General features: G+C 35.8%; 2 protein-coding genes across 2 annotated transcripts; one reads left to right on the top strand and one right to left on the bottom strand.

The window, feature by feature from the left end:
- The first annotated feature begins 17,220 nt into the window (after window positions 1-17,220).
- On the top strand, window positions 17,221-25,399 carry LOC110920066. The gene is made up of 8 exons (XM_022164305.1): window positions 17,221-17,407; window positions 17,882-17,965; window positions 18,049-18,487; window positions 18,600-19,020; window positions 19,123-19,543; window positions 19,880-20,770; window positions 20,951-21,594; window positions 24,587-25,399. Exons 1-8 carry the CDS (start codon window positions 17,221-17,223, stop codon window positions 25,397-25,399), a joined length of 3,900 nt encoding a protein of 1,299 aa, XP_022019997.1.
- Window positions 25,400-28,517: 3,118 nt separating this feature from the next.
- Window positions 28,518-30,740, bottom strand: LOC110917936 (transcription factor MTB1). The gene is made up of 2 exons (XM_022162367.2): window positions 30,586-30,740; window positions 28,518-30,359 (listed from the first exon to the last, which is right to left on the bottom strand). The coding sequence occupies exon 2, from the start codon at window positions 30,338-30,340 to the stop codon at window positions 28,781-28,783; it is 1,560 nt and encodes a 519-aa protein (XP_022018059.1). The 5' UTR covers window positions 30,341-30,359; window positions 30,586-30,740; the 3' UTR covers window positions 28,518-28,780.
- Between the last annotated feature and the right edge of the window lie 41,349 nt (window positions 30,741-72,089).

Below are 72,089 nucleotides of genomic sequence, written 5' to 3' on the forward strand. Positions count from 1 at the left end.
TTTCTGAGAGCCATCCCAATTGGGATCTTATCTATCTCCGCACGCCAGAAAAAAAACCGTTACATTTTAGCGGGACCCACCTGCACCATTGCATCACAAACCTGCTACTGAAATCGATGCCAAAATTCAGCAACTTCCGCACATTCGACACTGAAAAAACCCCTTTTGGATCGGTTTTCCAGGCCCAATTATCTGACCCGATCTGAAAAGTTGCACCTTGAATCAGAACATCCAGCTGCTGCAACTCGGCGACCTCAGCTGAGGTCGCCGGAACGTGAGACCACCGCCAAGAAACCTGACTTATGAATCCATTACTTAAAAAAAAGTTCTCCCTTTGAGCTTAGTTTTCATAAACCTCTATCATATGCGAATTTCAAGAGTTTTGGATGTCAGGTTTTTCCTATATTTACGTGATTATGCACCAAATAAACCTTCACCCCTAAGTGACTTGTGGATTTTTATTGGTTGTAGTCCACATCATAAAGGATATCATTGCCCTAAACCCATCAACCCATCGGCTCCACATAACAAGAAATGCTCAATTTGATGAAGTTGTGTTTCCATTTAGTGGTGTTATTCCAAAAATTGATTAAACAACTTTGGTATTTTCTAATTTTGATGAGCAAGTGTTTCTGCCAATGTCACATGCTTCACCTTCAATGTCAATTATGCACGACCCACTTATCTAATTTCTTAAACTCCCTATCGTGCCCAACAAATCTCTTGTTTACTTCAACGGCATCAAAATTCCTCTATCCATGCATGCCCATTATGCACGACCCACTCATCTAATTTCTTAAACTCCCTATCGTGCCCAACAAATCTCTTGTTCACTTCAACGGCCTAAACCAACACATCCCTTAGGGGTGGGGGTGCCCCGTGATGTAGCATGGTGGGTGGGTGACCACGCGTGTTGAAAGTTGTTTACTGCCGCACACACGCACTCCCCAAATTGGAGAGCCTCGTTGCTCCACTCCAGCCAGACTATGTTGTCTTAACCGGGCCCACGCTGGCTTCAGAGTTTGGCTTGGGCGTTCCTCTGGGAAACAATACCGTCGGCTGCCACTTGACAGTCGTTGTGCCACCACAAGAGCATAATTCTTTGGCGTAACACACGGTGGGACAAAAATCTGGGTGGGCTCAAGATAGAGCCTGACACCTCTAGAAACCTCTAGAAGGAGGCTATGCTCTATCTATCATTCTTTTATCCACCAAAGTAACACAAGTGAAAAACCCAAATCAGCCTATCACTAACTGTGGTGGATTAAAAATTCATATAACTAGTTGGGCTGATAACTGGCGGACAAAAAGAGGAATAGATTTGGATAACGATTACCCTTCTTTATGTAACAAATAAAAATTCTGAATAAGTTAAGGATGTGGTTATTAACTAATTTGAGATAAATATGTGTAATTTTTATTTTTAATCATAATTATCAAATCTCCATAGAAGGTAAAAAAAATGGTATATTATGATGACATAAGATTGCATTTGCATAGTACCGAACGTATATTACTAAAACATCCAATGCCTACACCCGATCGTATTGTTTTATTTAGGGTAGATTATCAATAAAGGTATTTTAAATAATTAATTTATATAAAAAAAATCCCAATAACATAAGAAAAGCTGATGTGTCAGCAGGAGAGGCTGTCCAATAAGGCTTTTCTTATGTCATCAACGATCAGGTGGCAGCCATAGAGGGAGCAAAGTGACATCATAATTCAAAGATCTGTCATCAAACCACTGCCCCACTTTCAAATTTCAAAGGTCTGGCCCACATTCAATTATGAAACTACTGATGTTCATTCAAAATTCAAACCACTGATGTTTCGTCAAAATGGGAGGGTAATTTGAAATTTAAAACTTATAGGGATATGTAATTTGCATTTAATGTCGTCAGAGCTTCAATTCTTCTCTCTGTCAAATATAAATTCAAACCCAAATCCAAACCCGATCATAATTTCAAAAACCCATTTGAATCTCTCTGTCTACTCTCTCTCAACTCTCTATCTCTAAAATTGTAGATACAGAGAAAATGATGAAGACGACAGAGGCGTTGCATTTAACATCGATTTGAATATTATGCAGACCAACGGTAGTTTAAAAATGGATATTTTTTGATTTTTCTTTTTATCATAAACTAAAGGTTTGTATGCAAAATGTTCTTCAGGTAGATCTTGCCGGATTTGTTATTTGGTGTGGAAGTCTTGAATTCGTTGGCCGAACTTCCGCATGTAATCAAGGTTATAAAATGGATCTCAACTTTATTGATGAAGAGGTAATGTCTGTTTGTGTTTAAAAATAGATGTATATGTGTTTAAAATAAATCAGGTAATTGTTATTTTTTTGGTAATTGTTAATACAATTTGTAATCAGTTCTTCTTCTTCTTCTTCTTCGTTATTTCTTGAGCTTTGTTACATGTTTTCCAGATTGAAGTTTCTTCAAATCGTCATCTTCTCCAATGCTTCCATCGATTCTTCTCTCGCTAAATCTGGTAACAATCCGTGGCCTAATTTCTTTCATGATTCTATGAAATTTGTTTGATATGTTTGTAGCTTTTGATTTTGTCTTTGATTTGTTATTGTTTATTCAGATGCTTGCATTGGTGTACCATGTGATTACGAGTAGATTGATTTTGATATGTTTGTAAAAGGAGAAATCCCAATGACATAAGAAAAGCTGGTTATGTATGTTTATTCATCATGTTTAACATCGATTTGAATATTATGCAGACCAATGGTAGTTTAAAAATAGATATTTTTTTATTTTTTCTTTTTATCACAAACTGAAGGTTTGTATGCTAAATGTTCTTCAGGTAGATCTTGCTGGATTTGTTATTTGGTGTGGAAGTCTCGAGTTCGTTGGCCGAACTTCGAAATGTAATCAAGGTTATAAAATGGATCTCAACTTTATTGATGAAGAGGTAATGTCTGTTTGTGTTTAAAAATAGATGTATATGTGTTTAAAATAAATCATGATTCTAGGAAATTTGTTTGATATGTTTGTAGCTTTTGACTTTGTCTTTGATTTGTTATTGTTTATTCAGATGCTTGCATTGGTGTACCATGTGATTACGAGTAGATTGATTTGCAGTTGGTATATTGGGATTAAATACTCAACTTGTGGAATGACAGCAAGTCCAGGTTATGCTTCTGTAACGCTCCGCGTTTTTGATCCTTCTATTTATAGCTTTATGGGTTGTACTTTCCAAATTCAGTCAGTTGTACTCTCATCTCGTATTTCGAGACTTGAATCATAATGAAAATGCATCGTTTTGATCATATGCTTGTTCTAATACTATGTTATGTTATTTCACGTTAATCACGTTAAACTATGTCAAACACGTAAAAACAATTGAAAGGTATTCAAATCCCAACTCTTAAATCAAGCGTTGTCAAGAGATTACCCTAATCCGTGCAAAATTCGGGTTAAAACAAATAATTATAAAATTTATTAATTTTAAATAGTAAATTAATATTCTAATTAATTAAATAAATAAATTATTTATTTATCATATTTTGTGAAATAGATAAATAAAAAGAAAATTTTACTAGTTTGGACTAACTATGTTAGTTAAATCCTTGTAACATTAATATTAACCAAGTTAAGCCTAACTTGGTTAGCTTTTATAAAGGAACCAAACTAACTGAGTTAAAGAACTCAGTTAGTTCAGTTAGTGTCTAAGAAAAATGCAAAAAAAAGGGGATAAACCCCTTGGAACCGCTGTGAACCGGACTCGAGCTCGCGACCTCTCACACAACAAACGAACACACAACCATCCGCCCGGGCATGCCACATCCAAACTAATAAGGAAATCGCATTTAAACGCTGATTAAGAACTGTCTTTTTTTAAACAGACCGCCAGATACAGAACCGTTGACCAAGATCTTTTGTTTTTCCTTTTCTGCGTAAACAAGGCAAACCGATATGCCTTTCCTTTTTCCGATCAATCAGTGATTCAATCACCATCCTTTCCATTCATTTGGTTCAATCATTGATATTTTCCATAATCCTTGCGAGACTCGAACAACTATAAATACCGAGCCCTTCGTCACCATTTACTTCACACCTCTCATTCCCTCCTGACCGCAAATACATCAACTTCGTTTCTGTTCATTCAACCGCTGCTAGTATATTCGCCGGAAAGAAACTGAAAGACGCGGAGTTTCGCCGGGGAAGACAATCCAGTCGCCGGTGTTCTAGCCAACCACCGGAACCTTTGGACCACGCGGGGAACTCACCACTTGCCGGAGTTACGAAGACGACTCAGAGATCACACCGGGGACTCGGATCGACTCGTTACCACCCGTAACCCGCCGGAAAAGACCTTCCTTCGATCCACTGTTGTCACCGAGTACATCACCGGAGTCGGACCTTCGCCGGAGATCGGAATTTATTTCGCGTCTTGTCACTTCGTATTCGGTATACTTTTCTGTCTTCCAGTTGTTGGTTTTATCTTTTATGCAAAGAAACTATAACTAGTACATAAGAAATCCTGAAACTGAAACAATGGTATGTTGTTGTGCGACTGTTTTATAACAAAGAATAAGAAGGCTGTTGATCAATTAAAAGCATAAATCTTTCAGCAATTGATGAAGTGTACCAGTGGTTATACACGCCACTTTTTATTTTTTTAAAAAAACCATTTTCTATTATAACTATTAATAGTTTTTATTTTTAATTCATTCTTCTTCCACTAAATCTCTATTCATGACCTACATAATGACCAGTTATGTTTTTACTTTATTCATTCTTTATATAAAAAGAACCTCTAAAATCATAACCTAACTAATTAACAATTTTCTTTAATCAATTTTCTTTAATCCTTTTATGACATCAAATGTTAAATGAGATAAATTTTAGCATTTAAATAATTAACTTATAAATCATAAATATTAGGATACTTATTTAAACTTATAGTAATCGTCTCTCGTGTGATATTTCATATCTAGGTTAATCACTTTTGTTTGTCATCTTGGTTTCCCAATCTTTACTCGTACAAGAAATCGCAACGCAATCACTGTGAGTATACTCGATCCCATTTTCGTTTTAAACACTTTGGGTGCAACATGTATTTCATATTCAAATTACACCACACTTGAAACTTGTTACATTCACACTCTATCCACATTTAAACACGAAACATTTTACTGCTTGTTAATCTCATATGCTATGCAAGTTGATCGTATAACACAAGTTGATCGTATAACACAAGTTGATCGTATAACACAAGTTGATCGTATAACACAAGTTGATCGTATAACACAAGTTGATCGTATAACATAAGTTGATCGTATAACACAAGTTGATCGTATAACACAAGTTGATCGTATAAAACAAGTTGATCGTATTGAACAAGTTGAACGTGTTAACTTCCCGCTAGTCTATTGGGAAAGGCAAGTGGATCATGTTATTCGTGTTGGATATGAGTATTTAAACATTTTATTCTACTATGCTATGTATCAAACTTGTATACTCGCCAACATTTTTGTTGATTTTATTTTAATACATGTTGCAGGTTGCTAGTCAAGATGATCAAGAAACAAGCTAGGATGGCTTTAGATACCCATTTTAGCAATTAAACAATGTTTGAATCTATGTTTACTATTTGAAACAATGTATTATTCTTTAGTTTTAACAAAATGATTTAATTCATATTGTCACAATTAGTGTTATGTTGTTTTGAGCAATTTGTTCTTCTCATCCCGATGTTTCCGCCATCGGTTGGGGTGTGACAGATTGGTATCAGAGCCATAACTATAGGGAATTAGGTAGGATTGCCTTACTTTTGCCTAGCCTATAGTAGGAGTACTCTGATACCAGATTGGTATCAGAGCCATAACTATAGGGAATTAGGAATGCCTTGCCTAGTCTATAGTTTAGGAGCTTTCTCACTATGTGTTGCTTAAAACAACTTCATTTCTACCTCACTTGCTTCTCTCTATTCTTTTGGACTTCTAATATACATGCCTTTCCTAAGGCTAACACAATACACGTTTGGAAGACACTCTTACAACACAATCGAAATGACTTATCAAGATAGGGGTGATTCCCACACTTGGTGATGATTTTCACTCAGCTATACTTTGATTTTTGCACGAAATCTACCCTCAAGTTAGGAGTGATATCCAAACCTTGAAGGGGATTTCCATTTCATATTCTAGTGGACCCTTATCTTTTGATAAGTACCAACCATGTTAGGGTACGATGTTATCAAGTTAGAGGTGAAACTCGCATCTTGTTTAACTAGTCCCACTCCTCGATTTTCGCTCTCGCCAAAGTTTCGATTTTACCAATCGATTAAGGACGTGTAGTAACTGGAAGGACAAATATCGTTAGTCGCTTCTCGATGAGAGTATTTGTCTACTAGGCCAAAGCATGTTTCCTTAATTCGAGAAGGTCTTCGATTCACTTTGGAAGTGTCATATGTTACGTTCCGTGACAATCCATGTTTTATGTTAAATCTCTTTTATGTTATCTCAATTTCTATGTGATTTTACATTGAGCGTTATCATCATTTCAATCTAGGAAGCCACAATTTACACTATTGTCGCAATCTAAAACAATTAATGATACTCCTTCGTGAACAAATTAAATTTATTATGCTTTTATCATACATGTTATTCTATGTGAAAATTTCATGTCATCTTATTCATGTTATTCTATGTGAAAAACAATGTGAAACAATGTGCTACGTGTTGCATGCATTACACAATTTTTCTCCAATAATCATTATGATTAAAGTCTCATCCTCATTCCATTTCGAATTCGTAGATGTCTTCATCTCGCCAATTTTCTCACTCGTCCAGGAAGTCAAGAGTCAGCTCTCAAAAGAAGATGATGGCATTTATGGCCAAGCAGTTCGCTCGTCTTATCCCCAAGGTTGTGACTGAGATCCAAGCCTCCAACACCCCAAACTCCTCCATAGACTCGAAAGCTGCCTAACCTAAGCCCATTGCCTTTAACTACAAACATTTCTCCTCTTGTCACCCTAAGCCCTTCACTGGCCAAGAGGGTGTGACCGCTATGTTTGAATGGTTTGACAGCATAGAGGTCACCTTTATCAATAGTGAATGTCCTGATGAGCTCAAGACATGTAGTGCTACTGGTGTTTTTCAAGCAAGAGCCCTAGAGTGGTGGACGAATGAAAGGAACATTCGTTCAAACGAGTTGGCATATGCATTGTCATGGGAAGAATTGAAGCAGCTCATGATGGAGGAATTCAGCCCTCCTCATGAACAACAGAAGCTTGAGGAAGAGTTTTGGTCCCTCAAGCAAGTGGGAGATGATAATCTCACGTATACCATTCGTTTCAAGCAGCTGAGCTTTGTTGTACCCCACCTGGTCCTCACCGTGGATAGGATGATCAAGAAGTATATCCGTGGGTTACCCCCTGTTATGAGAGACACCATCGAGGCAGCCCAACTCGACAACATCGAGGCTGTCTATCGACTCGCTGCCAGCTTGAACAACAATCGCATTCGCGACAAACAAGCTGCTGCAGCCGCCAACGCAAACCACCCTGCTAAGACAGCCAACCAAATCACCCAACAATCAAGTAGTAGCGAGGATAAGAAACGCAAGTTTCAACACTCTGGCTGCAACGCGATTGTACCTGCTACTAACCCAAACCCTGTTGCACCAGAGAACACAAGAAAACCATACATTGGAATTCATCCCAAGTGTACCACTTGCAACTATCATCACCCTTTGACGCAAACTGTCGTCGTTGCACTATATGCAACCGTTTTGGTCATCGTGCTACTTATTGTCAGCAAGCTCCCCAAAACCCTGAACCAGCAAACAATGTCAGAGCCTGTTACAAGTGTGGGGATACTACACACCTTCGCCCACACTGTCCCTTATGGAACCAAGAACGACAACCAGCCCCAAAAGCTCCAGCTCTCAATACCAACCAAACTCAAGATGCCAACCCCTAGGGGTAAAACCGTCACGATCAGCGTCGTTCCTCAACATTCATATTTCCTCGATCAATAATTGCATTGTGTCTTTTCTTTCAGTCTTCATCTTGATTTCGAGGACGAAATCTCCTAAAGTAGGGGAGACTGTAACGCTCCGCGTTTTTGATCCTTCTATTTATAGCTTTATGGGTTGTACTTTCCAAATTCAGTCAGTTGTACTCTCATCTCGTATTTCGAGACTTGAATCATAATGAAAATGCATCGTTTTGATCATATGCTTGTTCTAATACTATGTTATGTTATTTCACGTTAATCACGTTAAACTATGTCAAACACGTAAAAACAATTGAAAGGTATTCAAATCCCAACTCTTAAATCAAGCGTTGTCAAGAGATTACCCTAATCCGTGCAAAATTCGGGTTAAAACAAATAATTATAAAATTTATTAATTTTAAATAGTAAATTAATATTCTAATTAATTAAATAAATAAATTATTTATTTATCATATTTTGTGAAATAGATAAATAAAAAGAAAATTTTACTAGTTTGGACTAACTATGTTAGTTAAATCCTTGTAACATTAATATTAACCAAGTTAAGCCTAACTTGGTTAGCTTTTATAAAGGAACCAAACTAACTGAGTTAAAGAACTCAGTTAGTTCAGTTAGTGTCTAAGAAAAATGCAAAAAAAGGGGATAAACCCCTTGGAACCGCTGTGAACCGGACTCGAGCTCGCGACCTCTCACACAACAAACGAACACACAACCATCCGCCCGGGCATGCCACATCCAAACTAATAAGGAAATCGCATTTAAACGCTGATTAAGAACTGTCTTTTTTTAAACAGACCGCCAGATACAGAACCGTTGACCAAGATCTTTTGTTTTTCCTTTTCTGCGTAAACAAGGCAAACCGATATGCCTTTCCTTTTTCCGATCAATCAGTGATTCAATCACCATCCTTTCCATTCATTTGGTTCAATCATTGATATTTTCCATAATCCTTGCGAGACTCGAACAACTATAAATACCGAGCCCTTCGTCACCATTTACTTCACACCTCTCATTCCCTCCTGACCGCAAATACATCAACTTCGTTTCTGTTCATTCAACCGCTGCTGGTATATTCGCCGGAAAGAAACTGAAAGACGCGGAGTTTCGCCGGGGAAGACAATCCAGTCGCCGGTGTTCTAGCCAACCACCGGAACCTTTGGACCACGCGGGGAACTCACCACTTGCCGGAGTTACGAAGACGACTCAGAGATCACACCGGGGACTCGGATCGACTCGTTACCACCCGTAACCCGCCGGAAAAGACCTTCCTTCGATCCACTGTTGTCACCGAGTACATCACCGGAGTCGGACCTTCGCCGGAGATCGGAATTTATTTCGCGTCTTGTCACTTCGTATTCGGTATACTTTTCTGTCTTCCAGTTGTTGGTTTTATCTTTTATGCAAAGAAACTATAACTAGTACATAAGAAATCCTGAAACTGAAACAATGGTATGTTGTTGTGCGACTGTTTTATAACAAAGAATAAGAAGGCTGTTGATCAATTAAAAGCATAAATCTTTCAGCAATTGATGAAGTGTACCAGTGGTTATACACGCCACTTTTTATTTTTTTAAAAAAACCATTTTCTATTATAACTATTAATAGTTTTTATTTTTAATTCATTCTTCTTCCACTAAATCTCTATTCATGACCTACATAATGACCAGTTATGTTTTTACTTTATTCATTCTTTATATAAAAAGAACCTCTAAAATCATAACCTAACTAATTAACAATTTTCTTTAATCAATTTTCTTTAATCCTTTTATGACATCAAATGTTAAATGAGATAAATTTTAGCATTTAAATAATTAACTTATAAATCATAAATATTAGGATACTTATTTAAACTTATAGTAATCGTCTCTCGTGTGATATTTCATATCTAGGTTAATCACTTTTGTTTGTCATCTTGGTTTCCCAATCTTTACTCGTACAAGAAATCGCAACGCAATCACTGTGAGTATACTCGATCCCATTTTCGTTTTAAACACTTTGGGTGCAACATGTATTTCATATTCAAATTACACCACACTTGAAACTTGTTACATTCACACTCTATCCACATTTAAACACGAAACATTTTACTGCTTGTTAATCTCATATGCTATGCAAGTTGATCGTATAACACAAGTTGATCGTATAACACAAGTTGATCGTATAACACAAGTTGATCGTATAACACAAGTTGATCGTATAACACAAGTTGATCGTATAACACAAGTTGATCGTATAACACAAGTTGATCGTATAACACAAGTTGATCGTATAAAACAAGTTGATCGTATTGAACAAGTTGAACGTGTTAACTTCCCGCTAGTCTATTGGGAAAGGCAAGTGGATCATGTTATTCGTGTTGGATATGAGTATTTAAACATTTTATTCTACTATGCTATGTATCAAACTTGTATACTCGCCAACATTTTTGTTGATTTTATTTTAATACATGTTGCAGGTTGCTAGTCAAGATGATCAAGAAACAAGCTAGGATGGCTTTAGATACCCATTTTAGCAATTAAACAATGTTTGAATCTATGTTTACTATTTGAAACAATGTATTATTCTTTAGTTTTAACAAAATGATTTAATTCATATTGTCACAATTAGTGTTATGTTGTTTTGAGCAATTTGTTCGTCTCATCCCGATGTTTCCGCCATCGGTTGGGGTGTGACAGCTTCAAGCTGTCTCGATCTCTTTGGAGGCGGATAGGTGGCTTTGGGAGGTCTGAAAAACAGAATTGATAAATTTAGGGAAAATGGGGTTGAAAGATGATAACCCAACAGTTGAGGATCTCATTCTACAGCTTCGATAAATTCAAGGGTATTCTCAAATAATGCTTCCTAGATTTTTGAAGACCGACAAATGTCCAAAAAAGTATCACTGTGGACATTTGTCGGTCTTCAAAAATCTAGGAAGCATTATTTGAGAATACCATTGAATTTATCGGAGCTGTAGAATAAGATCCTCCACTGTTGGGTTATCATCTTCAAACCCGTTTTCCCTAAATTTATTGATTCTGTTTTTCAACAGGGATGTAATGCAATGATTCCTCTCAATTGAATAGACGGACACTTGCTTCCTCTCAAAGGGTTATGGAGTGGTTATAATAGCTGATCATGCTAAGGACTGTTATAACTAACCACTGCTCCTTCTAAAGACTGATGGACTTAAAGACTGATGAGATATATCCACTGTTGAAGACAAAGCCCTGTTAAAGACAGGCACTAATGTACCTAAGGCCTGATCAACAAAAGGAAAACCACTGCTCAGTAACAATAGTGGTTCAGCATCTGCAGCGGATCCAACAACAGTATTTATGTATCAGTTTTTCTTATGTAACAGTGTTTAGTGTATCTGTGTTTAGATTTTGTTACAGCTTCGATGATGGTTGTTAGATTTATGAAAATGTCTAACAATTTCGGATTGGGTATATTCATTCACAGTTTTATGATACTTCAGTGTCTATGATGAAAATTATGTTGCTTCCATGATTGACTGGTCCCCATGTTGATTCGATTAATGGTATGTTATGTATATACAATCACTTGAGACAAACCCTAGAGTTTATGTATATACAATCTCCCCATGTTGATTCGATTAATGGTATGTTATGTAATTGCTACAGTTTGAATATTATTGTTATTATATTATCATCTGTTGATCATGGTCTGTTAAAGCACTGTTGTTAAACATTCTCTGTTGAACTGCATCATTTGTTAGTCCATAGCAGAGGTTCTCTTTGGCAGACCTTTGCTTGAACCGTCTCGGTGTTTATCAGCAGATGTTCATCATGATGCGTGTGTAAACAGATGTTTGAAACCCTCTGTTGAACTGCATCATCTGTTAAGGCATAGCAGATGTTAGCAATCTATACTGTGGAATGATCAGCAGATGTTATGTTTGGCAGACCTTTGTTTCAACAGCAGATGTAAAAATGTTTAACGATTGTATCATCTGTTAAGTAACAACAGATGTTAGCTTTATGATGCTTTTGTATTCATATTCAGCAGCAGAGGTTGTGTTTATCAGCAGAGGTTATTTGCTATAACAGTCTTTGTGTTTATCAGCAGAGGTTGTTTGGAAAAACAGACTTTGCTTGAACATATTTTCTTTTTGAGAGAGTTTTTGGTTTGTCAAACTTTATCTAAATAGAGGTTGAGTGCATAAATTTGTTTGTAGTCAGAGGTTAATTCAAGTGAAGTTATGACAATGATCACCCATAAATTTGTTGAAGCCTTTTAAGTGTCGATGACTGCCCATAAATTTGTTGAAGCCTTTTAAGAAAAGCCTTTTAAGTGTCGATGGCTATCCATAAATTTGTTGAAGCCTTTAAAGTATCCATGACTGCCCATAAATTTACAGAGTATAATTCAAGTTGTAATGTATCATGAAGAACCAATTAAAATATATGGAGAATGTACAACAAAGGTTTAAGTTAATATAAATAACAAGATAAGCATACATGATTATAATTTAAATATTCGTAAGTCGTAAGTTTTCAAAATATAGAAGTTTGATACATCACCATCCCATAATTTATCTCAAATGAGATAATACCAACAACCACAACTACCTGTAGACTTTCTTTAAGATCAGCTTGGCTTTTTCTTCAGAGTAGACAAATTTGCATCTCATATTTCTGTAGATACCATTGGGCTTCGTGAACTTCTTGGTGAATTGACAAGCCGCGTATCTAAATCCCTTGCCATGCTTCTCCCGTCGAAAGCCAATTACAGTGTCAACTCCATTCTGATTTTCAACTGTCATCTTCAATGTTCTATGAATCCTTGATAAAGACGCTACTTTCACATTCAGACGCTTAAAAATAAATATAAAATACCAATAATTAATAAGAAATAAATAATGTATTTAAGTAAGGTAACAAAAAAAAACAGCTTAATTGTAACAAACATTTAACATCCAAAGAATGAGGAATAATATATTAACAGAATAAACTTACAAAATGTTTGCTGCAGTACCATACGAATTGTAAGGGGTATACATCAGGATCAGCTTCATAATCTGAGACAGCGGCATCAAAATCTGCATCGTCGATATCATCAGATGATTCATTCGATACAACATAATTGATGCGCGTGTGGTGTTGTATGTTTTTATATATATTTTTAGCTCTTTTTACACGTTAGTCAAGTTTTAAATTTATAAAACACGATATTTTACTAACAAAAAAACACACATATGGGCAAGTGCACCCATCGTGAGCGTAGTATAGTGTTGGTAAGATACCGAGGTCGTCCAGGGACACAAGAGCTTTTAGTACCGGTTTATCCTCAACGTCTAATCAAATCAAAAGTTTAGAAAAATGTTTTAAACTAGAAAATAAAAACTAAAAATGCTGAAAATAAAAATAAAAGTAAAAACAGATAGACAAGATGAATCACTTGGATCCGACTCATGTTTAGTGTAACATTTGATTATTTCCGCACTTTTGCACTTTTTAAGAGATTATCTTAGTTATTGTAGTAGGCCCCTCTTTTGAAGGTGACGTTACCCTCAACCCAGTAGTTTGAGTCAGCAAGGATACAATCCTAAAGGGTTGGATTATTGAAATATAATTAATTAAGTTATTAATGCATAATGTGGCATGCCCCTCTTTTGAAGGTGACGTTACCCTCGGCTAAGTAGTCTGAGTCAGCAGGGATACAGTCCTAAGTAGCCGGGTTAAAGTTTTAATAGTAGCTTACATATGAGGGGATCAAAGAGTTTGGACCCCCGCCATCCAATACCGGTGGGTATTGAAGGAGGTCCTACTAAATTTGACTCAGGTCCTTGCAGGATCTATACACTGAACAAGGCAAGACTCTTACCAAACCATTCCCTTAACCCCCGACCAGGTAGCCAACATATCTCCATATAGACCGTGGAGATATGAATGGTGAAAATCTTTTATTTTATATAGACAGTAAAATAATGCCAAGACACCACGAACAAATGATGAGGAAGATTCACCTTCAACATAAGAAACTAGTTATTAAAGTCATTAATACATAACCAAATAAAAAGTGCGAAAAGATTAAAAATAAAAAGTATTACACTAGACACTTGTCTTCACCAAGTGATGTAAGAGACTTAGGCAAACATGGCCTTTGATTGTCAAGAACTCTTACGATCAATCTTGGATCCCGAGACTACTCACACACTCTATGATTGATGATGGTGTTGTGGTGGTAGTGGAGTGTGGGTGAAGTGTAAGAGAGGTGGTGTGCCAAGGGATGGTTTGCAAATGAGCCAAGCACCCCTATTTATAGCCTGAACAGAAGCTCGGGCACGGCCCCGTGTCCATCCTCCTTCTCTTTCTTCATTAATTGCAGTTTGTCTGCATTAGTTGACCACGCCCCCGTGTCCGCTGGGCAATTTAGGGATTTCTTGCTTTCCGGGGCATATCTGCCCCGTGTGCAGATTCGTATCTATACTATCAAGATTTCCTCAGATTCTGCGAATCTTAGAGTTAACCATGGCCCCGTGTCCGCTGGGCACGCCCCCGTGGTGGGTGATAGAAACTTCTACAACTTTGTCTTTTCTGCAGACACTTGGGCACTCCCCCGTGCTCACTGACCACAGGGTGTGTTCAGCCTTCTGTTCTCTTGTTTTTGCTTGGGAAGATGTTGTCGGGGGGTCGGGCATGCCACGTTTGTTCCTTTTCTTGTATTTATGTTAGATTTAGCTGCCTTTTTGCTTCTTTTGTTCATTTGAGCTCATTTAATCCTGAAAATACAAAAGGAAGACAAAAATACACTTTTTCCAACATTAGTACTAAAAAGGGTTAGTTTTATGCCACAATTGATGTAATTTATATGTTGCATTTTGCACACATCAATAATCACTATCAGAATCTGTGTCATTGGATTCTTCAACATCCGACTGGTGATGCAGATCCTTGGTAATTGGAGCAACTTCTAAATTGGGTGAGGAAGTGTCGTCTATCGGACTGTCATTGGATTTGGGTGCAACAATCTCACATCAATTCAAATCAAAGGCAGTAAGCAGAAAGATGTAATCCGCTACGTATCTTAAAACAAGTACAATTCCTGTTTGCATACCCATTTAGTGTATAACCTTTTCTCATCCATTGGTTATAAAGTAACAATTCCGAAGAGGATCACGTTGAAGTAGTACATCAAAAGAGTCCCACTGATTCACATAGATCTTAAATGCCTCTTTAAGTTTACCAACCCAATACTGACGTTGACTAACTCCTTGGGTATTAGCTGAACAAAAAGATATAAAATTATGAAATCAACAAAGGTATAGTAAAATTAACAACTATATCATTGATTACTATAGTAACATTTAAGTATTGGATTAAAATACCAAAACTTACCAACACGTCCTTACAAACATCAGTAAAACTATGGGAGAATGAATCCATACATCCAAACTTTCTCTCAAACGATATTGATGTGAACATAGAAATCATTGGGAGTTTTGTTGGATAATGATGAACTTTTTCAAAATGTGTCAGCAGATATGTATATGGTGCAGTTTTTTTAAATATTAACAGCCATCCTTCTTTCAATGAAAGGTCAGAGACAACTGAGGACCATCCTTCTTTTAGAGCAAAAGTTCCATCGTGTTTTGAGAATCGGTAATCCCATCTCATACCGTTTGCACACTCTATAACGCCAACGTTACCAGGAACTTCTTTGAGTAAATGATTGTTTGCAAAGTTTTGTGGTATTATCTGTTGAGTTCAAGTATTTAAGTATTGGCAAGTGTTATATGTGAATTAATTGTTAACAATAAAACTGTAGAAAATGGTTTTAATGTAATAATCTTACCAAGATTTTGGAATTAAGAGAATCCAAATATTTATAAAAAGACATCTTCCAAGATATGATGTTCTGGTTAAAAATCAAAGAAAAAATGAGATAATGTATTTTATCAGATACTTCATTATTTATAAAGACTCTGATAACAAATATGAACCAACAATGTTTAACATATCTATGTCATTCAGATAACGCATTTAATATTTATTGATTTATCTAGAGTATATCAATAAATAAAGATTTCTCTAAAAACTGTAGAATCGAGTACCACTGTCAATAACTTTTTTTTTGCAAGTCCATAAATAAAACATTTGTCATTTAATCATATTCTTTAATATCAAGTAAGAAAAACAACAAAATATACCTTATCGATTGCTTTTAAGAATCCAAATGTAACACCATATCAAACAAAACTTCAAATCGGAAACATTATAAAAAATAAAAAAGCTTGTAAAATTAAATTGATATATATCATCTAAAACATGCAATACATTGAAAACAGTCTTCATAACAGTTGTTAATCATGTGCATATGAAACTAATGTATATACAAATTTTAATAAATATTATTATACCTTGATCGAAGTTGTTGATGATGTCAAAAGTAACAAGTATTCAAGTGGAGTGATTCAATACTGAAATGGACATCGGTGATTAAAACTTGAAGCACTTTTTATGAGATTAGACAAACAATTTTGTAAAGGGGATTTGGAGAGTCGTTAAAAAGGTAAAGTATGTTTTTATCTGCCTCTATGTAAAAAAGTAAACCGCCATTGGAATAATAAATTACATTTTACCGCCATTGAGATAAGGAACTTACATTTTACCCCCCAATAATACAGCTTTCCTTTTCAAATAATTCAAATCATTTTCAAATAATTCAAACCATTTTCAAAATACTTTGAAAGTCTTTTTCTTGAGTACTCAGCAATCTTCTTCATTCAGATATTTGAAATTATGGATATAGATAATAGAATTTCAAGTAAGTATGAACTGTTCTTTCAACCAAGTCAAAGTCAAGTCTGTGCTGAAGCAAAGGAAAAAAGGAAGCGTGTTCTGCAACAAAAGCGAAACAATAGTGGTTTTCATCGTACATCAACATCCGATTCTGTTAAAAGGATTCCATTATTAAACACTCCAAGTGGTATGCCTTATAGGTTTGCAAACAAAATTTTACAAGAAATATATATTTATATGTTATGTTTTGGGAATCCTTACACATGTTTCGTATTTTACAAGCTTCAACAACCAATGTCGAGAGAAGGAATGTGTATCATTTTCCTGCTTATGCTACTCCAAATATTAGCAGTAATTTGTTTCACTCATCTACAGAAGTAAAAGGTATACTTCCAGCAGATATTTTTTGGTAATTTCAAAAATTTTTCACAATATGTTCAAAGTTCTTTCCTTGAGTGGTCAACAATCTTCTTCATTCAAGTATTTTAAATTATGGATACAGATAACACAATTTCAAGTAAGTATGAAGTTGACCTTCAAGCAAGTCAACGTCAAAGCTGTGCTGAAGAAAGAGAAAAAAGGAAGTATGTTCTTCAACAAAAGAGAATCAAAACAGGTTGTCATCCTACATCAACATCTGATTCTGTTGAAAGGATTTCATTTTCAAATACTTCAAGTGGTATGTGTTATAGTTTTGTAAACAAACTTTAAAAGAAATATGTATGTATATGTTATGTTTTTGGAATCCTTACATATGTTCTACTTTACAAGCTTCAACCACCAATGTCGAAAGAAGGAATGTGAATCACCTTCCTACTTATGCTATTCCAGATATTAGTAGTAATGTGTCACTCATCTACAAATGAAAAAGGTAAACTTAGTGCAGATATTTTTTCTAATTTAATTATGAATTGTAGTTTTGTTCATTTATTTTATATACTTTTGTCTTATAAGATACATCAAGAAAAATCTCATCAAGGAATCTCCATCACACTCCTTTTGGAAGTACTAAGCAAACATCTAATTTTGTTGAGAGGACTCCATTATCAGATATTACAAATTGTATGTTTTAAATTTTTGGAAACAAAATATTTGTTTAATCTTAGGTTTTATGAATTGTTATATATGTCTTATTTTACAAGCTTCAATATAGGTGGAATATCTAAAATTGAATTACAAATGAGTGATGAGATGTTAGCAGATTCTGTAGTTAAGAAGATTCATGGAATTTCTAAAGGTATAAGATACGAATGTAAATTCCTGTTAAGTTTTCAATATGTAGATAACTTATGTTGACTTATAAATTTGCTGAGTATGTAGATTATATTGATCATGGAGATGCCATCTTTGTGTGTTCTAAATGTGATGCAATGTTATGGGAATATGAAATGCTTAGGGGAAATAAAAAACGTAAGAAAACATCCTATTCTCTTTGTTATTCAAATGGAGATGATGAGCTACCACGACTGCCTACACCTCCTCCATTACTACGTCATTTATATAAAGGTCATACCTCACAGTCTCGCAATATCATGGATAATATTCGAGCATATAACATGATGTTTTCCTTCACATCTCTTGGTGGGAAGGTTGACAAAAGTTATCAGAGAGGTAAAGGTCCTTATGTATTTAGACTACAAGGTCAGAATTATCATCGAATGGGTAGTCTACTTCCGGACGATGGGGAAGAACGCAAATTCTCCCAGCTTTACATATATGATTCACAAAACGAAGTGGTAAATCATCAAAAAGTAGTAAGGTAATTTCTTTATGATAATTATGGCATTTATGAATATATATTTTGCTTTTCAGTATATTTACATTCATTATCATTTGAAATGAATGTAAATTTTTACATTTTATATTTCTAGTAGTTCTCAGATAGAATGCAAAACTACAAGAAACAACCAGCTTGATAGTACAACCATAGAGGGTCTTAAAGATATGTTGGATTCTTGCAATCCTCTTGTCCAGTCCTTCAGAATGGTAAGAGATTGTTTTCAAGAAAATGAGTTTCAAGATGTAAGCTTGAAGTTTATTGGGACAAGAAATAAGGATGGAAGAGTTCACAATTTGCCAACAGCATCAGAAATTGTTGCGTTAATAACTGGTGGTTTTGATGGAGCATTTGATAAACGGGACATTGTTGTTAGAAAGAAGTCTGGTGGTCTTCAAAGAATTAGTGAGCTTCATCCCTCTTACCTTGCTTTGCAATATCCACTGATTTTCCCATATGCAGAAGATGGTTATAGAGTTGGTATTAAACATAGAGGGATTGCGATTGATAATGAGGTACTTAGAACCAATCTTACAATTAGATAATTATTTTGTTACAAAATTCAAGATAGACAGAATCAGTTTTAATTGTTACTTAATGCGAAAAAACTATTTCAGCAGTTTTTGGTTGATGGATACACGATGATAGAATCTGCCAGGTTAAATTATATAAGGACACAACAACCTAAACTTAGAACGCAAAGTCTTAAGAACTTGAATGCTACTGATGAAAGTGGAGAGAATAATGCCTCAAGTTATGGTAAACCTATACTTTTACCTTCATCATTTACTTATGGTTCTAGATATATGATGCAAAAGTACTTGGATGCTATGGCAATTGGCAAGTCTGTTGGATATCCCGATTTATTCATAACGGTGACTTGTAATCCAAACTGGGTTGAGATTTACAGGTGTTTGCACGATAAAGCTCTTAATGCTGAAGACAGACCGGATATTATCTCTAGATTATTCAAGTGTAAATTGGATCATCTTATAAAAGATTTCAAGAAAGATAAATTCTTTGGTGATATACAAGCAGGTACCCTTTAGTTATATTTTTTACTTTGAACATCTAATTATATTTATCTAACAGCTCACTGTTGAAAAATTAAAGTTATTTATACAGTGGAATTTTAGAAGCGTGGACTCCCACATCCTCACATATGTTTGTTCTTGGGTGCTGAAAGCAAATTTCCAACTGCATCTGATATTGATCGTGTTATTAGTGCTGAGATACCAGATAAAGAAAGAGATCCTGAAATATAAGAGCTTGTCAAGCAATTTATGATTCATGGACCATTTGGTACAGACAACCCACTTTGTCCATGTATGGTTCAGCAAAAATGTTCTAAAAAGTTTCCCAAAAAATATGTAGATGAGATATGTGTTAATTCTGAAGGATATTCTGTCTATCGTCGCCGTCAAATAAGTAATACAGTAGTAAAGAATGGTGTGACACTTGATAATAGATTTGTAGTTCCTTACAATGCTCTCATGCTTAGAAAGTATCAGTGCCACATTAACGTTAAATGGTGCAACCAGTCAGGTTCTATCAAATATTTGTTTAAATATATTAATAAGGGGCCTGATAGAGTCAATGCTTCTGTTTTTCAAGCCAATGGCACCAAGAATGATACGGAACAGAATGTAGCTGTAGATGAGATAAAAGCATACCTTGATTGTAGATATATCTCTGCTTGTGAAGGTGCTTGGAGAATATTCACGTATGATATACATTATAGATCTCCAGCTGTTGAAGTATTACCTTTTCATTGTGAAGATGGTCAGAGTATTGTGTATAACAATCATGATAATTTGTGTGATATTGTTACTGATCCAACTGTGAAAATGACAATGTTCACAGAGTGGATGAATTGTAATAAAGTCGATGAATTTGCCAGGACATTGAGGTATGTTCAGTTTCCGGGATATTATGTATGGAATGCTAAAAACCGCAAATGGAATCGAAGAAAGCATCTGTATGGATCAATTGGGAGGATACATTATGTCCCACCATCACTTGGTGATTGTTATTACCTAAGGATTTTACTGAATCATATTAAGGGACCAACCTGTTTTGAAGATATAAAAACAGTTGATGGGCAGGTTTTTCAAACATTTAAAGATGCATGTTTTGCACGGGGACTGTTGGATGATGATAAAGAATATGTTAATGCTGTTAAAGAAGCTAGCACATGGTCAACCAGAGATTTCTTGAGGACTTTTTTTGTAATGTTGTTGCTGTCAAATTCGATATCTCGTCCTGGTGTTTTTTGGTCGAAAACGAAGTCCCTGTTATGTGAAGACATTTTGTATCAGCAATGAAAGATAACTGATATTGCAGGTAATGTGATTATTTTATTAAAGTTATATACAACTACATTAAAATTATGCAATAGCTCTGTTATTGGGAAAAAACTAATACTTTTTTCAACATTTGTTTTAGATTTGGATCTTCAACAAGAAGAACTTGAAAATATCTGTCTATCTGAAATTGAAAAGTTGCTACTTACCAATGGAAGTACAGTGAGAAATTTTGATGATATGCCAAGTGTTCCGGACAATTATGTTTCATCGTCAAACAATCGATTGATAATGAAAGAATTATCGTATGACAGACTAGCTCTTCAAAGGGAACATGATGGTTATGTAAAGTGTTTAACTGCCGAACAGGAAAGGATATATAAAATTGTTATGGAAGCGATTGAAAAAGGTGATGGAGGTGTGTTTTTTGTATATGGTTATGGTGGAACTGGAAAGACGTTTCTTTGGAAGACATTCTCAGCTGCATTACGATCAAAAGGTGAAGTTGTATTGAATGTTGCATCCAGTGGAATTGCTTCACTTTTGCTGGATGGTGGTAGAACTGCTCATTCAAGGTTTGTAATTCCAATCAACATTAATGAGAATTCACTATGTTTGATAGAGCCTAATACTAAGTTAGGTGATTTAATTAAAAGAGCAACATTGATTATTTGGGATGAAGCACCTATGACTCACAAGCATTGTTTCGAGGCTCTTGATAGAACTATGAGAGACATATCACGTTCCAGTCAACCGAACATGCAATTCAAGCCGTTTGGGGGAAAGGTAATTCTATTTGGTGGTGATTTTATACAAATTCTTCTGGTCATCCCTAAAGGTACCAGAACAATGATAGTCAATGCTTCTTTAATTAAAACCCTTGTTATTATTTTAAGGTTTTCGTATAGTTTACGAAAATAAAATGTAATTTTGATTACATGTACTTTGAAAAATATGGTTAATTTAAGACTTTTACAAATGAAGATTTATATACATCGTAATGAATTTGAGTTCGTCGTTTAAGAGTTAGGACGAAACACCGTGCGGAAGCTTTAACTTTATTGTGTTCGGTTCTTCTTCGAGCTTGATCTTCATCCGGGCACTCTTGGTGGTCACCTATGATCAAAACCAACTTAAAAGTTAGTTTTGATAGTTAAATAACAAGTTTAAACAAGTTATATGGGTCAAACAAACAAAAATTAAGCAATTCTCGAAATCAGGGGGCTAGACGCTACACCTAGGGGCGTCGCGCTACACCTAGCCCCCTTTTTGACAGCAAGTTGTTTATTTGCTGCTGCATAATTCCTAGCCAACCCAAGTTTCACGAAAATGGACATAACTCATTCGTTATTGATCCGTTTTACACGATTCTTTTTCCTACACGTCCGTAATTTAATTCTCCATCACATGCAATTAAAATCCGACATCCAAATTCACAAAATTTTAGAATTCAAGCTCTCGGCTTGATATTCAATTATGACACTTTTGACCCGTTCATGCTTTTAACAAACTAACTTGTTATTTTCCTTCAAAATACCATGGTCATCATGTTATACCCGTTTACTAATTTTGAAGATTCAACTTTATAGGTTCCTTAAGAAGTTTTAACCCGTTATGCACATATACTCGTTTTGACCCGTTACGAGTATTTTACATTTTTAGACTTAAATCATGCTTCTAATGGTTTACATCCTATCATCATTTTATACGAATTCCAAGGACTCAATTTAACAAGACGCTTATTTCAAAACAACTCTTTAAAGGTTGTCTACCCTATTTACCCCTCAAGGGCTTTTTGGTCAATTTTGGCCCTTCATTTGCGTACGAAGGACTTCCTCTATTATTTGACCAAAATATCACTTTTAGCTATAATCCTAAACATGCGTACCTGGCTCGGGTCATAAGATTGACCCGTTTAAATACCTTTCGCTATTAGTATCTTGTTAATAGCAATGCTAACCATGTGTTAATTCCTGTGATCACAAAACTCAACAAGCAATCATCAAATATTATTGACAAATGGTGTTAACAACACCATTTGACCCGTTTAGTCGAAATGACCAATTATCATTTCGAGATGGTATTAAATTACCATTTCACCCCCTTTAACCTATCCCGGTTTACTTTTGAATTCATCTTACTTAAGAATTGTTCTCATTTTGTTTGACCCGTTATGGCTCATGCCAAATGGTGTCCTTTCAAATCCCTTTATATATTCGTTAGTCTATGTCCGGATTACTATTTGACCGTTTTTACACTTTTTACCATAATTCATGGTTTCTTATCTTTCTCACTTTTTCCAACTCGCATTTAAATCGTGCCGGAACTTCATGTTTTGTTTCTTCAATATAATTCAGATTCAATACTCGAAATCAAGTATTTGGTAATAAAATAAAAGGGCGTAAGCTTCACTTACCTCGCATCTAAACCATACTTCTCTTTTCCTTCTTAAATTCGTTTGACCTGCTTCCTTCTCCAAGCTTCCCCCTAGCTTGTTACGCATCAAACTATCGTCAACATTTACAAGGCGGTTAAATTAGTCATTAACAATCATGACTATTCCACCTCACTTATTTTCTATGTCGAAACTACTATTCGACTTCATCATTAGTTAACTTAGCTTATTAAAGTTAACTACTTTCAATCACATGGTTTATAACATTAAGTCTAAATCAACATAATATGTAGAACCCTTATCACCTCATATTACGCGTAATTGCCATATAAGTCAAATACGCGTTTTCACTCTAAATTTCAACACTTTAGTTCTCATTCAGGCATTTTAACAAACACCTAATGTGCATAATTTGTATTCTTCTTTTATCTCTTCTTTTATCTAGTTCATGGTTATTATTTTAACCATGTTTTAACATCAATTAACATGTTCATATCAATTTTCTTATCTACAACATCAGAATTTACTTACGAAAGTTCGAATTACACTAGAACTATCAATTTCTAGTATTTAACATGTTCATACAAAACCCACTTATCACCTTCAATGGTGATCATGAATTCACAAGAATTAGACCTAATTTCATCATATACTTGTCTAGGATTTACTCCTAGACACTACAATGTTCCTATCTCATCGTATAACAAGCATGCAATCATCTAATTCGAATTCTCTAGGTTTGCTCAGAAATTCAACTAGAGATTCCTCATGAAATTTACATACCTCGTGACCTCTTTTTCAGTGGAGATCACTAATTCGTACTCGGATTTTGATTTAGACTTGATTTGGACCTTCAATTCGAGAGATTTGTTGAGTTTAGGGGTTTGAGCTCCCTTGGAGCTTCTCCTGGCTTCTCACGTACGCACACACCTATGTGTGTTGAATTTCTTTTCCCTTTTTTTTGTTTATTAAAACCATTTTCAAGATATCCTAGTTTGGTCCCTCATGTTTGGTTAGTTATTAAGTAGGCCACAACCTAACTATTTCTAACACTATTCCCACTTATTAACTAGATTAAATATTCCTAGTTAACTTAGTGGGTTCGGGGAAAATATAACCCTTTTTATTTTTAAGTCCCGTTAACTTGGGTCTTTCGTAACTTTATTTTCTCAAAAGTCTTTTATTCATGTTTTATTTAATATTACGATTATTTATTTATTTCAATCCTATCGGGTTACTTTTACCACTAACGGTACTTTACCCGTCTTTTAGTATTAACGGGGTTTGATTACCAAACCCGTTTTCGGGGTGTTACATTATATATGGCGGCACTGTCAAGTACTAAAGCTAACTGAGAATATGAGATTAAGAGTTGGTTGTCAGGAAGCAGATTTGAAAGAAATAAAGGAATTTGGAGAATGGATTTTAAAGCTTGGTGATGGTCTGCTTGGTGAAGAAAATGATGGTGAGATTGATATTGAAATACCAGATGATTTACTTATTCATGACCAAGTCAATCCTATTTCTTCTCTCATTTCATTTATATATCCGGACATGAATAAGTTTTTGTGGGATTTAACGTATTTCCAACAAAGAGCGATTCTTGCTCCAACTAATGAAGTAGTGGATTTAATAAATAAAGAGTTATTAGAGAGTCTGCCTGGTGAAGAAAAGGTTTATTTTGGTTCAGATAGTTTATGCCAATCGGAGGAAGAATCAGAGCTTAATATGGCATTGTTTCCTCCTGATGTGTTAAACAATCTTCGTTTATCTGGTTTACCTAACCATAAATTAGTACTGAAACTTGGTGCTCCAGTGATGTTACTCAGAAACATTGATCAGGCAAATGGATTATGTAATGGTACACGTTTACAAGTCACGAAGCTCGGAAAAGTTGCGATTGAAGCAAAAATTATCACAGGGACTAATATAGGTCATCATACTTTGATTTCAAGACTGAAGATGACACCTTCTGATAAAAGAATACTAGTGAAGATTTCTCGAAGACAATTCCCACTTTCACTTTGTTTTGCTATGATAATAAATAAAAGTCAAGGACAATCATTGGAGCGTGTTGGTTTATATCTTCCACGTCCAGTGTTTAGTCATGGCCAGCTCTATGTTGCTGTATCTAGAGTAAAAAGTAGGAAGGGGTTGAAAATTTTGATTTTGATAAAGAGAAACGAGTCTGTATAATCACTACTAATGTGGTTTACAAAGAAGTTTTACAAAATCTAAGATGATACTAAACATCTGTCAACCTGGCAACGTCTGTTGGGTATAATGGAGGAACTGTTGTTAGGAAATGTTTGTTGGAAAGCAATACAACTTTTTGAAAGCATCTGATACTTGCTCTGCATTAAGCCTATCCTGAGAACATATGTTGTTAATAACATTATTCGCTTAACATCTGTTTACTAACCTTTGTAATTTCTGTTGACTGACATTTTTAATATGGGTTGACTAACATCTGATAGTTACTATCTATCCATCTGGCAAGCTCTGTTGAAGATAATGGATGACAGTTCTTATTAAAGTCTGTTGGAAAGCAAAAGAAGTTTTTAACAGTTAATAGACAACAGTGGTTTGCTATCAACATAATGGAATTGCTGTTGAATAAACCTATTGATCATTAATTTATATCAATTTTGTAAGTCTGCACTAATTATTTTTTTACTCTCTGTCAATATGTGTTATGCACTTATGCATGGTTTTCTAAGAAACGACCCGTGTTTGCACAAGGGTCTTACCGCTAGTCTACTATAATAAAATAAACCAAGTTTTGGACATGTGTCATTCATAGAAGGTATCCTCAAATCTATACTTATCTTATATTAATTAATAAATAAATAATAAATTAATATTAAATCTTATCATACTTTAATAAAATATTATCATCAAATCTAAATTGTTAATTTAATATATTTTTAAAACAAATATCTCTCTTTCCTACTTATCTTATATTAAATATATAAATAATAAATTAATATTAAATGTTATCCTAATTTATTAAAAATATAATTTTTTTATTAATTGGTATACAAAATTATATTTATTCAACTCGTGTAAAACGCGAGATTTTTAAAAATACAACTTTTCTTATTATTTACTATACAAAGTTACATTTATATAACACGTGTAATACACGAAGTTTTTAAATATATAACTTTTTAGCATTTGCTATGTAAAATTAGATTTATTCAACACGTGTAATACATGAGATTTTTAAGGATACAACTTTTTTATTATTTGGTAGATTTTTCAACCCGACTATACACGGGTTTTTTAAAGATACGACGCTTTTAGTATTTAATATGTACACTACACATGGTTTTTAAAGATATAACTCTTTTTTTACATCTATTAACATACGAGGTTTTTAAGAATGTAATATTTTTTATTATTTGGTAGATTTATTCAACCCGATTATACACGGGTTATTTAAAGATACGACGTTTTTAGTATTTAATATACAAAATTACATTTATTTAATCTGTGTAATACACATGGTTTTTAAAGATATAACTATTTTTTATTTTTTGATATATAAAATTACATTTATTTAACCCGTACAATATACGGGGTTCATACAGATATAACTTTTTATTATTTAATATATAAAATTACATTTATTCAACCCGTGTAATACACGGGGTTCTAATATACTTTGTTAATATTTGACATAGTAACTTTGATGCAACATTTAAATTTTATAAAGTTCCATTTTCTGGACAAACTAATCTACAAACTAGATCTATATTTTGGGTTTTAAACTTAGCAAAAAATGAGATTTTACCATCGTATATTTTCAAAAGAATTCATCTATTTTAGAGGTTATAAATTCACGTTTTAATGTTACTTAAATATGATAAACAACTAATAAAACATGTACGTGGATATATATATATATATATGTATAAAATATAGAGGATAAAGGCAAGGATAGGGGTAAAGATGTAAATCGATGTGAAAGGTTTTCCATGTGCTATAGGAACCCAACAAAAGAAAAGAAAGGAAAAGGGAATCGAAGACTTATGGTCCCAGTTTCGGTGGCACGTTTTTGCGTTTATACATGTTTTCTTGTTAATTATAATCTTAATCATTTTCTACATATTGTTGGACTTTATGCTTTGTCCTCCATTATTATTCCACGACAAAAATAAATATTATGTTACTATCAAACAACAGTAATATAATATCACCACACGTATCCAGCGTAACATATGATTTTAAGAGACATATACACACGGGTTTAATAGACCCTACATGTGACTCAAATATAATTATGCAAGTGGGTCTACAAATTATTATAAAAAGAAAATGTGTTAGCGCTTTGAATCTTTTAACAGTAAATTTGGATCACTGAAATATCATCATCCCCTTGTGAGAATTGAATCCAGGATCTAATGGTCTTTAAGCATTATCCCACCTCAAGAATACCACTAGGCTATAATGTCATGAGCTTTAACGATTTGTTAGATGTATAAACAAGCTGAGTTGAATCTAAGTTTAAGTCCTTTCAATTTTAGAGATTTGCTTATTTCAAGAGTCTAAAACTTAAGCTTGATTTGTGAGTAATTATAAAACCTCAAACCCGTCTCCTTTATTATTAAATAATCATCTATTATACATAATTATTATTTTCTATATATAGTTATAATTTTAAATTCATATAACATGAGATATATTTTTTTTATAGACAAACTAACATACTCATAGACCTCGACCTTGCATAATTTGAATCCTTCACCTCTTGAACAGAGGAGAAACATCTTACCACAATTGATTTTAAATGTTACGAACACCCTCTCCCGGTCCCCCTTATCCCTCATCGGACATAAACCGCTAATCGACACCCAGATAAGCACCTCTCTCTGGTCTACCACCAGCCCACCATCGTAAACAACTAGCCGGTGGCCAAATTGCCACCATTATAGAAAAGTTTCTTAAAATCTTCTACAAATTATTTTAAAAACTTTGATGATTTGTTATAGAGTAAATTACAATCACTTAAAGTATAAAAAAGTAAATATGTTATTAAGTATTGAAGTTGCTTTATCACAAGGGCAATGTGGTAAGCATATTTTTTGCATGTGATACATTGCACTTTCCCATCAAAAGTACATGTCACAATGGCCTTTAAAAACCACCACCATATTTTCATAGCATTCCTATTAACCTCAAAATAGAAAAATCTACTTTTACAACATAAACTTTTAACTATTATCCATGTTTCTCTAGTTAGATTTAATCCTATGATATTATTATCAACTAAAAATTTAAGACCTCTAATTTGAGTATAATATATAGAATGTAACTGAACATAATTTGTTATAGATATATAAAATATAATACATTAGATACTAACTACTTTCATGATTTTCTCCAAACAAGACTAAGGTTCATGAACATATATCATAACAAAGGAACATACATATCTAAAATCTTAACATAGTTATTATTTCTACATTTAACCCTTGAATAAAACCGTATATGAAATCTTAAAAAGAACAAAATAACCTCTGCATGAACCTTTCTAAGCTGTTTTTTCACTTTTAATCTTCATGTCTATGGATGTCACGAGGAGTTCGTTTCTCGCGAAAACGCAGAGATCAACTTCTCCTTTGTCAATTGTTCGGGTCCTTGTGACTTAACAACGAACGTATGGAACACCATGTCGTTTACAGCACTCATCTTCGATTCCATAACTTTAATCTTCGACTCCTCAAACGTTTGAATCACTTTAGACACGGGATGTGCATCTAACCGCGAAGTAACCCTCACGACTACTTCATCGTGTCCCGTTTGCACTTCGATTTTGTCTAACTTCGCGAAGTTACTTGGCGATTGTCTTTCTGATTCCATCTCCTTAAGCTTCTTTTGAAGATCGGTTATGTATGTGATCGCATCACCTAACAATGATGCTTTATCCATCTTCGAAATGTTGGGTACTACCGCGCGTAGCGCGTAGAATCTTTGGTTAAGTTTCTCTCTTCGTTGTCTCTCGGCTTCCACATGATTCAGTGGCTCTTCTCTTCCGTTTGCGGGCTTTCTCCCTCGTTTTCTCGGTCGTTTTTCGTCGATGCTGATGGATAACGTTTCCCTTTCGTCTCGCCCTTGGGACTCATCCGAAACCTTGGACTCCGTGCTCCCCGGACGAGATGTAATCCCAGTGAAATCTATCTGCTTATGATGGTTATTGAACTGAGACCAATTCGAAAACTGAAGCCGAGCTTCCTCAGGCTTTCTAACGGCCAGCTTTTCGCGAAACTGTGGTTGGTTTATATTCGAACTCAAATCTTGCCCGAAGATCATCGAAACCACTGGTTTCTCCGAATTCCCATTGTTCGTCGTTAAATGAATAGGAACTGATGGAAGAACCGAAGAACTAATCGAACTAATTTGCTTACTTCCGGCAAATATCATTCTAATCGACTGCAATAGTTTCGTGTTTTCCGGTATAGATTGAATAGATCCAACCTCAACCACACCACCATCAACCGGGACCATAACAACGGTCTGAATCCCTGCGGATTTAGCCAACTGAGACCGGAAACAATAATCGGTCGTCGAATTCAAGTTTTCGGACATCCAAAAATGGCGTCCGGACGAGTAACACCCGCCCGGACCGCCTTCCCCTTTCCTAAAGGAGAAATACATAGATATCAAAAAGAACATTTCGGTATCGGTCACTCTATCCAATCCAAAAGCATAATTATCCTCATCCAATCCACCAAACAAAATGTGGATTTTCTGAAGAACTCTTTTCCTAATCCTTTGTTGGTGTTGATCATTCAATCGCAAGCTTAGAATTCGAGCGATTTCGAATTCTTCGTCTTCTTTCGGTTCTCTACAAGATCCATCTCCCCAACCAAGAACCAAATCCCCTGTTTTGGACTTTGAAATCTGCCAAAAGATAGCGAAGTTCCAACTGAAATTGCCGTATATTGGGTTGTCTACAAGATCGGAAAGTTTTTGTTGTAGATTCTCGTCGTTAGTTACTGAAGTTGATAAACTTTGGTTAGAAACTGAGGTTGAGATCAAGTAATCAGATGCTTTTGACCCCAGAACTGATGCAACAATGGCTTTATCTTCTTCATTCCAACTTTCAACTTCCATGTTCACCTCTGTTTTCATGTTAATTTCCTCACCAAATCTATAAAAAAAAAATTCAATTCAATTTCGATAGAAACTAACAACAAAATAAATAAATAAATAAATATGGGAAAATATTCCAAAATTGAGATCTAATTGATTTTTTACATACACAGATCCTAATATAACTCAAATTCAGATATTGTTTAATGAATAACTAACTTTTTTTAATAAAAAAACAAAGAGAAATATAAATATACCAAGATTACAAGTACAAAAGAACACACCTGACATGAAAAACAAAAAAACTTGCTGTAATGGTTGCAACTGCAAAGATATGTGAATATTTTAGAGAGAGAGTTTAGAGAGAGAGAGAGGTAAAGGGTTGGCTAGAGGTTTGTGCTGGTCCTGAATCTATACTGCGCGTGTATAAACTGTGGCACGTCGTTCAAAAGGGGTTCAACAAAGTTAACCATGGTTAGGTTTAAACATCATCGACCTCGTTTTTTCTTTTTTTATTTTCAGTATTAAAAACATGGTTATTATTTTAGTCACAAAGTTCAACTATTTTAGAGTTGAATGTAATTTTAGTCCCGGCGGTTTGGTTTATTTATCAGTTTAATCTAAATATTTTAATTTTTTGTCTATTGGTCTAAAAAGGTTTTACTCTTGTCATTCTATTTTACTAGGTTAACTTTATCAATTATTTCTGTTAACGAGAAGGATAATTCGGTCATTTTATATGACCGAATTGTCCTTCTAGTTAACATAATTACATATAAAATGACCGAATTACCCTTCTCGTTAACAGAAAAAATGGAGGAAGTTAACGTAGTGGACTAAAATAGCAATGGTGAAACGTTTTTGGACCCACAGACGAAAAATGAAACTTTTGAACTAAACTAACAAAATGACCCAAACCACATAGACTAAAATGACATTTAACTCACTATTTTATTAAGTAAAACTAATATACGTAAAAGCTATTCATTTTTTTAAAATATACTTAATAAGTATTTTATACATCCGTTTTTTATTTTTTTATTTTCAGTATTAAAAACATGGTTATTATATATATTATATTAAAATAATACTTTTTTTATTAAAATAAATTTTGATGTATAAAGGATAATAATAATAATAATAATAATAATAATAATAATAATAATAATTGCATAAGTTTTAAATTATTTACTTCAAGTTATTTGAGTTGAAGGCAGAAATATTATGAATGTTCGTTGAGTGAATGGTATTTTGAGATTGTCTGTTCAGTTTTGTTTTATTGGCATCAATTATTTGGATCAAAGTCATGTAACATGCAACTTGTGCTTTTCTCATGCCAAAATAGTGATTAGTGATTACCAATAATAAATTAAGAATTCTTTATTATACATATTTGTTAATATTCTTTCTACCTAACTTCTTTTTACGTTGATTATTTCGGACCGACATAGAAATTCAATTTAATGAAATGAATTAAAGTTCGTAAAAATTAAAACAATAAGAAAACTATTACCGAGCTCTTAATTTAAAAAAAAATGATAATATTAATAATATAATCAAAAGAAGTTTATCAGTGGGTCCCAAAAGTACACATAATACCTAGGATTAATCAAATTTATTTTAACCAATAATAATGAATCAATTTTTCTTGAGATACTAAATGATTAAGCATGTGATGTTGGATGACACGGACCATCTTTTCTTTGGTGCTTTGTGGCGTCGGTACTTTGGCACAAAGTCAGCCGGTGGTGTAATATAGAGCAGATTTTCTTGTTTTCAATGCAAGCATGAGAAAGAGTCGATTGAGAAATCGAAAAGGAGATTTATTCAAACCATCATATTGGTGTTTGAGTATTTGGAAAGCGAGTAATGAAAACATTTTTGGAGGGAAGCGGGTGAATATAGATGCGGTATTCGGGGAGATGCAAGCCACGACGTTCATGTGGATCAAAAGTCGAGCAAAGCAGAGGGACATAGGGCTGTCCAAACTGCTCGGCGCTCGAAGATCGTTTGACAATCGTTCGAAAAAGCTCGGAAATTTGCTCTTTCAATTCCTTGCTCGGTTAAAACCGAGCCGAGCAGCTCGGTTCAAAAACGAATCGAGCACGAGCATAGGTACATTCGCTCGTCACTCGTTCGGTTTCGATCGAATTTATTTTTATTATATATATAGGAGAAGGATCCGTTAGTAACCACCCTTTATTGCGAGAACCGCGAGAACCAATGTAAACACAACCAAAAATACTTAAAAATAGCTAAAAAAACACACAATTTTTTTTAATATTTTTAAACTAAAAATCCCTGTATTTCGTTATTAAAAAAAATGTTGCTACTAAAAGTAGCGATTTTTACATAAAAAATATTAAAAAAAAATTGTGTGTTTTTTTAGATTTTTTTACGTTTTTTGGGGTTTAGTTTTTAGCATTTAGCTTGAGTGGGGGGGGGGGTTAGATTTTTTTAGAATATGGTAGGGTTCATGCGAGAACCACTTTTATTGCGAGAACCAATGTGAACACAACCAAAAATAGCTAAAAAACCTAACCCCCCTAAGCTAAATGCTAAAAACTAAACCCCCCCAAAAAACCTACCCCCCCCAGGCTAAAATGCTAAAAACTAAACCCTCAAAAAAAAATTTTGTGTGTTTTTTAGCTATTTTTAGGTATTTTTTGTTGTGTTCACATTGGTTCTCGCAATAAAGGGTGGTTCCTAACGGATCCTTCTCATATATATATATATATATATATAATAAATATATTAGAAAGTATTAAAAAAAGTTGAAATTTGATATTCCTGCTATTGTTTTAGACTTTAGTAAAGTAACCCTAATTTCCCTAAATCCCTAATTCTCTATTTCCCTCAATCTTCTCAAGACTCAAGTTCACCATTTTAGTATTTCACTAAAACTACCCCTAGTCTCTCTCTCTCTCTCTCTCTCTCAGACTGAATTTCTCACGACCTTCTCTCGTATCATCCTTCTGACCTTCTCTCGTTCATCTCTGGCGTATCCCAAAGTTCGGCCGGCAGCCAGCGTCTCCATCTGTTCCGATTTTGTTGTCGTCGGCAGGCGGCAACCAGCGTCTCCATCTGTCCCGATTCTATTGTTTATCTCAATGTAAGTGTTTTGTGTTTCTATTGTTCATCATTTCATGGTTGTAAGAACAGATTTAAGTGTTTCTATGTAAGAACAGATATAGCTTTTAAGAACATATTTAAGTGTTTCATGGATGGTTATAAGAACATATTTAAGTGTTTCAATGTAAGAATAGATTTAACTTTTAAGAACAAATTTTAGTGTATAGATTTAACTTTTAAGTGTTTGTTTCATTTTGTGACAGGTTATATGTATTTCTATGTAAGAACATCTTTAAGTGTTTGTTTGTTTGTTTTTGTAACAGATTTAATTATCGGATTTAAGTGTTTATGTATAACCATGAATCATCCTTCTGTTTGTTTATGTAAGAACAGGTTTTGTGACATTTAGTGTGGGGGCGTATTTTAAATGACTACTGAAGCTCTCTATCAAAGGACATGGTAGAACTTTTTGTTTGCGGAAGTGATTAGTTAAAATCCATCTCAAAGACAACGATAAAAACATTGGCTGTAAGATTAAATTCATTTTTTTGTTCATTTCTATATTTTATACTTTATATACTAACCTTTATACTTTTTAATGTGTAGCAATCTGCAAAAGACGAAGAAAAGTTAGATATTAAAGTCTTGATTCCCCATAAGTCTTCTCACTAATTAATAATGGAAGGTATTATTTTTTGTTTTGCCATTTGTCGTTAGAAACAAAATTATGAAATACATCCAACAAATTAATTTGTATGCTCTCTTTGACCCGTTAGAACATTGCTCTTACGGGTTAAAAAAAGAATATACTTATTTCTAATCATTAATTCGTGTGCTCTCTTTATGTTTGGTTTTGCAGCTGTTGCGGGTTCAAAATTGGAGGTCTTTGAAGTTATTTTGCATTTTAGATGTTCTTAAACATTAAACATTTGGATGACATTTTGTGTGTATTTTTGTGGGGCTTTTTATGTTTGTATTTTGTTAAATTGTTAAGTGTGTGTGAGACAAATAAGTTGGTGAATTTTGGTGAATGAATGGTTGTGTAGGAATGCTAAATAAAACTCAGCAAAAGCGAACCGAACCGAGCGGCTCGGTTCTAAACCGAACCGAGTTCGAGCATAAGATTTCCACTCGATTTCCTAAATCCGAACCGAGCACGAGCATATCTCCGTCGGTTCGGTTCGGTTCATGAACACCTCTAGGGAAACATGGACTGGGAAAAGTGAGTGCAGTTTCAAATTTGAAATATTGGATTTTAACAATCCTACCTATGTGGCCAATGGCGAATAGCTGAGATTATTAAAATCCAAGATTCCTTCAAATTTTGAGTTGAAATGTATAAATTTGTAGTTCTGTTGTTTTTGTTATGGTGAAAATTTTTCATTCTTTTTTTAGGTAGTTGGCTAACTTACTAACCATTTGTAATTTGTGAACTTTTATGGGTGTCGTTGATATATAATACAATTTGCCGTTAAAAAAGTTAAGTTTTTACTTATCTTATGAGTTATGACATACTTGCAAAATAATTTTGCCAATAATTTCTTGAGTTTTAGACAGCTTTAAAGGACAATTAGATGATAATAGGGGGCCCTCTTAAGAGTGGAATCTAAGGAAGAGGAAGTACCTTGGTCCCGTAACCAATATTCCTATTCCCCGTCTTTTATCTATGACTAATTTACACTCGTATTTATCTTATCTTACAATTGATATTGTTTGGACAAAATTACTAGATTTGTTATTTTAGTTTAACACATAGATAAATTAAGTTAAATACTTAAAATAAAAGCAGGAGACGAACCAAAACTTTTCAACCATGGAAATGTGTTACATCTATTTTGACTACGATAATTTGGAAGGGCCAAATAACAAGAAAGTAATGTTGTTATACTCTTATTAATAGAAAATAATGCTAGACGGATAGTTACATCACCTTGGACACCCTTCTAGTTTCGCTTTTAGAGGTTTATGTCAATGTTATCATCTTTTATCGGTCTTCTTCTTAACCGTTGTCAAATCATTGCAAATTTTGGTATTGAGAGTATACAATAAAAGACTATGCAAGTCTTTAGAGGCCCTCCCTAGTATATGACGAGTCAAATGTGTCGCTTCTCAAAACAACTCACTATTCTTATTATAGTTGGTCTAGGGCTAATGCTCCAAACTTTATCCACTCGGACATTTTCAGAAAAATGTTAAAAGTTAAACTTTCAGTTACCAAAATATAAAAGTTAAACTGAATGATAGTTAATATACCTCATACAGGCGCATTAGCAAATTTGATATTTTAAATTACAATTATTAGCAAATTCCTGTTAATTTTATGAATTAAAGATCAATATATACAAATAAGATAATAATATGGTAGTTGTAATAGTAGACATGTTTTAAACATGATATGTTGGGATGAAAATATGGAGTAGGTACGTAAGAGGTAGAGTGCAACAATTTAAGGAAATGTTTGATGCTTTAGGAATCATGAAACAAACGTTGGCCCTCTACCTCATATTTGGAGACATTAAAGTAAAATATACACCAAATATCAATCTACCTAAATACTCTTCACTTCTTTCCTTTTTCTTTTTTTTTTTTTTTTTTTTTTGTAACAAAAGTATATTATTGGTAAATGAAAAGACATGCAATATTTGATAAAAACATGATTCTCCATGTTACTCTATTATAGTATCTATCTATCTATATAATAAAAGAAACCATTTTAGAAACACTTGTCATTATATTAGCCAATCTCTTATAGATAATTCTTATTTTAATTTAATCTTTTCTAATTAATTATAGATAATCCTCCTATTAAATATTATTTAATTTAATATCTTATATTATAGATAACCCTCCTACTAAATATTATTAATTTAATATCTTATGGATAATTATTATTTAGTTTAATCTCATTCTCATTTATAATATTATTTATTTGAATTAATTATATTTGAACCTTTTGTTTAGTTTAGTATCAAATAAATTTTACGAAACTTAAAATAAAATTAACTAATATTATTTATCATTTATACATTTATGGAGTTTTATATAAAGAGTTAAATTTATTGAGACGTCGCTAACAAATTTTGCAAAACAGAATAATCTATTTTTATCACGAAAACTAAACTTTGTATTAATATATTAAATATTTTTAATTTCACTATATAAAATTACATTTACTCGACCCATTTAACACATGAGGATTTTTAAGATATAACTTTTTATTATTTGATATATAAAATTAGATTTAATCAATTCGTACAATACACGGGGTTTTTTAAGGACATATATTTTTTATTATTTAGTACAGAAAATTACATTTATCCAAACCGTGTAATGCGCATATTTTTAAAGATGTAATTTTTTTTGTTTGGTATATAAATTTACATTTATTCAACCCGTGTAATAAATAAGGTTTTTTAAAGACGTATTATATTATTATTTGGTAAACAATATTACATTTATTAACCCGTATAATACACGTGGTTTTAAAGATATAACTTTTTTATTTGGTATACAAAATTATATTTATTTAACCCGTACAATATGGTTCTTATAGATATAACTTTTTATTATTTAATATATAAAATTATATTTATTCGACCATACAATAAATAAGGTTTTAAAGATATATTGTTTTATTATTTAGTATATAAAATTTATTTATTTAACCCCGTGTAATACACGGGGTTATAACCTAGTTAATAATATAAAAAGAGTACTAACAAATCTTTGAAGACACTAAAGTAAAAAAAATACACCAAAAATCAAACAACCTTGATGCTCTCTTTCAATTCTTTACTTTTTTCCTTTTTATAATAAAAAATATATTATTGGTAAAACAAAATATATGCAATAATATCTGATTAAGAAAACATGATTCTCCATGGTACTATATTATATTGTAGTATATCATTAATATAAAAACAACATTACTTTTTAACGTTAAATTTCTTTTAATCTTTATTGTCTCTGAAATTTAAACGTATAATTTTGCATTCTTAACTTTCATGTTTAAAGGTTTTGTCTTTACTAATTAACCATCATCCCATTGATATAAAAAAGAAATTACTAACAAGTTTTTTTACATGAGTAATGAAATAGCTATAAATTAAGATATGTAAAATAACGGATCAAACTATGTCCTAAAATCCTAAAAGTAAACATATCGTCTCCCCGTAATAAGAATTATTTAAGAGACTAGATTGTATTATTAATAGGACAAATTTGTGCGGGAGTGGAAACTATATATTGTGAAAAAACGCAGAACAAAATAATCGTTCGATTTTATGAATCTTAAGAACTAAAAACATGTTTTAAAATTTAATATTTGTTGTCTTCTCACCTTGGAATTCAATAAAATATGAAAAATTTTCGCAAATTATATATACATGTAGGTTAAATTACCTACTCAAGTGTAAACTATGTGTAGGTAAAAATACATATGTAAGAAAACATACGAAAAAAATTGATTTGATTGTTTTTTTTATCTATATAATATACACATATGAATGTAATAAACATAAAATTATAAATATATAAACAAGGATTACAAGTGATTTAGAATTATTTTTTTGTTTTCACAATAATTTAGTGTTATCTAATGACCCTTACCCATTATTTAATAAGAAGATTCTAAACACACCCCCTCCCTCCTGATTATATCCCCCCTTGTGAGAGGAAAAATACCATTGGTCCTACGCGGGCCCCACCTGTAAGTATGTGAGAGAAAGGAGGTGTAAAAAGTAATTAGGGGGGGGGGGGGGTTGTAGAAAGATCATTACTATAAAAATAACCTGTTTAACATTATTTTTCAACCTTAATGAATAACACCATACCCAACCAAATTTTGAAACCTCATGCATATATTTTTTTAATATCATTTAATTTAATTCCTTTTTTTTCTAAAATTTTGCACTTAATTAAAAAAAAACACATAATACACAGTTGTGTTTATTTATTTATTTTGGTAGACATCCCGTATAAACTTTATTGAAATCAGAGTTGTATTTCAACTTAAGTATTTTTTTGATATCGTAAACTATATGAAGTCTAATATTTTTGGTATACTAAGTACCGATAGTGTAACTGAACCGATACAAATAATCATCATCAGTACTGTTACCGGTATCAATATTTATTTTATTTTGTTTTTTCGATCGACATATAACAGGTGTCAATATTATTTTAAGCATATCACGAGTTTAACTTCTTTTGTTAAATGATGAAACAATTTTGTATGATTAAAAATGGATAAATGTTTTTTTTTATTTTGCAATAAGTAATACATATATTTTTACCTTATAACGTGTAGTATAATTTTCACTAGTTTATTTCAAAAATCAATAACATTAACAATACTAAAATATTTTGTACATGATGATGATTATATTAAATTTTTACTTATTTTGTTAATATTTTAAACAAAAAATCATTAAATACTAAAGAATAGATGACCCTTGGGGCAACATCAAACACCCCCACTAGATGTTTCGATACTTTTTTATTAAGGAAAATATATTTTGAAAATCATTATTTTAATAAATAAGGTGGGTGAGGCGTTTGATTGTATGGAGTAAGGTGAAAGGCACGTGGGTGTGAAACGTGTGATGATTCAGGTAATAGGCACGTGATAAGAACGTGAATGCCGTGTGTGGTTGAAAGGACAACGTGAAAAAGGCAATCACATGAAACGCGCATTTACATTGTATTCTTTTTTATTTTTATTTTTTATTTTAAATCATTAACATGTGTCCTCTCACCCACCTCTTTTCTTTATTTTTTTTTTACACTAATTTCATAATCATAATTAAATTGTTCATTACTTCATTGCTTATTTCTAACTAGTGATTAAACCCTATGTTGCGGGGCGTAAGTTGTAAAACCTTGCTAAGTAAGCATACAACAATTAAAACTGAAAAAATTGTAAAACAAAACCTTGAATTTATACTATCATGTATGCCGTGAACTGACATAAAACATAAATAAACTCGAGTTTATAGCAAGAAAACTTTAACCTAAATAAAAAAAAAACTTGAAAGGAAAAAAGATAGAAACCTAAGGGACTGGAAAAAAAAAGCACTACAACACAAACAAAACAAAAAACCACCTTCACTTCAATAGCCATTCTGATTCCATGTGTTGTAAAATTAAAAAGATGGTATATTGGTAATTAACTCTCAAATGATGGTTTTTTATACTGTAGCTAAGAAGCTACTTAATTTGTTATATATTCTTTTATTGGTCAACGAATCCTTTAAACGGGCTATTGGCGAAATTACCACATCAGGATACACTCATCTTCGAACTGGGGAAAACCCTCACCTAGGGCCGAAGCCTGTGAACACTCGCCCGAAGGCTCGTGGACAGTGCGGTGAGGTAAAACCCGCTTAGTTCAAGGATCGAACTAGCGATTTCCGCCTACCTGTCTAGTCTCCCATCATCATCAGGTGTCGTCGAAAATAACGGGGAGGGTAGGAATCGAACTTGGGTTTCTTAGAACACTAAATCTCTCTCATACCACTCCACCACCACCTCATTGCCTACTTAATTTGTTATATATAATAGGAGCATTTAAATTAATTAAAAAATGTAAACACGCTTTTTAAATGTTCATACACTAAACTAAATATATGATTTTTTAAATATTTATACGTTAAATATAAATATAATATAGATCATGTCTCAATCATTTTGGGTCCATTTACAAGGTTTTAATAAGAAGATGATAATAACACGGAAATATTATACTTATAAACATATCTAGTGATTCTATAAGTTAATCAATCTATGATATAAGTCTATGTACATCAATTTAAATGGTTACGATGAAAAATATTAACTTTAAAATGATTGTGAATATTTGCATACTAAATTTAATGTTAACATCGGAACAGATCTGGAAAGCCACAAACCAAATCAGTTGCCGACCTATAGTTTACATGTATGGTAATTTAAGGGTTATGTTTTCACGGTTTAAACTGACTTTTATAAATATCTTTTAAATCATTAGTTCGTATAAAAAATTTAAATGATAAAAGATCAAACAATCGGTTCATCTTAGATGATCAGTTTTAAGTTTCAAACCAAATCGTTAAATGGTAAAAACCGAATGGTGTGGATCTAAAATGGTTGACTTGCTTCGATTAGATGATTTTGTCTGTTTCAAAGGTTTTTAAATACCCAAACATAAAATTACAAGATTAACCCAACCATCAATAAATACCCAAGTACCATCACTACTGATTTAGTGATGACCACGGGTATTTAAGTTTCACTATAATGGGTTTGGGTAAGTTTTTCCCTCCATGTCTCAAGTTTGATACTGGGTGAAAGTGGTTTCTCATTTAGGGGTTTAAATTGAGGATCTATTATGCGAGGGAGCTCTTTAGCGCAAACCCGATTAAGACATATGCTAAATCTACCGACATTCACGAATAATTCACACCTTTCAAAAAAAAAAAAAAATCAATCGATAGCTACACCTTGTAACAACATAATTACAAAACATATACCTACAATATTTCTATAAACAAACAAACATGTTTCTTACCCAACCCAATTTTTATCACCTAATTTTCCATGAATATTTATCCAAACATTTATCTTTCCAGTCTTAAATCTTCGGTAGGTGTGTATATAGGATCATTTGAGAATCAATTATGCAATTGAGAATCATGAAATTAATCTGGGTAATGTATTTTGTTGACCTTTATTTTAATTTAAAAGGGTATTACAGAAAGATTAAAAAAATTATTCCATATATAAATAAGTAACTTTTTCATGTATAAACACTTGTAACTTGTGATTTGGAGATTTCTCAAAAAAAAAAAAAAAAAAACTTGATTTTTTTGTTTTAACCCAAAGGTTTATGCCTTTTTCAATTTTAACCCTACAAAATTTGTTTTTTTAACATTAACTCAAAACTTTTCATTATTTACAATTTAACTTCACAACTTTTGTCAATTATATTTTTTCGTCTTTGGTTTAACGTTTTTTACGTTTCGTTACGTATAGTTCTAAATTTTTCGAGTTAATATGACGCAACGTGTGAGTGTGGTTCAACTTTTTTAAGTTTTGTTTCAAATTTTGCAAGTTAACACGGCGTAATGTGCATGTGTGGTTCAACGTTTTTACCTCTATTTTTTCATGTTTGACAGGTTCGTCGCAAACACGCAGATCCTAGGTCGAGTTAGTGTTGGTGGTCGATCACGGTTGTGTGACATTAGTACTATTTGACAACGTTTTACGCCCCGCCGTAACGCGGGGGTGTGCTTTGGGGGTTTTCCAAAGAAAAATGGTTATGTATATGGTTGTCGTAACCTTGGCTTTAGGGGTTTTAAAAAAAATTTGATTTTTTTACTTTTCACCAAAAAGTATTTTATAAATTACTTTTAACCCAAAACTATTTGTTTTTTTACTTTTAACCCAAAGCTTTCTATCTTTTGCAATCTATCCTCACAACTTTTTTTACTTTCAACTTTGATCCTTTATAATTTTCATTTTCCGCAAATTTTCCGCTTTATGCTTGGTTCTAAATTTTGTGACTTAACACATCGCAACGTGCGTCTTTGGTTTAAAGTTTTTACGTTTCGTTCTAAATTTTGCGAGTTACCACGACGCAACGTGCGTGTATGGGTGAACGTTTTTACATCGTCTATTTTTTTCCCGTTGGACAGGTTTAACATAACGTGCGGGTCCTAGGTCGACTTAGTTATAACTAAAGAATCCCCGCTGCATTGCGGCGGGTCTCAATTCTAGTTAATTATTAAATTATTGTTGACTTTTAAATCAACCACTCTGCATTTTTTAAATGTACATAATTTTTTTCGTACGTTAAAATAAAAAAAAAAACTAGTAGAATTACCCCGTGTATTGCGATACTGATATATGTACTTTACATTGATCAAACTCAGAAAACGAATATTCGTAACGGTTCTGATAGCACCTATATTAGTACCAATGTTGTTTGATCGTAATCGGCTCGGTTTGTAGCGGCACGGGTACTTTAACGGCACTCACTATAAATTAAGATTAAAAATACACTATATTTTGATTGTTTAGCGGAAACGACGATACCAGATACAAGTACCGTATCGGTGTTGTAACAAAAATAACCAAGATTGGAACCAAATTCTCACTACATCACGTTGCCAATCTCACTAGTTTGAATTTAAATTATAGCAATAATTTAATTATACCAAAAACTACTTGTTTGACCCTATTTGTGTGAAGTGAAAGAAGAATTAGAATTTGGTACATTATCACGTGTTTTGCGTTCATCGCAGCATCGGTATCATAACTGTGATCCATATAATTAATGTAATTCACGTCTTTTACTACCGCATAGTTAATAAGTTGTACTTCCAGCATTAAAATGATCACGAGTAACATTAAGCTGTCAAGAAAAATTTCAAGCTATTTAATTTCACAGCGGTGCGCCTATTATCGTTTTCGTGGTATATGAAACTGTTCGGCATGAATCAACGAGGTACAATAACAAACATTAAAACACTGGGTCCCTATGTTGTAGTCCCATATATTATATGGGTTGAACTAGAGGTGCATAAATCGGGTTCTTTTAATACTCGGTTTTGGGTATAGAACCGAGTCCGGGTATGATCTGGAAAATTGGGTATTGAGAGAAACCAGGTAGAGTTAAGGTACGGATATGAAGGAGAAAAACGATACCTATGTACCCGGGTAGGATATGATCGTGTTCAGGTATAACTGGGTATTAGAACCGGGTATTAATATCCTGTTTTAGAAAAAAAAATTAATAATTTTATACAAAAGTATTAAAAAATAAATTTGGTTTGCAATTTGTAAAAATAATTAAGATGAATTACAACAACACAAATTCACTCAAGTACAAATTATTTGTGTTATAATATGCATTTTTAAGAAATTTAAATATAAAAATTGTAAAGTAAACATACAAATATACTTTAAAGTTGGGTATTCTATGAGTATTAAAGAAAGCCGGTATCGGATATATGGTATAATCGGGTTTGGCTATAGGCTATAACCGGTTCCGGTATTTTCGGATATAAATCGGGTATGGTTTCAAATGTGGGTATTGAGCTCGAAATGCATATCTTATTCATATCCTACGGGTAGGATCGGGTTCGGTTATGAGTGGATAATACCCGAATACAAAATTAACGGATTACGTTTTTTTTGTTGGGTCAGGTTCCGGGTACGAAATTTTGTTACACCTCTAGGTTGAAAATGAAAGTTGTTTGTTTGCAGAATAATAAGACAAAAAAAATGTATCTGATACACATCTCACAAATTTGCAATATCTTGTTCATAGTAATAAATACTCAATCTACTTCTTAGGTGTTTAACAACTTTCATCACAATCATCAATCCTTTAAGAAATTTCTTAATTAATAAAAAAATTACATTGTTAACTAATGTAGTAATGAAAATCAACAATACAAAAATTATGTCAACGCAGATATATAATTAGTATATGATATCAATGTAAAAATCCTATCAATTCATCAAATGGAATAAAATGCAATCAAATTACAATTACATTATTAACTAATGTAGTAATGAAAATCAGCGATACAAAAATTATGTCAATGCAGATATATAATTAGTATATGATATCAATGTAGAAGTCCTATCAATTCATCAAATGGAATAAAATTCAATCAAATTACAATTAGATTGTTAACTAATGTAGTAATGAAAATCAGCGCTGTGAGATTAAATATATTATTAATGTAATATTTAATCTTGTAGTCTTTATAATCATTTATATTATATTAGATCAAAATATATTAATAACCTATTAATAATTAGTTGGTAATTGTTGATGGACCATATTACCCTTATTAACTAATTAGGTTTCCTCTTGGGTGTATAAATAAGGGGATTATTAGAGAGTTTAAGGGTTACACAAATTACACAATCACTAACCCTCATAACATCAATTTTCGTCTCTCTCCCCATAAGCGAAATCAACCCTACTTTCGGTTCTTCACCATCATCACTTTACACCCTAAGGAGGAACCAGATCATCCTGACAATCATGTCGAACTCTATGGCTGCATCTCTGACTGGATTCTCTACCGGCCTGTCTGCTGTAACAGGTATGTTATTCATGTTTTCCTTTATGTTTAAACAGAACTGATCCAACATGTGGTATCAGAGCATATGTTGATTAATCAGTTCTGGTTTTGTATCCATTATTCTGGGATCAAAAAATCTGGAAAACGGAAGTTTTTTAAAGCCATATAAATCACGGCTGTTTTCGGTTTTCTATGAGCCGAAATCAGTATTTTAAGAAAAGGGTGGTTAAATCATGTCACCCGAAACCATAAATGGGATAATAATATCCGAAATTTGTTAACTGAAATCATAAAATTTAGATTTCGGATCCCAGATTATGTTTTTATTTTTTAGGGTTCATCATAATGTTCTAAGAAAACTCGAAAATTCCCTAACTTTTGGAATGTAATTTAGATTAGTGGGTGTTTTTACTGTTTTGATCTTAATTTTATCTAATAAAGTTTTCGAAAACTGTTAAAGAGATAATCAGTTATTATTTACGAAATCTTTTGATAATTTAGATCAGCAATAAAACAGGAAACACTATCCCACAATCCCTAAAATTTCGAGTTTTCAGTTATCATCACAAAAACAGCTGTTAACAGGGATTCGAGATCATCAGACTGCGAATCGAGACCATCAGATCTCGACTCGAGACCACAAGGTCTCGACTCAAAATCATAAAGGCTCTCAAATCTGTACTACTCGAGACCAAGGTTGCTACTCGAGACCAAGGTTGCTACTCGAGACCATAAGGTCATAACTCGAGACTAAGGTTGCGACTCGAGACCATAAGGCTACAACTCGAGACTAAGGTTGCGACTCGAGACCTCATAACTAACTCGAGATCTCAAAACTCAGTCGAAACCTAACTCGAGATCATGACTCGAGACCTCACTCGAGATCTCAAAACTTAGGCTGTTTAAATACTTGGTTTTGTTAACACTTAATTAATTAATCAGAATCAGATAATTTTTGCAAAACCAAAATAGCTTTACTTGAATGAGCTTCTGATGTATTAATTCTGGCCAAAGCTGATTTGATACATCTATTTATTGTTCAAGTATTATGAAAGCTATGTTGAGTATGCATTACAAACGTGAAATGTCTTAATTCTGGCCAAAGCTGATTTAATTCATTTATGTTTAGCATGCTTGACAAGTGCATAACTAAAGTGATTGTCTCATTTCTGGCCAAAGCTGATTTGTCACGATTACTTTGCACACATACTTAAATGATTACACTTCTGGCCAAAGCTGATTTGTCTTCGTTTAAGTAGAATTTTTAACTAAGTCTATTATTTTTGATGTTAGTAATAGACATTATCACAGCTTCATAATTAAAATGGTCATTATTTATGCCTGCCTTAGTATCACAAGCCCATTAGATCACATTAGGACTTTTTTCTTAGTATCATAACTTGCTCATCTTATTTCCACTATCAGCACCAAATTGCGGGATTCCACCTTTGACTGGTGATAACTTTGCTGCATGGAAGGATGCTCTCATGCTTACACTTGGGCTGCTGGACTTTGATTATGCCCTAGGAGAGAATAAGCCAGCGGACCTTACCGCCACCAGTACTGCTGCTGAGCAGATAGTCCATGATAAATGGACTAGGTGTAACCGCATGTCTCTCATGTTCATGAAGCAGTCCATTCATAACTCAATCAGAGGAGCCATTCCTGATTCTGAAGATGCTAAAACCTATTTGGCTTCTGTGGAGGATCAATTCAAGGGAACATCAAAAGCACACGCCAGTACTCTTATCCTCAAGCTGGTGACAACTAAGTATGATGGGAGGAGTGGCATTCGCGAACACATCATGATGATGCATGACATGGCCAATAAGCTGAAGGGCCTTGAGATGGAAATCAGTGATGGTTTTCTTGTTCACTTCATCATCACTTCGCTTCCTTCGTCCTATGAAGCTTTCAAGATCAATTACAACACTCAGTAGGACAAATGGACGATGAGTGAGCTGATCGATATGTGCGTGCAGGAGGAAGAGCGTATGAAGATGGATCGCACTACTGATGTTGCTAACTTCACCACCTCCAGCTCAAAGAAGAGGAAGAACTCTTATCAAAGAAAGGATGCTTCTAAGGTTCAAAAGCCAAATCCAAATTCTAATACAAGTGCACCTTCCAGCTCTAAGAGCTCCTTAGGCAAACCCTATTGCAAGTTCTGTAAGAAAACAGGACATAAGCAAAAGGAATGCCCTGACTTCAAGGAGTGGCTGGCTAAGAAAGGTAACGATTTTTTCATGATACTTGAGTCCTTTAATTTAAATGTTCCTGCTAATTCTTGGTGGTTTGATTCTGGTTCTATGGTTCATGTTACCAATTCACTTCAGGGATTCCTTACAATCCGGAAGCTGGGAAGAAACCAAAGAACACTTAAAGTTGGGGATGATCGGGAATTAGAAGTGAAGGCCATAGGAACATTACAATTATTTTTGAAAACTGGTTTATGTATTAAACTTTATGATACCTTATATGTTCCTGAGGTAACTCGGAACCTTGTATCAGGACCAAAGTTAGACATGGACGGTTTTGTCGTTTCTCATGGTCATCGCAAACTCTCTATTCTCTATGATTCCGTTGTTTATGGTACTGGCATTCTGGATGGTGGTCTCTATAGATTAGAACTAGATGATAATTTTTCCAAATCTTTGTTGTCATATAATATAAATGAATCACTCACAAAGATGGAAAAGAAACAAATTCGAGACTTAGAGACTTCATCTATGTTGTGGCATCAACGTTTAGGCCACATCTCAAGAGAACGATTAAATCGTCTCGTAAAGGATGAAGTCTTACCTCCTCTCGATTTCACTGATTTTGGAACATGTGTCAAATGTCTTAAAGGCAAAATGACATCAGCGAATAAGAAAGGTGCCACTAGGAGCTCTAATTTATTAGAACTCATTCACACTGACATTAGTGGTCCCTATCAAATCGCTGGCATCACAGGACATACTTCATTTTTCACTTTCATTGATGATTATTCTCGTTACATGTACTTGTATCTTATAAAGGAAAAGTCTGAATCTCTTACAACCTTTAAAGATTATAAAGCTGAAGTTGAAAAGCAATTAGATCGTCAGATTAAAGTTGTGAGATCAGATAGAGGCGGTGAATATTATGGAAGACATACTGATGTGGGTGAAGCTCCTGGTCCATTTTATGAGTTTTGTAAGGGCCAGGGGATTGTGAACCAATACACCATGCCTGGTACACCTCAGCAGAATGGTGTCGCTGAACGAAGAAATCGTACCCTTATGAACATGGTGTGCAGTATGTTAGCCAACACCAATTTACCATTATTCCTCTGGACTGAAGCGTTAAAAGCAGCTGTTCATATACTCAATAGAGTTCCTTCTAAGTCTGTCCCTAAAACTCCTTATAAACTTTGGACAGGAAGGAAACCGAGTCTTAAATATATGAAAGTATGGGGCTGCATTGCTGAAGCAAAACTCTATAATCCTTTCCTAAGGAAACTTGACCCTAAAACAGTTACCTGCTTCTTTATCGGGTATCCTGATCATTCAAAGGGTTATCGTTTCTATTGTCCTTCCCATGTCACCCGTATTGTTGAAACCAAGCGTGTTGCGTTCCTGGAGGATTTCAAGGTTAGTGGGAGCAGTACCAACCCTTACGAAGAATTGCAAGAAGTACAAGACGCGGGGGGGAGAGACTCGTCGCTTACCATTACTCCGTTTACTCCTCTTGTACCCCATGCAACTGCACCTGAAGCCACTGCACAAATTCCATCTCCACAACCAGAACCCATTATACCTCATAACGAAGGCACATCAAACGCTCAAAACCAAGACAACGCTGAACCCGAAAATCAGCTCAGGAGGTCATCTAGGCAGAAACGGCCTACTAATTGGGATGATTATGTTACCTACCTGACTGAAATGGATGCTGGAAAGCTCAATGATCCTATCTCTTATAATGAAGCCATTAGCAGTGATCAGTCTTCTGAATGGAACAAAGAAATGATTGATGAGCTTGAATCCATGAAGAAAAATGACGTTTGGGATTTGGTAGAATTACCCAACGGTGTCAAACCTGTAGGTTGTAAATGGGTGTTCAAAACAAAACTGGATCCGAATGGGAACGTTGAACGCTATAAAGCGAGATTGGTTGCAAAGGGCTACCCTCAGAAAGAGGGAATTGATTATCAAGAGACGTTTTCACCTGTCTCTCGTAAAGATTCATTAAGGATCGTTATGGCCCTAGTAGCTCATTTTGATTTAGAGCTGCATCAGATGGACGTCAAAACTGCTTTCCTTAACGGAGACTTAGACGAAGATGTTTACATGAAACAACCTGAAGGCTTCAAACCTGAAGGTCAGGAGCATCTAGTCTGTAAGTTGAAGAAATCCATTTATGGGTTAAAACAAGCATCACGTCAATGGTACCTCAAGTTTGATGAAGTCATGAAGAGGCAAGGTTTTATGAAGAATCAAGTGGATCAATGCACCTACCTCAAGATGAGTGGGAGTAACTTTACTATACTTGTCCTTTATGTAGATGATATTCTATTGGCAAGTAATAGTTTAGACATGTTGCATGAGTCAAAGCGGTTACTCTCGCATAACTTCGACATGAAGGATCTTGGAGATGCTTCTTACGTCATTGGCATCGAAATTCACCGAGATAGACACAAAGGGATCTTAGGATTGTCTCAAAAGACTTACATAGATCGTGTCCTTACACGTTACAACATGCAACAGTGCAAACCCTCCGTCGCTCCAGTAGTTAAGGGAGATGTTTTCGGTTCATTCCAGTGTCCGACAACAGAGGTTGAAAAGGAGCAAATGAGCCAGATACCTTACGCGTCAGTAGTCGGGAGCCTGATGTATGCTCAAGTCTGTACTCGCCCAGATATCGCTTACATTGCTGGAATGCTAGGCCATTATCAGACTAATCCTGGCCTAGATCACTGGAAAGCAGCTAAGAAGGTCCTTGGATATCTCCAAGGGACGAAAGACTATAAACTGACTTATAGAAGAAGTGATCATTTAGAAGTGGTAGGTTATTCTGATTCTGACTTTGCCAAATGCAAAGATGATAAGAAATCCACTTCGGGCTACATCTTTATGTTAGCAGGCGGACCTATCTCATGGAAGAGTCATAAACAACAGTTAACTACAACTTCCACAATGATGGCAAAATACATTGCTGTTTACAACGCAACCTGTCATGGAATGTTGCTTAGAAATCTGATCACTGGACTCAAAATCGTTAATTCCATTTCTAGACCATTGAAGCTTTACTGTGATAACTCAGCTGGCGTTAGTTTCTCGAACAGTAACAGTTCGACTGGAGCTGGTTTATATCTCGATACAAAATATTTGTTCGTACGTGAACGAGTTGAGGAAAATAATCTTTGTATTGAGTATATTAGTACTAAAGATATGCTAGCGGATCCGATGACTAAAGGTCTCCCACCTAAAGTTTTCGAAGAACATGTAACGAATATGGGACTTACTAAAGACCTTATTTAATGGCATATTGTACTAGCTTATGTTTTAATTAATAAAATTTCCTCAGTTTGATTTTGTATGTCTCTAACATATGTTCTGCCGGTGTAATGACATATAGACAAATATAAATACAAATCAGACGCTAAAGGGCTTATACATATTTTGATCGTAACTATTAGGTTTTAAATTGAGGCTATAGTATGATTAATGGGGGTCCTGAGTCGAATGATGATTCAACAGCTGTATTTCTCTGCTATAGTTCTTGATTTAAAGCTAAAATGAGTGTTAACTCCTGGCCAAGCTTACCTAATACTCATGATAAATGATTACTCGGCTAAGTGGGAGAATGTGAGATTAAATATATTATTAATGTAATATTTAATCTTGTAGCCTTTATAATCATTTATATTATATTAGATCAAAATATATTAATAACCTATTAATAATTAGTTGGTAATTGTTGATGGACCATATTACCCTTATTAACTAATTAGGTTTCCTCTTGGGTGTATAAATAAGGGGATTATTAGAGAGTTTAAGGGTTACTCAAATTACACAATCACTAACCCTCATAACATCAATTTTCGTCTCTCTCCCCATAACCGAAATCAACCCTACTTTCGGTTCTTCTCCATCATCACTTTACACCCTAAGGAGGAACCAGATCATCCTGACAATCATGTCGAACTCTATGGCTGCATCTCTGACTGGATTCTCTACCGGCCTGTCTGCTGTAACAGGTATGTTATTCATGTTTTCCTTTATGTTTAAACAGAACTGATCCAACAAACGATACAAAAATTATATCAATGCAGATATATAATTAGTATATGATATCAATGTAAAAATCATATCAATTCATCAAATGGAATAAAATTCAATCAAATTACAAACATAGTAAAATTTTAACTCTAATTTGTTACATATATCTTTGATACGTAAATGTTAAAATAACAATTATCCAATAGCATCAAATTAGCACAAACAACATCACTTATATCTGTATAAGATGAAAACCTCTAGCAACGAAAGTTACAAAAATATAAGAGCAAATTGATTTTCATTTGGCTATAATAGTAATGATTCAAAATGCATAAGATTCCAATTTGTGTAGGTAAGATGGTTTAACATAAAGGTAAACTGTTGAGAATGCACAAAAATCATTTCACATTTTTCAATGTTGCAAACTAAGCAAACAGCTTGGCCGATGCGAGTAGAATTGAATGGAATGCCAATGAGTGTGTATTGGAGTGGTAAGGGAGAGATTTAGGTTTTCAAGAGACCCAGGTTCAATTCTTGCTTTCCCCTATTAGTTTTCGGCAGCTCCTGGTGATGTTGAGAGAATAGGCGGGTAGGCGGCGATCGCTAGTTCGATCCTTGAACCGAACGGGTTTTACCTCACCGTACTGTCGTGCCTTCGGGCGAGTGTTCACGGGCTTCTGCCCTAGATGAGGGTTTTCCCTGTTTCGGATGCAAATGTATCCCGGTGTAATGTAGTGTAGGTAATACTTATATGAAATCATGGTTTGAATTTAAATAAATTTTCGTAAATAAAGCCTTAAAGTAGATTATATTTGAAGTAATAGCCATTTTTTGGTAACGTAATAAAAAATATCATTGTCACTATTAATCCAATGTAAAAAATTAATAAAAGTCGTAAGGTTTAATTTAAAAATATCATTATCATTCTACATTATAAATTAAAATTTGAAGATAGATTTAAAGTAAGAGCGGATTTTGCGGAAAGTTTTGGCAGATATAATCTAACAAAAAAATATTGGCCTACTTAAAGATATATTTGAAGTAATGACAAATATTAAGGTAAGAATTTAAAATAAGTAATGTTGTCATTTTGTGATATTAATTCTATTTAAAAATTAATAAAATGTCAATTATTAAAAGCCATTTTTTAGGATGATATGGTGTTGATATATGACATTTTCTTGAATCGTTTATTAGAAGTAGAATGAAATTAAAAAATAATAGTGGTAATCTTCGTATATTTCGACGTGAAGCAAGAGATATAAATAAAGAGTACCCTAAAACAAATAAGTGATCATATATTGGATGTTCTATAAATCAAACCTTTTGAATTTAGTGGCTTACAATTATTGTGGACAAATATTTGGTGAAATGGTGAAATGATTGCCACAATTTTGTAGACTATATATTGTTGTGAGGTTTTTTTTAGCGTTGTAGACTAATATTTGGTGAAATGGCATCATATATTTGTGAAATGATTCACAAAAAGAACGTGGAGCAGCCCATTTCAAAAGCCGGCCCATTACAAGAAGCAGCCCACTACAATTTTATAGACTATATATTGTTGTGAGGTTGTTTTAGCGTTTTAATCATACAACGATTTGTTATCAACTTCTCAATGATGCCATTCCACTTTAGAAATATTTTAGATGTGTAGTAGATGTCTCATTAGTACATTGAAACATTCTGTGATCCAAATAAACCTTAATTAATCAAGTAATGTAGGTTATGTCTATATAACCAATATATTAAAAATATCAATTAAGTTGCAAACATTGATAAGTTTGAATTACTAATATGTAGTAGTTGTTTACTAGTTTAGATACAGGGAAGAAACTTTTAAGATTGTTGTTGCCAAATTTTAAAATGTCCATTTGTGTAAGAAAAGATGCAACAATTCCCTGGTTTTGATAATAAAATTATTTGACTAATAAATCTGGAGACACACACACACATATATATTTATATATATAGGGTAAGGTTTATGCGAGAACCACCTTTATTGCAAAAACCGCGAGAACCAATGTGAACACAACCTAAAATAGCTAAAAAAACCCCAAAAAACCTAACCCCCATCCCCCCCACCCCCCAAGCTAAATGCTAAAAACCAAAACCCCCAAAAAACCTAACCCCCCCCCCCCCCAAGCTAAAATGCTAAAAACTAAACCCCCAAAAAACCTAAAAAAAATCTAATTTTTTTAAAAATATTTTTTATGTTAAAATCGCTTCTTTTAGTAGTAATTTTTTTTTTAAAGTTTTTAAATTTTTTTTGCTACTAAAAGCAGCGATTTTTTTATAGAAAATATTAAAAAAAAATTTGTGTGTTTTTTAGCTATTTTTAGGCATTTTTGGTTGTGTTCACATTGGTTCTCGCAATAAAGGGTGGTTCCTAACGGATCTTTGTCCTATATATATATATATATCTATACTATATTATAACGCATGAGGAAGGGGTATTTTAAGATACCCAAAAAAATAAGAACTTTTCACCCCTTTATTTATAGAAATACACCTAAAATGAGGGTAGTTTGGTCTTTTAAACACGATTTATTTTTAGCCCCTAAACTTATTACACTTAAATCCCTGAGGTTTTAACAAAATTATAGATAATTAGTTACAATTCACCCCTCCATAACAAACTTATAATTTTTTTACGTATTCTTGACATATCTTATAAACTATACTATTTAAAAAAAATCCAAAGATAGCATAACAACATACACATTTTTGTCGACGTTTCGGTAGTTGTCTTGTTCAATATCAACACACGGATTAAAAGGTACAAGTCAATAATGCTTTAATGTACAAGTAGTTAATACTTGTGATCTAATGCGCCTAATCTACAAAGATGGCTCCATCTATGCAAACAAAAAACAAAAAACATTAAAAATACCGTAACATAAAATGAAGATATTGTGTGTCACATTTTATTTAATTAAAACTGCCTAATATCTATACTTAGATATATCTTATAAAAACTTAAAACTAATCACAACAAACTTCCTAAATAAAGGGGTGACAAATCTAAAATTAAACCCTAATGTACTTCTATAGTGACTACTATAAATAAATAGCAGGACACCCCTATATCTATTGCTAAACAAAGTTAGAAAATGGATCCAGTTCTGAATTCAATTGTTGCGAAAAAACCAAGCATGCAAGATTGAAAATTCGAAGGCCAGTTCTGTTATATCGCAACAGTGAATAATTGTTTTCTTTTATTTACTTTTATGTGAATGTTAACTTATTTGATTTTTCATATTTAGTTGCATGATGAACATCCCAATTTAAACAACCCAGTTGTCGAACAAGCTTCTAAGGTATTGATTTTGCTGGTTTTTAAGTATTATTTTTGCGTATATCTTTCATATTAACATGTTCGTCATGTTATTATATGTGTGTTTTATTGCAAAATGATGGTGATAAAAGTGTTGATATTATTTCTTATGGTGCAATGTTTAGTCCATACAAGTCTAATCCTCAACGTGAATTTAGTGAAGAGATAATTTTAAGGTTTATTTAATCTTTTTTTTTAACTTTTGTATACAATTTTTGTCCTTTTTAAGGATCAAAAGTTTGAGACTCAAAGGAAGAGATCTAAGAGACTCTCTGAATGGAAATGGAGTGAGGTTATTAATTTAGACGATTCTAAGGACAATGACAAAGAAGATGAATTAGAAGATATTGCTGATTCAAGCACAAACCAGAAAACCCGATTAAAAATACCTCGAGTGTCAATTCAGAAGCGGAACAAATTTATGCAGTCTAATATGAAATCTATCAAGTGTTTTTATGTTTTTTTTTCATTTTCAGTTGTTATGTTTGATCTAGACGTGTTAATAAAGTTTATTTTATATTTGAACCTTATTTTTTTGTGTTAATATAATGCAGTTATTGACCATATTAATAAAATTCAAAATAAAGTTAGTATCCTAAATTTACAAGTCAATTGAACTTATACAAGTTAATATCCGAAAGTTGCTATAAATAGATATTGCAGTTAGATATAGTCAAGCTGAAATTATAAAATATTGCAGTTATTCTTGGATATTAATTTAATAATTTGTATTTCTTAATTAAAAAATAATAAAGTAATAAACTTTAAAGCTAAACTAAAAAACTGAACTTACTATGATATAAAGTTAATAAAGATATAAACTTTTAACATCCTATTTTTTATAAAAACTGTTTTTAAAATTTTATAAAAATATAAATTTTTATCTATATAAAAACAAAATTTAACAATTAAAGTTAAAGGTGTAAAACGTATTTACGAATCAACTACTATTTTTTATTTTTATAAAAACAAAAATTTCAAACTTAAAGTTTATTGGATGAGTACCATGTGGATATTTAAAAAAAGTAATGAACTTTAAAGAATAAGATTATAAATGTGACACTCTAGGTTTTCCCGATCCAATAGCGTGTAATAATATTATGTGTATATACGTTATTAAACGAAAGTTGCGTGTTACTTTGATGCACTATGTGTGATCCTTGTATATGGGTAGTATATGTATATATATTTGTATATATGTGTCAATGTGTGTATAATTACTGTGAACCGAGACCCCAAGGACCCGAATCGAGACCGCCCGGTCTCGAGTGAACAGTGAACGAATGGCCCGGTTGGGGCCGCAACCCACTTGAAAGCCCATTAGGGTGCACCGACTTGGGGATAGTATATATCTCATGAGAATGGCCAACCTTGCCACTTTTCACCATTTGCAACATCCCCTCACACTCACTCCCACACTCTTCTTCATCCTCTCAACAAAACCCTAGCAACATCACCCTCTCCTCTCTCTCGGATCCAACCGGTAACATCAAGGTCTCGGATTAGCTCACACACACACCGATTCGAAGCTTCATTCTTCACTACTTCACACTCTTGTACCCACACTTGAACCGGTTAGTTGTTCCTCTCACTATAGTTGGCAATGAATGAGAAATGCGTGCTTGATAAATGATATACATACTCTAAAGAGATAATGTGTGTTAAAAGTGCCTATTTGCGAGTGGTTTTGGTGTTAACTAGGTGCTTCTTGAATGATAGGATGTAGACCAAATGATATGCATGACTATTGATCGATTTATGAATATGCACATGAATGTTCTTGACAAAAAGAATGAGATATTACATGTTATTACTCATGAAATGCATGGTGTGCTTGTTGTAGTAGTGAAAGCTCATTTCGATATGCTTTAGGTTCATCTTGATGAATTTGAGAAGTGTAACTGTTGAAGATCATAAGAAATGTTTGAATGCATGATGAACTACTTGAAGATCATGAAAAATATTTGAATATGCCATGTTTGATCTGTTTTGGGTGAGAATTAGACAATAAAACATTTTCGTGAATTTCTATTGGATAGTACACCAAATCACGATTATGCAATTCTATTGGATAGTACAATTGGACAGGTTCTAGAAGGATTCTGGTGCACGTATCCGGGGTTGCGAGTCGAGACCCCCGGTTGCGACTCAAGACCACTTCATGACAACTCGAGACGGACTTCAGGGACTCGAGACCGGCAAGATCTCGGCTTGAGACTTCATGATCTCGACTCGAGATTGGACTCGAGACCTCTGAGGTTGCGACTCCTGGCCAGCACCACTCGAGACCAAAACGTGATCACTCGAGATCACCTGGTTGCGACTCGAGACCGCGTGTTCTCGAGTCGAGACCGCCTTGTCTCGACTGGGCTGCCTACTTTGGTTATTGGGCCACAATGTGTTGTTTGGGCTACCTGTTTGACTGGACTATGTGTTGCTGAAAATTCTGTATGACTGTGCGAATGTTAGGGCCGACCCAATAACCCAAATTATAACTATATGTATCCTGTGTGTTTATTTCGTGTATCATACGTGAATACTTGTACCCCAACTTGACCTATATTGGTAACCATGTTAGGATGTGGTGACCAACGTGATTGACCGAGTAAATAATCTACCGAGCAACCTAAGGTGAGTTCACAACTTAAAGCATGCGTTCCCGGTGGTTTGGGAAACGGAACTAAAAACAACACTATCCCCTTATGAGGGATACAACTTACTTTTCTTCCCTTGTTATTGGGAACCTTTAGTTAATTACTGTTTATACGGATTGCAACAAACAGCACTAAACGAAACTCTATCACTCAAGTCCCTACTACATAATACCGATTAGTCGCCGGGGCCAGGCGAACGGGTTATTAGTTGATAGCGCTATTTAGGTTTTACCAGCCTCACACCGTGCCCGTGTATGGGATCGGGCGTGAACTAATGGACTCAGGCATCCGTCAATGATGATAGAACATTGACATCGGGGCATTCTGCGGAAACGCAACGGTTACCTAGTGTTCGGTATTGGAAAAACAGTTTAGTCGCTTACTTTTGGGGTAGCTCCCCATGGCATGTATAAACGGATAAATTAACTGGTGAAACAAGTTTTTGGTAATTAAAACTGGACAACTAGTGAACTCGCTCAACATTATTGTTGACACCTTACTGCATGCTTTGCAGGTAACCAGTGACTCAGGAGCTTGCTGCTTGGGGATGTGTAGTGCTCGTCTACCCCTGTGTTGGGTGTTAAATAAACATGAACTATGAACCTCGTTTAAAACTGTTTTGCTTATGCTTCCGCTACTTACTACTATTTAGACTTAAAACTTTAAGCTTTGATCATGATATTTGCTAATCGTATGGTTAGTAAGTATTACTATGGTTATTAATTCAATTAAACAATATAATTGGTGGCTGGATCCTGGTTAGTCACTCCCTCAAGCGGATAATGCTCCGTAGGTGGAATTTGGGGGTGTGACAGATTGGTATCAGAGCCATTGGTTATAGTGAACTTGGTTTTAAAAAGGGGAAAATATTTTTGAGAAAAACCAGACTATAACCCGTGACTCGTGACGACACTACACTCCAAGTGCAAGACTCGACTTATCTGACCTCATAGCTCGGACCCATGTTTACTTGCTTGTTTGTCTTATGCTTTCTGCTCTGCTATACGTACTAGTTTGCCTAATTAGATAGATACGCCTCCCCTCTTCTATCTCATTCTCGCTATATTACGACATCATACTCATACTATGTTTTCTGGCTATGAAGACAATGAGTGGACGCGGACGAGGGAACGTCAACATGACTCAGGCTCAGTTCACTAACCTGATCAACACGGTGGCTGCAGCTTTCGCAGCTCACCCTGGAGGTAAGCTTGTTGTTTTAGGATGTTTAGATCCTACCGCCGCATACTCTTTTCACCTCTAAACCCATTTCGCTTCACTCCTCACAACAGGTCAGCATGCGCCTGTGCAACCACGTGTTTGTACTTTCAAGACCTTCATGGATTGCAAGCCTCTTCCTTTCAATGGCACTGAGGGTGCCATAGGGCTTCTGCACTGGATCGAGAAGGTGGAAGCTGTCTTTGCTGTCTGCGAATGTCCCCCTGCTAATTGGGTGAAGTTTGCTACTGGTACTCTTGAGGGTAGTGCGCTTTCGTGGTGGAAGGCGCAAATTCAAATGCTTGGTTTGGAGACTGCTAATGCTACTACATGGGAAGATTTCAATGATATGATCAAGGAAGAGTATTGTCACAGGGATGACATCCACAAACTCGAGGACGAGTACTATGGCCTCAGGATGGTTGGTCAGAGATTGACACCAAGCTGTCCAACGACTATGCTGCACTTTGCCCAAACATGTCCCGACCCATGTATCGAAGGATCGAATTGTACATCAAAGGCTTGGTCCCTGAAATCCGGAGCCATGTAACCTCGGCCAACCTCAATACCATACAGCCCGTGGTTCGTCTTGCCCACAAACTCACCAACCAGGCTGTGGAAGAGGGCAAGTTGCCCAAGAGGATCAGTGTTACAGAAGGAACTTTTAGTGACGGCAAACGAAAGTGGGATGGAAATCAGGGCAAGGATACTAACTCTACTCAGGCCCCAGCCCAGCAAAGGAAAACTGAAAACAACAAAGGCCCTCAGCAACAGGGTGGCTATCGGGGAAGCTACCCTAAGTGCAACAAGTGTAACAGACACCACAATGGGGCATGTAACAAGGGTCAGTGCCAGCGATGCAACAAGATGGGGCATGAAGCCAAGGATTGTAGAAGTCAGTTCCCGGCAAGGCAGAATCAGCAACAACCCCAACAGCAACAGCAGCAGGGAAACAACCGCGGATGTTTTAAATGTGGGGCAACAGGGCACATGCGAAAGGATTGCCCTGAACTGAATCAGAGTCGCAACAACAACCAGGGAGCTGGGAACAATGAACAAAACAACAATGCTGGGAATGGTGCAAGGGGAAGAGCTTTTGTGATTGGAGCTGGAGAAGCAAGGAACGACCCCAACGTCGTGGCGGGTAAGTTCCTACTTGATGATCGTTATGTTTCTGTGTTATTTGATTCTGGAGCCGATGCTAGTTATGTGTCCCTACGTATTAGTAAGAAGCTTAAGCACCCACCTGCATTATTAAGTTCTAAGCACATCGTTGAGATAGCCAATGGTAGAAACATCGAGGCCTCGCACGTGATCCACGACTGCAAACTAGAATTGTCTGGTCAAACGTTTAGTATCGATCTTTTCCCTGTCAAACTTGGAAGCTTCGACGTCGTCATCGGCATGGATTGGTTATCCAAACATCGCGCTGAGATCCTCTGTCAAGAGAAAGCGGTTCGTATTCCTCGCCGTTCTGGCAAACCCCTCATCGTCCAAGGTAACAAAGGCGGAGAAGTCACAGGCATTATCTCGCTTCTAAAAGCCCAGAAGTGTTTACAAAAAGGGCACACCGCTATCTTAGCACTTGTCACCGACACTCACGAAAAGGAAAAGAGGATTGAAAATTTTCCAGTAGTACGTGACTACCCCGAGGTATTTCCTGAGAAACTACCTGGACTCCCTCCCCACCGTCAGGTCGAATTCCAAATTGAGTTAGCTCCCGGAGCAGCGCCTATAGCTCGTGCGCCTTATCGACTAGCCCCTGCAGAACTGAAGGAACTCTCTACGCAATTACAAGAACTGTTAGACAAAGGATTTATCCGTCCAAGTTCGTCGCCCTGGGGAGCGCCAGTACTCTTTGTCAAGAAGAAGGATGGCACATTCCGAATGTGCATCGACTATCGTGAGTTGAACAAAGTTACCATCAAGAATCGTTACCCCCTCCCGCGCATCGACGACCTGTTCGATCAGTTGCAAGGATCGAGCTACTATTCTAAGATTGACCTGCGATCAGGCTATCATCAGCTGAGAGTTCGTAATGAAGACATCTCCAAGACTGCGTTCAGGACTCGTTATGGTCATTACGAGTTCCTCGTCATGCCTTTCGGAATGACTAACGCGCCTGCGGTTTTTATGGATCTCATGAACCGAGTGTGTAAGCCTTACCTCGACAAATTCGTGATTGTGTTTATCGACGACATCCTGATCTACTCGAAAGTCAAGAAGAGCATGAACAGCACCTACGCCTTATTCTCGAACTCCTTCGCAATGAGCAGCTGTACGCCAAATTCTCGAAGTGTGACTTCTGGCTTCGAGGGGTCCATTTCCTTGGGCATGTGGTCAATAAGGACGGGATTCACGTCGACCCCGCTAAGATCGACTCGATAAAGAATTGGCCTACGCCCAAGACTCCAACCGAAGTTCGCCAATTCTTGGGATTGGCATGATACTACCGCAGATTCATCAAGGGATTCTCAAAGATTGCTCAACCCCTCACGACTCTCACTCAGAAAGGTATTGCTTACAAGTGGAAGGAAGCCCAGGAATCGGCTTTTCAAAGGCTAAAGGATAACCTTTGTAGTGCTCCTATCCTCTCGTTACCTGAAGGTACTGACGACTTTGTGGTTTACTGCGACGCGTCTATCCATGGACTCGGTTGCGTGTTAATGCAACGCGAGAAAGTCATTGCTTACGCTTCTCGACAACTTAAGACGGACGAAAGAAACTACACTACGCACGACTTGGAACTGGGAGCAGTGATTTTTGCTCTTACGATATGGAGACATTACCTGTACGGTACCAAGTGCACTATTTACACCGATCACAGGAGTCTCGAACATATCTTTAGGCAAAAGGAATTAAACATGCGACAGCGTCGATGGGTCGAACTCTTGAATGATTACGAATGCGCCATCAGGTACCATCCAGGCAAGGCCAATGTCGTGGCAGACGCCCTCAGCCGAAAAGACACTACGCCCAAGCGCGTGCGAGCACTACAACTTACCATCCAGTCTAACCTCCCTACCCAGATTCGAAATGCTCAGGTTGAAGCATTGAAGCCAGAAAACATCAGGGCCGAGTCTCTGCGAGGATCCAAACAGCGATTAGAACAAAAAGAAGATGGCGCTTACTATGTAGCAGGGCGCATTTGGGTTCCACTCTATGGAGATTTACGTGAACTCGTGATGAACGAAGCCCATAAGTCCCGTTACTCAGTACATCCTGGCTCGGATAAGATGTACCATGACTTAAGGACTACATATTGGTGGCCTGGTATGAAAGCACACATAGCTACATATGTCAGCAAATGTTTGACTTGCGCAAGAGTCAAGACAGAGTACCAGAAACCAGCAGGCCTACTCCAACAACCAGAAATCCCGAAATGGAAATGGGAGCAAATTTCCATGGATTTTGTTACAGGGCTACCTAGGTCTCAACGCGGAAATGACACTATTTGGGTAATAGTAGATCGATTGACCAAGTCCGCACACTTTTTGGCTATTAAAGAAACAGACAAGTTTTCTACCTTGGCGGAGGTTTACTTAAAGGAAGTAGTTTCGAGGCACGGGGTGCCAACCTCCATTATTTCCGACCGAGACGCTCGTTTTACTTTGGATTTGTGGCAAGCTATGCACAAATCCTTTGGCTCGCGTTTGGACATGAGCACCGCTTATCACCCGCAAACGGATGGGCAGTCTGAACGCACCATCCAAACCCTGGAAGACATGCTTAGGGCATGTGTGATCTATTTTGGCAAGAATTGGGAGAAGCATCTACCGCTAGTGGAATTCTCCTACAATAACAGCTACCACACTAGCATTCAGGCAACACCTTTTGAGGCATTGTACGGGCGTAAATGCCAATCACCTCTCTGCTGGGCGGAAGTTGGCGATAGCCAAATCACAGGCCCAGAACTGGTGGTAGACACAACGGAAAAGATTGCCCAGATCAGACAACGCATGGCGGCAGCTCGGGACCGTCAGAAAGACTACGCTGATAAGCGTAGGAAACCACTAGAATTCCAGGTCGGCGACCGGGTTCTACTTAAAGTCTCACCCTGGAAGGGTGTGGTTCTGATGTGCGTTAGGTGTAATATAAATTAGATGAGTATTTAAGCCCTTTTTACACTTTTAGCCAAGTTTTAAATTTATAAAACACGATATTCACTAACACTAAACACACATATGGGCAAGTGCACCCATCGTGGACGTAGTATAGTGTTGGTAAGATACCGAGGTCGTCCAAGGACACAAGAGCTTTTAGTACCGGTTTATCCTCAACGTCTAATCAAATCAAAAAGTGAGAAAAATGTTTTAAACTAAGAAAAATAAAAACTAACTAAATGCTGAAAAATAAAATAAAATAAAAACAGATAGACAAGATGAATCACTTGGATCCGACACGTGTATTAGTATAACCTTTGATTATTTTTGCACTTTTGCACTTGTTTAAGAGATTATCTTAGTTATTGTAGTAGGCCCCTCTTTTGAAGGCGACGTTACCCTCAACCCAGTAGTTTGAGTCAGCAAGGATACAATCCTAAAGGGTCGGATTATTGAAAGATAATGAATTAAGTTATTAATGCAAATTGTGGTAGGCCCCGCTTTTGGCGGTGACTTTACCCTCGGCTAAGTAGTCTGAGTCAGCAGGGATACAGTCCTAAATAGCCGGGTTATAGTATTAATAGTAGTTAACTTATGAGGGGGTCAAAGAGTTTGGATCCCCGCCATCCAATACCTATGGGCATTGAAGGAGATCCTACTAAATTTGACCCAGGTCCCAAGCAGGACCTCTAAACGCTGAACAAGGGCAAGACCCTTACCAAACCGTTCCCTTAACCCCCGACCAGGTAGCCAACATACCTCCATATAGACCGTGGAGATATGAATGGTGAAAATCTTTTATTTTATATAGACAGTAAAATAATGCCAAGACACCACGGACAAACGATAAGGAAAGATCACCTTCAACATAAGTAACTAGTTATTAAAGTCATTAATACAAAACCAAATAAAAAGTGCAAAAGATTAAAAATAAAAAGTATTATACTAAACACTTGTCTTCACCAAGTGATGTAAGAGACTTAGGCAAACATGGCCTTGATTGTCAAGAACTCTTACGATCAATCTTGGATCCCGAGACGACTCACACACTCTACGATGGACAATGGATGATGGTGGTGGATGATGGTGTTATGGTGGTGGTGGGTGGTGGATGAAGTGTGAGAGAGGTGGTGTGCCAAGGGATGAGAGAGAATGAAACCAAGCTCCTCTATTTATAGGCTGAACAGAAGGCTGGACACGGCCCCGTGTCCGCTGGACACGGCCCCGTGCCCGTCTGACATTCTCTCTCTTCATTAATTGTAATTGCGAATTACAATTAATGCGCCTGCTGTACTTTCACCACGCCCCCGTGCCAGCTGGACACGGCCCCGTGGTGGGCAATGGAAGCTTCTACTGGTTTGTCTTTTCTGCTGCTTCCTGGGCACGCCCCCGTGTTCGCTGGACACGGGGCGTGTTCAGACTCTGTTTCTTCTCTTTGCCTTGGGAGGTGCCGTTGAGGGACCGGGCAGTCCACTTTTGTTCCTTTTCTTGTATTTATGCTAGAATTAGTTGTCTTTTTGCTTCTTTTGTGATTTTGAGCTTATTTCATCCTGAAAATACAAAAGGAAGACAAAAACACTCTTTTTCCAACATTAGTACTTAAAAAGGGTTAGTTTTATGCCTTAATTGATGTGATTTATATGTTGCATTTTACACACATCAAATACCCCCACACTTGAACTTTTGCTTGTCCTCAAGCAAAACTCTCTAAATGTGGCTTACACTCCCAAATGGAATAGGTAGAAGAGAAGGTTTTTAGCTTGTCCTAGAGTGTCGGGAATCCAAGGTCTTTGTAAGTTTTATTTTTATTTATTTACAATCCTATTCGTTATGAATTAATTTGAACGTTTCATAAGATAAATTACTTATTTGGGCATAACATGCCTTATTAAAATTCCATTTATATACGAGTTCACATACCTCACGGGAGATCACTCAACACTCGGCCGAAGGTGTATATTTTAGTGAATCACTCGAGAGCGGCATGGAACTTACGCCTTTCATAGGCTTGCCAAGCAATCAATCCTTCTCCTTTTTAACTTTTTACCTTTGTAAATATCAAGAGGACTTTTGGGGTGAAGGGTTAGGCTTGGGTTAAAGGTGGGTGGTTGGGTTAGTGGTTAGTAAAAAGGGCGAAAATCGTAAAAAGCGTAGGTTTTCGTAAAATGCCTTGTTTTTAGTGACTTTTTATTTTTTTGAAGTATTTCTCCAAACAAGCTTTTTTTTTTTAAATAGCTTTTGTTTGTTTTTGACTTCATCACTATTGTTTTTTTTTTTGGGTACGTCACATGAAAGGGCAAGTTTACGAAAAACCGAGCTTGTTACTAAAATAAAGGGTGAAAAATAAAAAAGGTTTTTGGTGGGTAAAAGGGTTTTTGGGGTAATGAAATGAAAGGTTTAGGCTCAAAGGGGCTATCTAGGGAGATTTTTGGGTAGGTGATAAAAAAAAAATGAAAAATAATGGTTTTGAAAGAAAAATGGTTAGTCCTAATGCCTCCATCATTTACTTACTTGGGTTTAAGTTGGTAAGGACCGGGAATGTATCGTCGTGGCAAGTTCTAGATTTGTAAGAACCAAGCGGCTATTCACACAAGAAACGAAAAATGAGCATTTAGTCTAAAGATGTGTATATTTTTATGCTCAATAAAGGCTCAAAACTCACTTTTGTGGGAATGGGTTTTTAATGTGATCAAGTATATATAATCAAATTTTTAACTAAGCTTGTTATGCCGTTTCATAATTTTCTTATGTTGGTTCCTTTTTTATCACGACGCTATCGGTTGTAAACTTGTAAAAATATAACCTTTTTAGAACTTGTTATTCCCAACTTAAACTAAGACAAGTAAATAAAAAGAATATAAAAAAAAAGTTTTTGAAAAAATTTGGGGTGTTTAGCGGTTCCAATAGAGTTTTGTGTAAGGCTTGTGTTTAGGATTTTGCAAAATTCCAAGGTTTTAGCATCCCCCCACACTTAAATTACACATTGTCCTCAATGTGTCCAAAAATAATGTTTTTGGTTGATTAGAATGTGTAAAAGTGGGTTTAAAAGCAAAGTTTTGTGTTACTGGCATCCTGGACACGGCCCCGTGTTGACCGGGCACGGCCCCGTGGTCAAGTGCCAGTAACAAAAATTAGAGAATAGAAACAGAAGCCTGGACACGGGGGCGTGTCCGCTGAACGCGGCCCGTGTCCAGTTACCTGAACTGGGTGATTTTCTGCAGGGGGCTCAGCACGGGGCCGTGTTGGTTGGGCACGGCCCGTGTTGAGCCTTCTGTGATGGAGATTTTTGTCGGGTTGCTCTGTTCTTCTTGCATGGTTTCATTTTTCTCGTTCCCTTTTTCATCCATTACCACCATGAGTGTGTTTTATTTGTTAAAACAACCATCAATCTTAAAAACCGTCATAACATTGCAAATCATAGAGAGACATTACATAAGGATAAAGATAAAAGTACATAAATATTAAACTTATGGAATTCTAGCCCTATGTTTTATTTTAATTTAGCAAAATTTCCAAGAAGCTACTAATCTTGGTTAGGTAAGGCTTTTAGAACTCCTTCTTCCGGGCGTGGTTCTCCTCATATGTCGGCAAGCCACTCCTCTACCTCCCTTGGAAGGAGAAAAGAGGGCTCGTTCGCATTAGTTTGAGGAGTTTCAACTTCCGTTGGAACTTCTTGTGGGTTTTCCATGGGAGGTTCTGCGGGAAAGTCTCCCCACCCGGTAGGGTTGTTAACCCCGAGTGCCAAGTTCCAGTCTTGTTGTGGAAGGACTGGTTCCATAGGAGGTGCTACCAAAATGTTTAACCTTTGGTGCAAAAGGTTAATCTCTTGGAAGCTGCTTTCAAGTCCCATTGTAAGATCGTTAATACGGTCAATGAGGACCTCCTCTACTGACGTCATTTCGTCGAGAGCTTCCCTTAGTGCTATCACGTAGTGCACAAGTGTAGCTTCAACGGAGGGCCTCCTTCCCCTTCGGCTGTTTGAGGAATGAACGGATGATGTTTCGCTGTTTTCACTCGCCATTCTACGAAAAATAAACCAAAAGCAGTTTATATGACGAAATAGTTTCTGGACACGGCCCCGTGCTCATTGAGCACGGCCCCGTGTTCATCTTTCTGCAGAATTTTGGAGCAAGGAATCTTGGGTTTTTAAGTTATTTCCTGGGTTTATGTAAACTTTTTGACAGTAAATAACTTTAAACAATGTTACACAACATGTTTTTACCAAGATTTCATGATCAAAACTCATTGTTTCCTACCACAAAAGTTGAAAAATTCAAACTTTTCATGGTAGCTTTTGAAGAAAGATGAAGAAGAAGGAAATGTATAGAAGAGGAAAGGACAAGATGGGTTGTTGGAAACTTCTTTTAGACTTACCTAGGATTGTTTGAGAGAAGATTCCTTCAAATCTCTGTCCCAAGTTGGTCCAAATGTGCAGGATTTTTGGCTGCATTTATAGAAAACGACAGCCTTCTGGACACGGCCCCGTGTCCGCTGGACACGGCCCCGTGTGCAGATGAAATTCTGACACAGTTTGTCCGTATTCTGACGTTCTGATCAGAAGGGAATCTTTTGGTGGACACGGGGGCGTGTTGGCCGGACACGGCCCCGTGTCGGAAAGCTGTTTTATGAAGTTTTGTCTCTACTAAGGAGTTAATTTATATCGGGTGGCTCTTGACTTGTTGGAACAACCCCAAAGTGCCTAATATACCTTAATTGTCCTATACTAAGGCGAGAACGCAAGAGGTTGTCGGTGAGGGTAATTCCTATTTTCATTCTAGGTGGACAAGTCCAACCCTTTCCCGGGCTCTCGTTAAAGAAGGTGTATGCCGAATCGCTCAGGTCTATGTATGCACCGAACGAAGTCGATGGGGAGTCCTTCACGGCACAATCGGCACAGGGACGACTATCGTCCACGTCTTTTCTAGGTAAGAAGGTATTTTCGGGAGCAACGAGGTTGTCGGAATGCGGTTCCAACATTTCCTCATGGTCATCGTCTTGGGATGGATCTAAAAAATCCTTCCTAAGTTCTTTTGACCAATTGAGAAGTAGTTCTTCTAGTTGAAATAACTCGTCAAGGAGCATTTCTCCTAGAATATTTGGCTGGGCGCATTCGAGGGAGAAATAGTGCTTATTTTTACTTTCGCCCCTCTTAAGGTTACAGGGTATCGGTGGGTCTATATAGTGGGGCCTATAAGTGAGAAAAAAACATTTTAATTCCTCATGTTCGCCTCCACATATTCGACACCACAAACCATAAGAGTTCCGAAAGTAAAAAAGAATTACTATCACTCATGTTTGTGTCAGAAATTACCAACCGCCGGGATCTAACGGTTCTGTTTTCAGCAACTGAATCTTGGGCACGGGGGCGTGTTGAGTGGACACGGCCCCGTGTTCAGCCTACTGTCTGACATAAAACAGGATTGCCAGTTCCAATGATTGAGCACGGGGCGTGTTCAGCAGGCACGGCCCCGTGTTGAGCTCTGCAGAAGCGGAAAAACTTAGAAAAATTCCTAAAAAATTAAAGAAAAATAAAAATATGATTAGGCCGTTGATTCCTAACTTTCTTAAAATCCTTGTGTCCCCGGCAGCGGCGCCAAAAACTTGATGTGCGTTAGGTGTAATATAAATTAGATGAGTATTTAAGTCCTTTTTACACTTTTAGCCAAGTTTTAAATTTATAAAACACGATATTCACTAACACTAAACACACATATGGGCAAGTGCACCCATCGTGGACGTAGTATAGTGTTGGTAAGATACCGAGGTCGTCCAAGGACACAAGAGCTTTTAGTACCGGTTTATCCTCAACGTCTAATCAAATCAAAAAGTGAGAAAAATGTTTTAAACTAAGAAAAATAAAAACTAACTAAATGCTGAAAAATAAAATAAAATAAAAACAGATAGACAAGATGAATCACTTGGATCCGACACGTGTATTAGTATAACCTTTGATTATTTTTGCACTTTTGCACTTGTTTAAGAGATTATCTTAGTTATTGTAGTAGGCCCCTCTTTTGAAGGCGACGTTACCCTCAACCCAGTAGTTTGAGTCAGCAAGGATACAATCCTAAAGGGTCGGATTATTGAAAGATAATGAATTAAGTTATTAATGCAAATTGTGGTAGGCCCCGCTTTTGGCGGTGACGTTACCCTCGGCTAAGTAGTCTGAGTCAGCAGGGATACAGTCCTAAATAGCCGGGTTATAGTATTAATAGTAGTTAACTTATGAGGGGGTCAAAGAGTTTGGATCCCCGCCATCCAATACCTATGGGCATTGAAGGAGATCCTACTAAATTTGACCCAGGTCCCAAGCAGGACCTCTAAACGCTGAACAAGGGCAAGACCCTTACCAAACCGTTCCCTTAACCCCCGACCAGGTAGCCAACATACCTCCATATAGACCGTGGAGATATGAATGGTGAAAATCTTTTATTTTATATAGACAGTAAAATAATGCCAAGACACCACGGACAAACGATAAGGAAAGATCACCTTCAACATAAGTAACTAGTTATTAAAGTCATTAATACAAAACCAAATAAAAAGTGCAAAAGATTAAAAATAAAAAGTATTATACTAAACACTTGTCTTCACCAAGTGATGTAAGAGACTTAGGCAAACATGGCCTTGATTGTCAAGAACTCTTACGATCAATCTTGGATCCCGAGACGACTCACACACTCTACGATGGACAATGGATGATGGTGGTGGATGATGGTGTTATGGTGGTGGTGGGTGGTGGATGAAGTGTGAGAGAGGTGGTGTGCCAAGGGATGAGAGAGAATGAAACCAAGCTCCTCTATTTATAGGCTGAACAGAAGGCTGGACACGGCCCCGTGTCCGCTGGACACGGCCCCGTGCCCGTCTGACATTCTCTCTCTTCATTAATTGTAATTGCGAATTACAATTAATGCGCCTGCTGTACTTTCACCACGCCCCCGTGCCCGCTGGACACGGCCCCGTGGTGGGCAATGGAAGCTTCTACTGGTTTGTCTTTTCTGCTGCTTCCTGGGCACGCCCCCGTGTTCGCTGGACACGGGGCGTGTTCAGACTCTGTTTCTTCTCCTTTGCCTTGGGAGGTGCCGTTGAGGGACCGGGCAGTCCACTTTTGTTCCTTTTCTTGTATTTATGCTAGAATTAGTTGTCTTTTTGCTTCTTTTGTGATTTTGAGCTTATTTCATCCTGAAAATACAAAAGGAAGACAAAAACACTCTTTTTCCAACATTAGTACTTAAAAAGGGTTAGTTTTATGCCTTAATTGATGTGATTTATATGTTGCATTTTACACACATCAGGTTCGCTTTGGTAAACGGGGCAAGCTTAATCCGCGATATATCGGACCATTCGAAATTACCGAGAGAATCGGTAAGGTTGCTTACAGATTGAATCTGCCTGAAGAACTGAGTGCGGTACACAACGTATTTCACATATCTAATCTGAAGAAGTGTCTGTCAGATGAAAAGCTTGTAATTCCTTTCAAGGAACTAACTATTGACGAACAGCTACACTTTACTGAGGAACCGATTGAGATCACGGATCGAGAGATCAAAACCCTCAAACGTAGCCAGATACCTCTTGTACGTGTCCGTTGGAACTCGCGACGTGGCCCAGAGTTTACCTGGGAGCGGGAAGATCAGATGAAGCACAAGTATCCCCAGTTGTTCCCAAACGAAACCCCTAGCACTGAAGCTGCAACCAAATTTCGGGACGAAATTCCAAACTAACGGGGGGATGATGTGACACCCCGTTGAAACACTCTCACTTATACTAGCTTGTCAGTGGCTGCCTTAACTTTCGGGACGAAAGTTCTAAAAACTTGGGGATAATGTGACACTCTAGGTTTTCCCGATCCAATAGCGTGTAATAATATCATGTGTATATACGTTATTAAACGAAAGTTGTGTGTTACTTTGATGCACTATGTGTGATCCTTGTATATGGGTAGTATATGTATATATATTTGTATATATGTGTCAATGTGTGTATAATTACTGTGAACCGAGACCCCAAGGACCCGACTCGAGACCGCCCGGTCTCGAGTGAACAGTGAACGAATGGCCCGGTTGGGGCCGCAACCCACTTGAAAGCCCATTAGGGTGCACCGACTTGGGGATAGTATATATCTCATGAGAATGGCCAACCTTGCCACTTTTCACCATTTGCAACATCCCCTCACACTCACTCCCACACTCTTCTTCATCCTCTCAACAAAACCCTAGCAACATCACCCTCTCCTCTCTCTCGGATCCAACCGGTAACATCAAGGTCTCGGATTAGCTCACACACACACCGATTCGAAGCTTCATTCTTCACTACTTCACACTCTTGTACCCACACTTGAACCGGTTAGTTGTTCCTCTCACTATAGTTGGCAATGAATGACAAATGCGTGCTTGATAAATGATATACATACTCTAAAGAGATAATGTGTGTTAAAAGTGCCTATTTGCGAGTGGTTTTGGTGTTAACTAGGTGCTTCTTGAATGATAGGATGTAGACCAAATGATATGCATGACTATTGATCGATTTATAAATATGCACATGAATGTTCTTGATAAAAAGAATGAGATATTACATGTTATTACTCATGATATGCATGGTGTGCTTGTTGTAGTAGTGAAAGCTCATTTCGATATGCTTTAGGTTCATCTTGATGAATTTGAGAAGTGTAACTGTTGAAGATCATAAGAAATGTTTGAATGCATGATGAACTACTTGAAGATCATGAAAAATATTTGAATATGCCATGTTTGATCTGTTTTGGGTGAGAATTAGACAATAAAACATGTTTGTGAATTTCTATTGGATAGTACACCAAATCACGATTATGCAATTCTATTGGATAGTACAATTGGACAGGTTCTAGAAGGATTCTGGTGCAAGTATCCGGGGTTGCGAGTCGAGACCCCCGGTTGCGACTCGATACCACTTCATGACAACTCGAGACGGACTTCAGGGACTCGAGACCGACAAGATCTCGGCTTGAGACTTCATGATCTCGACTCGAGATTGGACTCGAGACCTCTGAGGTTGCGACTCCTGGCCAGCACCACTCGAGACCAAAACGTGATCACTCGAGATCACCTGGTTGCGACTCGAGACCGCGTGTTCTCGAGTCGAGACCGCCTTGTCTCGACTGGGCTGCCTACTTTGGTTATTGGGCCACAATGTGTTGTTTGGGCTACCTGTTTGACTGGACTATGTGTTGCTGAAAATTCTGTATGACTGTGCGAATGTTAGGGCCGACCCAATAACCCAAATTATAACTATATGTATCCTGTGTGTTTATTTCGTGTATCATACGTGAATACTTGTACCCCAACTTGACCTATATTGGTAACCATGTTAGGACGTGGTGACCAACGTGATTGACCGAGTAAATAATCTACCGAGCAACCCAAGGTGAGTTCACAACTTAAAGCATGCGTTCCCGGTGGTTTGGGAAACGGAACTAAAAACAACACTATCCCCTTATGAGGGATACAACTTACTTTTCTTCCCTTGTTATTGGGAACCTTTAGTTAATTACTGTTTATACGGATTGCAACAAACAGCACTAAACGAAACTCTATCACTCAAGTCTCTACTACATAATACCGATTAGTCGCCGGGGCCAGGCGAACGGGTTATTAGTTGATAGCGCTATTTAGGTTTTACCAGCCTCACACCGTGCCCGTGTATGGGATCGGGCGTGAACTAATGGACTCAGGCATCCGTCAATGATGATAGAACATTGACATCGGGGCATTCTGCGGAAACGCAACGGTTACCTAGTGTTCGGTATTGGAAAAACAGTTTAGTCGCTTACTTTTGGGGTAGCTCCCCATGGCATGTAAAAACGGATAAATTAACTGGTGAAACAAGTTTTTGGTAATTAAAACTGGACAACTAGTGAACTCGCTCAACATTATTGTTGACACCTTACTGCATGCTTTGCAGGTAACCAGTGACTCAGGAGCTTGCTGCTTGGGGATGTGTAGTGCTCGTCTACCCCTGTGTTGGGTGTTAAATAAACATGAACTATGAACCTCGTTTAAAACTGTTTTGCTTATGCTTCCGCTACTTACTACTATTTAGACTTAAA

The sequence above is a fragment of the Helianthus annuus genome, chromosome 16 (genome assembly GCF_002127325.2).
Source record: "Helianthus annuus cultivar XRQ/B chromosome 16, HanXRQr2.0-SUNRISE, whole genome shotgun sequence".
NCBI lineage: Eukaryota > Viridiplantae > Streptophyta > Magnoliopsida > Asterales > Asteraceae > Helianthus > Helianthus annuus.

Excerpts from the sequence above, each read along its gene's own strand:
- LOC110917936 (XM_022162367.2), bottom strand. The coding sequence starts at position 30,340 with ATGAAAACAGAGGTGAACATGGAAGTTGAAAGTTGGAATGAAGAAGAT.
- LOC110920066 (XM_022164305.1), top strand. The coding sequence starts at position 17,221 with ATGGATACAGATAACACAATTTCAAGTAAGTATGAAGTTGACCTTCAA. Across the intron at positions 20,771-20,950 it reads AAATTCGATATCTCGTCCTG|ATTTGGATCTTCAACAAGAA; the intron begins GTGTTTTTTGGT and ends CATTTGTTTTAG. Across the intron at positions 21,595-24,586 it reads TCAAGCCGTTTGGGGGAAAG|GAAGCAGATTTGAAAGAAAT; the intron begins GTAATTCTATTT and ends GTTGGTTGTCAG.